Raw genomic sequence first — 72089 nt, 5'->3', positions numbered from 1 at the left:
TTTAGTGTTGAGCTGTTTTCTACTGCTCTCTCCTAACTGACATCACCAGAAGTGTTGATAACGAGAAGGGCTGTTTATTTTGACCTCATGCATCAAAGTGACTGGATTTCTTATCAGATGTTTTCAAAAGCTTTTAGTCTGACTAAAGACCATCAGGAGATTTTTGGCTGTGTGTTAAACGTGAGAGGAGAAAAAGGCCACTGAGTGTATTTCTGAAATCACACTTGGGTAAAAAAGCAGAAACTACACAAATGGAAATTATTCTGAAATTTCTCTGAAGATAGTACATGATTATTTCAACAATAACTTATTTTATAGACTGTGCTTGATAATGTTTATCTGGTCCATTATAAAACCAGCCAGTCAAAATGCCTAATCACTCATGCAATTTCGTTTGATACCAAACACTAATAGGGAGATTTTCATTATCAAACAAACTTGGATTTTAGCCCTATTCAGCATTTGCCTCCAATCAAACTTACTATCTCCCTTTTCAGTTTGGCATGGGAGTACGATATTACAAATATCTATATTGTCCCAGCACCCTATAATGGTATTACAATGACAATTTTATTAGGTCCATAAAAATTTTGCAACTTCCCCACAGCACACTGTAATTTCACCAACAGTTGTAAATGGTCTTAAATTATATTTGTGCAAAATTGAGATGAATGGGCTTGAGCATTAATGCATTTCTCATTGTGTAATAGGGACTTTTTCTTCCCTCTCTCTTTGCCAAGAACAGAGAAAAGACTATCCCATTCAACTATTTGTCAACTCCCATTAGAAACATTTAATACTAATAAAATTTATGGATTCAGTTTCCAAAGGATACTGCCAGAAGACTTCATGATTACTCCATCGGTACTTAAATACAACCATTGTTCACCTTATAAAAATCTATATGCAGCCTGGCAGGTATAAAATGTAGCTTTGTGTGCTGAGTCAGCATCATACTTTTTTTTTTGGTTGAAGTAGAGTTCATGAAATAAAAGTAAATGTGTTCTCGAGCCAGTGAGGAAAGATTGATCTGAAAATATTCCCCCAATAAATATGAAACTGACAGACTATGATGCTATATGCCTATTCTCAGCTGAAAAAGAAATAAAACATGATTCAATTGACTCCATAAGTAGGGACTAAGTGAATTCACTTTCAAGGTTTTATATACATAGTCACAAATGTTAGCTTGAGCATGTAAATTACAAAGGTTAAATAAAGTGCTGCCTTTCAAATAGGAAGACTGAGCCAACAGATCCCTCAAGTAGCATTTCTAGAAGTCAAGATGGCTTTGCCTCTATCCACATACATGCAATACTGTCGTTCTTGGGATCTGATTCTTCAAGCCATAATTGTTTCTTCCTCTCAACTCCCCACATAACAATGTGACAATTTCTGATTTGTATAATTGTTATTTGTGTACAAGCCTTCTCATTCCTAATAGGAGCTCCTTATTTTATTTTGTTATTATCTTTAGCTAAGCTACAATGAATTTTAAATGGTAGGTATTTCTCATGTATTTGCCGAATTAACAAATGAAAAAAAAAAAAAAAAGAATGAATGAAGTGTCAGTAACTCATGGAGCTAACAAGTTCATAAGAAATAGTATCACGAAAGTAAGGAATTTACAACTGCGACGCCCTCATAAGTATCAGTGTTTATTAAGCTAAATGATGGTGCAGAGGAACAGAAGACAGTGGTGATTAAGCTGGAATATAAGTAGCCCTAAAGGTATACACTGTCCAAGGGGCTATTGACTTGGGTAATTTTAAGAGAATACATTTTCTGTTTCTCAGCTTCCATATTTGGTTTTTAAAAATCTCTTTGCTTGAAGATATGTCTGGAGTTGACATTTCTGGTCCATTCTTCCTTCTGCCAATTGACAAAAGACAGACATACCTCTGATCCTGAACCTTATGATGGTGCATTTTCCTGAGGTGTGAAATCCTTCAGCCCTCCCCCGTCAAACAGACCATTTGAAATGTTGGTGTTGGTGAAGGCTCCTGTGCCTATAGGAGACACCTAAACCAGTGAGAGGGTGCCTTATGTTTTCCTATCTTATGTACTTATGCGTATAAAAGCAAAGTGTGGTATTAGACCCTAAGTATTATCAACCCATTTAGGATGTTCTGAAGTTAGAATTCTATTACAATTTTAGAGTGCAAAAGCAAGTGAGATAAAGATTTTTGTTTAATTATCTTGTTCTTTTCCATCCTCCAACTATTCTCCAAAAAAAATAAAATAAATGAACTGCTCCTAAGGAAGAGTTCTGCAAGAGCAAAGAAAAACAATTCTGATTAAGAAAATTATATATTGAAGGCAACTGCAACTTTGTAATACCCAAGCACAAACTCATGGCACTTTTTCCTGCCTTCTTAATTCATCTTTAAAATTCAAAAGTGAAATGGCTGTCAAAAAATCAGTGATTGAATAAGTTAATTTGGTTAATTAAAATATGAAAATGTTAATATTAGCATTTAATTATATTAATTAATATAATTAAATTAATATTTATATTAACTAATGTAAGGAATTATACTTCCAAAAAACTAAGAAAATGAAGGAGGACCTAACTGAACTGCCATCTGATTAATTATTTAAAATATTTTTTGATGATAAATCTCTTAACTGCCTTTTAACACTTAAATCAAAAAGCATTCATTCCCATCTAATTTATTATGAGAACAAAATATCTCATTGCTACATCTGTTAAAATAAAAAATAGAAACAGTATTGATTCTGAATTCCATTTGTCTGATAATTAAGAGAACAAATAGAGAATTTTTAATCTCCTATCATTAAAAAATTTACATCCCATAAAATTTTGTATTACTGTATGAGTAATAATCATAAATTATAAGATTATAAGTAATTTTAAAATTGTGATATAATTGTGGTTTTTGATTGACTATGCACTAATAATGTTTGTGATAATTGAATGATTCAACACAGCAGAAATTGTTTCTAACATGGAGCCTTGTGGGCACTGAAAATTTAAATTAAACATTTAAAAGATATGGTGTTGCTAATAAGAGTGGTATGGTGTTCAATAACCATAAAACAACTGTTAAATTAGCTCAAAATTCTGTGAGAGAAGTGGAATGATAATATAAATTAAGGGAAGAAGAAGAACCTCTAAAATTCCCAACTGTCACAATAGGGCTTAATTATCTATATGAAAGTAGGTGATGGTAGAATCAAATTTTTATGCTATATACTTTTGGAAGTGGCACTAGTGGTAAGGAATGGGCCTGTCAAAGCAGGGGACAAAAGAGATGCAGGTTTGATCCCTGGGTCAGGAAGATCCCTGGAGAAGGAAATAGCAAGCCACTTCAGTATTCTTGCCTGGAGAATCCCATGGACAAAGGAGTCTGGAGGGTCACAGTCCATGGGGTTGCAAAGAGTCAGCCATGACTGAGGCAACTTGGCATGCCAAAATAGTGAGGTAACAATTTTATATTGTCAATTCCTGCAACACGCAAGTAATTTTCATAGTATTGCTTAACATATTATGCAAAAATTTAGGTGCCAGTATAAAGATGAACAAATGACATTAGTTTTAGACATTCTTATGAAAAAATGTAATTAAAAAAGATTAAGTTATCTAATTTCAAACTGATCTCTATGCTGAGAAAATATCCAGTTTAGTGGGAAAGAAAGAAAGCATAGATACAAATAAATATACTCAGTATTCCAGCTTTAATTTCTTTTTTCTCTCTGAGGCTGAAAGTACAAATCTGATCATTAACTCTAGTAACTCCATTCAACAACACTGCTCAGCCATCTTTGGCCAGGCTCGGAGTCAGGTGCTGAAAGTATAAAGGTTGACATGACAAGAATGTTACCCTGATAGGGTTCACTCTCGGGTAGGTGGACTTCCCAGGACAAACCAAACTGACCAGAAAATGGCTTAAGCACTTCAGCTACATTAATAGATTTAAGTGATTCCTATAATGTGAATTCTTTCTGACCAATGATTTATTTCTTATAAAAATGGTAAAATTTTTATCATGTGCCAAGTTCACAGCAACATTATTCACAATAGCCAAAAGATAAAACCAATCCAAACTTTCATTACTGGATAAATGCAATGTGGTCTGTGTATTCAATGGAATATGATTCAGTCTTCAAAAGAAAGGAAATTCTGAGACATGCTACAACATGGATGAGTTTTGAAGATGTGTTAAGTGAAATAAGCCAGACTCAGAAGGACAAATACTGTATTATTCTATTACATGAAGTAGCTAGAGTAGCCAAATCCATAAAGACAGAAAGTAGAATGGTGGTTTCCAAGGCCTGGGAGTGGGGTGGGAGTAGGAAGGAATGGGGAACTATTGCTTAATGGGTATAAAGTTTCAGTTTGGAAGAATGAAAAAAAATTCTGGAAATGGATGGTGGTGATGGTTGCATGACAATGTGAATGTGCTTAATACCATTGAACTACACACTTGAAATAAGTAAAACAGTGCATGTTATCTTATGTATGCAGAGAAGGCAATGGCACCTCACTCTAGTACTCTTGCCTGGAAAATCCCATGGGTGGAGGAGCCTGGTAGGCTGCAATCCATGGGGTTGCTAAGAGTCGGACACGACTGAATGACTTCACTTTCACTTTTCACTTTCATGCATTGGAGAAGGAAACGGCAATCCACTCCAGTGTTCTTGCCTGGAGAATCCCAGGGATGGGGGAGCCTGGTGGGCTGCCATCTATGTGGGTGGAGCAGAGTCGGACACGACTGAAGTGACTTAGCATGTTATGTATGAGTGTGTGCTAAGTCCGTTCAGTCATGTCTGTCTCTTTGTGACACTATGGACCGTAGCCCGCCAGGCTCCTCTGTCCATGGGATTCTTCAGGCAAGAATACTGGAGTGGGTTGCCATGCCCTCCTCCAGGGGATCTTCCTGACCCAGGGATTGAACCTGTGTCTCTTATGTCTCCTGCATTGGCAGGCAGGTCCTTACCACTAGCGCCACCTGGAAAGCCCATGTTATGTATATTTTATCACAATAAAAAAGTGGTAAAAATGAATTGATTCACTATTTAATTACATACCTTTTCAAAATATATTTACTAAGCACCTACTACATTCAGGCACTATGCTATTGACACAAAAACTAAAATATGATTCCTGTCATCAAGGATCCGAGTCTAGCCCTTTTGAGTGTGAATCTAGATTGTATTAGCCAAGGAATGTGAATTTTCTAAATGAGAGCAAACAGGTAAATCAAGTCCTTGAACTAAGCTTGAGCTTAGCTTCTACAGCCTGATTATTCCTTTCAATCAAATTAACCAAAGCCCTAACAAATGCATACTTCATGATAAGATAGCTTTTTTGCTTTACTTACATGCAAAATCTTTAGGTAGAATTAGTCACACAACTGAAATTCTTGAGACTCATATCTGCTTCTTAAGCTACATGATATAACACAACAGATTGTCTTTAGAATGATCAGTAATTGCACCATAATCAACTTTCTCAAAAACTCGATGATTGTTAAGCCAAAAATAAAACATAAAAAATTCACCCCTGTTTAACTCAGATCAAATGAGCTGGAGAGCTGCCAAATCTTGCTTTGTTTTATGATCTGTGGAGACGGCCTTAGTTGCTCTTCTTTTCAGCATTAGGGGAACTAGGTCTCTCCTGAGTATTATTCTCCTCAGATAGTTCTCTTCTTTGCTGCAGTCAGAGGATGAGTTGAAAATGTGGTAGGAAGAAAATCCTACCCAATTCCCTTCTGAAACAACCAAGCAACAAAAAACAGGGCATCAAGGGCTATTACAGGAAATGACCTCAGAGAGAATCAATTCTTTGAAATCACAGATTGGAAACAGAGGCTGTGGGGAGAGATAGCTCCCAGGAACCAGAAAGGCAGCAATACAGATGATTTTTTTAACTTTTTATTTTGTATTGGGGTATGCATGCAGGCTTAGTCACTTCAGTTGGGTCCGACTCTTTGCAACCCTACAGACTGTAGCCCTCCAGGCACCTCTGTCCATAGGATTCTCCAAGCAAGAGTACTGGAGTGGGTTGCCATGCCGTTCTCCAGGGGATCTTCCTGACCCAGGTATCGAGCCCGCATCTCTTACATCGCCTGCATTGGCAGGTGGGTTCTTGGCCACTAGCGCCACCTGGGAAGTATATTGGAGTACAGCTGATTAACAATGTGCTAGTTTCAGTCATACATATATACATGTGTCCACTCCCTTGAAAACTCCCCTCCCATGCAGACTGCCCCATAGCATTGAGCGGAGTTCCCTGTGCTATACAGTAGGTCCTTGTTTGTTTTCCATTTTAAATATAGCAATGTGTACACGTCCATCCCAAACTCCCTAACTCTCCCTTTCCCCCGTCCTTCCTCACTGGTAACCATAAGTTCCTTCTCTAACTCTGGGAGTAAACACAGATGAATGTTTTAACCCATCTCCCCTAGCCCAGTTCTATGCTTAACAATTTAATCCTCCTGAATCTAAGGGGTAAACGTGGAAAATTCACCCCAACCAGTTACTTAGAATTGCTTAGAGCAAAATAAAGAAGTCACTGTTGATTTCAATGGTGGTTGAATGTGTTTACGACATTTAGTATCAACACTAAGTATGCTCAGAGTCTGGACAGCTGTTCCAATACCTTGCACTGCTGTCTGCTTGGTGAGGAAAATCAAGAATGATAGCAGCTAGCAAAGACCATCTCAGCATTTTTGGGTCTTCCCCTAGAGCAAGACTCTCTCCCCTAAACGAGTACAGACATCTGCACATCACGATTTGCTGGGGAAGAGGGTGGCTGGCCACAAACAGCCTGTGGAATCCAAACTAGAATCCAAATACAAGGAGGAGAAAGATGGTACGGAAAGAGTTGCCCCAAAACCCCACAAATCTGCCAAACTAGAAAAGCGAGGATGAGAAACTTGATTTCCAAGACACACTGGGACGACGGGAAGGGATGTAAAGTTTTCTGTACGCCTTCCCAACCAAAACCCCACTTGCAAAATAGAGTTGTTATAAAAATAGATTTAAGGATAATGGGGGCCTTGTAGCTGGGGGACCAGGAAGGTACAGCTGACCAAATTTAGTAAGAATAAAGACTTTCACAGTGAGGTTTTTCTGTTTTTTGATTATCAATGACTACTCTGATGCTTTTTTTTTCCCTTCTCAATATTCTCTACAGTAAATCAGAAACCACATGACCTTCATTTCTCCTGCTGTAATTTACAGAGATGCAATATAGCAAGAAAAACAAATGATACTGACTCAGATTCCAAAGAACCCAAGGATCAGATTTCCAGGCAATAGTTGTGAATAGCATTTATCCACCATGTAATTTTCCTTTTCAGTGTGTGTGTGTATGTGTGTAAGCCTGGGTCTAACAAACAGAGGGTGGAAATAAGAGGGAAAAGGAAATAATAGTTTCAGTTATCTGAAGAGAAGGCTTTTTTTATGCTATATAGAAATGCTGTAAATCCCACCAAGTTTACTTGGGGGCTCAGGAATGAGAGAAGGGGAAGAAATATGAAAGGAAGGAAGGGAGGGACAGAGAAAGAATAAAGAAAAAAATGAAAGAAGGAAGAGAAAGAAAAAGAGCAAAAAATAAAAAAACATACTTAGGTGAAAACCACTACTTGGGAGAAAAGCAAAGTGAGGCCACATGTTGGGGAATAAATGGGTTTCCACATGTGAACGCCAATATATTATTGACTTACCCTGAGTCATAAATATGACAATTTGCCTCATTTCATAGTGAGGTCAGTCTCAGCCCAAATAAGCAGCCATCCTCTGCTTACTTAATGTTCCTAAATATGAGCTTTCCCCAAAGCTCTCCGCGCATATAATATAACGCCATGTGCATATGCAGTGGGGAGGAGGGATCGGGGAGGTGACAGAAAGCAAGCTGTGAACACAAAGATACTTTTAAGCCGAATACTTGTACATGATATATAGAACAGAAGATCGTCCATCATGGTTATTGAAACTGTGACCAGCAAAGCTATAAACCTGACACGAAAGAAGAGAAAATATGACTTGTTAGGTTGAAAAAGCACCAAAGAGGGAATTATAAAAGGGAAAATTTCATGACAAATTAGTTTGTATTTTTTGTTTTCATTTCTGACACATGATAGGAAATGCTATATGTTTGCTTAAGGAAGTGCAAATTTCTCCACTTCATCCATTTAAAATCCTCACCCGTAGGCCTTTTGTACTGAAGCATAAAGTTTGGAGACCTTAAAAAGTCATAATGTTTCCCCAAAGAATTTGGCCTCAGAAACATATTACAATTCAGAAGGGCTAAAAATGAAAAGCCATTTTACAGCAATCTGGTGGTGTCTGCTTCAGACGGCTCGCAAGGAGCATCAATTCATTCTCATGCTTTCTTTACCATATTTGATGAAATATTAGATGCGATTGAAACAAGCGGCTCAAGCAAGAAAGTCATAAACTGGGAAACAGTGTTGTAAAACAAAAGTGCGCTAACGTGAAGTAAGTCTCAGATTGGAAAAAAAAATGCCCGGTGGCTTGCTCATAGACTAATCATACAATGAGCTGGAAAGTTACAGATGTTAAGGACCAATCTGCTCTTTTATACACATTCCTCTTCTGGGAACTGAGATTTGGAACTTATTAATAACCATTCCCCCAGCTCTGGGGAGTAGATAAAGCAGAGCAAGTAAAAGAAGAAAGCTTAAGTTCAAGAGAATGTACTGAAAAGTCCCTATTTTAGTATGCTATGAAATTTCTGTGGGAGGGGAGGGTGGAGGTGGGTGGAGAGGAGAGGAGTGAAGAGAAGACAAGATGATAATAAGGAAATTCCCCCCATGCAACATATTAGTAGCTACATAACAGTTATATTGCACAATTAACGAAATGATGATACCTTTCAGTTAAAGCTGCAATTTAATCTTGAAAGACATCAGTTCTCTCTAAATCACTCTACAAAAAATTATAGAATTCTACAATCCCAATCAAAATCTCAACAAAATGCTTTTAGCCAAAAAAATTATTATGAAATGTACTCTAAAGAATGAACAAGCAGAAATCGCTAGGAAAATTCTAAAAAGGATGATTAATGGAGAGAGGTATATTTATCTCAACAGATATTAAAATTAACTATAAAATCATTATCACTAAAACAGTCTAGTATTCAGGCAGGAATAGAATTGAATATAAAAATAATACCAACATATATGTAAACTTAGTTTATATCAAATATGGGATTTCAAATCCAAGCAAAAAAAGATGGAGTATGCTTATAATAATGTTGGAAAAATCTGTTAGTAATTTATAAAATAAATTAAGCCGCATCTCAACTCACTCCTGATTCCAATATAAATTTTAAATGAATCAAATATTTAAGTAAAAAGAAATGCAAACATAAAAGCACTAGGAAAATATGGGTGAGTACTTTTATAATTTTGTGATGGAGAAAGCTGTTCCAAGTATAACAGAAAATTCAGAAACCATAAAATAAAATGAAATCTTGCTGCATAAAAATAAGATGAAATGTATGAAAAAAAGAAATCAACAAAGTCAAAATACCAAAGACAACAAACTGGGAAGTTTTAATAATACTATATTTTCACCTCAGCAAATTATGTTATATAAAGGAATTTATGCATTAAGCTAATATAGCTAATATACAAAGAGTTCTCAGAAATAAATATAAAACAATCCCAACAGAAAAAATCATATGAAGAATATGTACATGCAAATAACCATAGAAATACAAATATCCAGGGACTTTCCTGGTTGTTCAGTGGTTAAGACTCTGTGCTCCTGTGGTTTGATCCCTGGTCAGTGAACTAGATCCTGCATATCACAAGGCATGGCCTAAAGAAAAAAATAAAGAAATATAAATATTCAACATCACTGAGAAAAATATTCAATTTCACTATTAATTTTAAAAATGCAAATAAAATGCTAAAGACATATCATTTCTATCCATCAGATTTGCTATGATTTTTAAAATAATTATAGGATCCCTCAAGAGTCCTATAATAGCTTCTAAAATGTTGCTTTCGTGCTTGCTCTTCTATAGAGAATTCTTACAAGAGGCATCATTTTAAAATGTAAACCACATTAATTCCAGGAGTTGGATCCTGACTACCTGGGTTTGAATCTTAGTTCTGCCTCCAACTCATTGTGTGAATTTGAGCAGTTCATCTAATCTTTTTACGCTTGTTGTGTTATTTGTAAAATTAAGATGATAGTGATAGTGTCTAGTTCTTGCATTGAAAAGATTAAGTGTATTAACACGTGGAACATGCTTGGAACATCTTGTATATAGCAGACCCTTATCAAGTATTAGCGATGAGGAAAGTGCTGCTGCTGCTGATGCTAATGATGATGATACCACAGTCCTACACAGAAACTTCCGGTGGCATCCCACCAAACTCAGAATAATATACAAACGCTTATTGCAGCTTTAGAGGTGCTACAGAATCTGGCCCCTGCACATCTGCAATCCAACTACTGAGCCTCCTCCACTCAGTTGAAGCCACACTAGCCAAAAACTTCATATACCCCCTTCACTCTAAGTGTCTTTATAATTGCTCTATTGGGCTTCCCTGGTGGCTCAGCAGTAGAGAATCTGCCTGCCAATGCAGGAGAAGTGGGTTTGATCCCTGGGTCAGGAACATCCGTTCATGTTTTCCAAACTATGAATAGTAATTAGCTCTCACTAATAGAATCAGTCACTTTTGCCTTGCTTCCTTCCTTTCCTCCTGATATCTTTTCTTCATTCCTGATGTATTTGTTCCTTTCTTCATTCCTTCCTGGAGAAGGAAATAATAGCCCATTCCAGTATTCTTGCCTGGAGAATGCCATGGACAGAGGAGCCTGGCAGGCTACAGCTCATTGGGTCTTAGAGTCAGACACAACTGAGCGACTAAACAACTGCTTTATTCCTAGCCCAGACCACTGTTTGCCCAAACATGTTTCATTGTTTCCTCCTCAGGTCTCTGCTCCAATGGTCACCTCCCCAGAAAAGATTTCCTGAAACACTCTATCTAAATTGGTCGCTACCTCCAACCATGTTGAATACTGCTGTATGTGATTGATTAAAACATAACTTAATCCTACTTTCTAGGGAGCAACTTAGCTGTATATGTTATAACTTAAAATTAATACTCCCTCATATCCAGCAACCTCACTCTCTTTCCTTAGTATAAGGAAATAAATCTGACAAGCATGTAAAGAACTATACAAATGGTTTTTTTCATCAAAACATGGTCTATAATAAAGAAAAACTAGCACAATCTAAAGGTTAATCAATGATCAATTTGCTATAAAAAAAGGTACCCCAAGACTTTATGATTTCAACAATAGCCATTTATTCAGCTAACACATTGTAGGTTGGCAAGTTGGCAGAGTTTAGCTGGATGGTTCTCCTGTTTGGCTGGCCTCACTCATATGTCTATGATTAGCTGTCAGCTGGGCTTGTTCACATAGCAGTTTAGCAGGATTCCAAGAGAACAAATAGAAACATGCAAGGCCCCTTTGGATGACTAGGACCAGATCTTGCATAGTATCATTTATATTTTACTTTTTCAGCCAAAACAAGTCACAAGGACAACCCAGATTCAAATGATGGAGAAACCAACTCCATTTCTTCATGGCAGGAACAGCAAAACCACATAATAAAGGAGCACACACAGAGAGAGAGGAAGAATATATGGCCATTTTCCAATCCATCAAAATAAAGAATGTGTTGAATAAACGATTGACACAAATTTTGCATCTGTTAAAAATGATGATGATCTATATTGATTGGTTCAGAGAGATGCTTATGGCATCTTTAAATAAGCAAAGCATAGTATTGCCAAACTTATGATTTATACCCTATGTACAAACATATCTATACATGTAAAAGAAATTGGGAAGGATGCTTTCCAAAATATTAATAGTAATTAGCTTTCACTAATAGAATCTGCTAACTCTGCCTTCCTTCCTGATATCTTTTCTTCATTCCTGATGTATTTGTTCTTTTTCGCTTCCTTCCTTCTTTTTTTCCCTTCTTTCCCTCCTTCCTTCCTCCCATCCCTTTTCCCCTCCCTCCTTCTTCTGCCTTCCTTCCTGAATTCCCATAGCCTAGCGTCCCTTCCTAGAGTGACATGACTAGCCTTTGCTCCTCAGGCCTCACCCTATACTAGTTTAGCCGAGACAGTTTCTTAGAACACTAGAAGAACTAGAATATTATCATAATCTTGCAGGTATGTTTCAGCTTTCCACCTGCACTGAAACTACAAAAACAGTTCTCATGACCAAACCCCGGATCATGGAGTGGGGACACAGTCTTCATCGCTTGCTTAGAGGAAGTGCAGAGTCGTATATGGGAACTTGCTGTGTAACTCAGGGAACTCAAACCGGGGCTCTGTAACCACCTAAAGTGGTGGGATGGAGAGGGAGGTGAGAAGGAGATTCAAAGAGGGAGGACATAGGTATACCTATGGTTGATTCATGTTGATGTTTGGCAGAAACTAACACAGTACTGTAGAATAATTGTCCTTCAATTAAAAATAAATAAAATTAGCTACCAGAGAAAAAGGGGGATGCAAGAAGGAAAAGGATCAAGAACTGGCCCTGTTAATGCAACCAACTATAACCATCTAGACAAAGCTATGGTTTTTCCAGCAGTCATGTATGGATATGAGAGTTGGACTATAAAGAAAGCTGAGTGCCGAACAATTGATGCTTTTGAACTGTGGTGTTGGATAAGACTCTTGAGAATCCCTTGAACTGCAAGGAGATCCAACCAGTCCATCCTAAAGAAAATCAGTCCTGAATATTCATTGGAAAGACTAACGCTGAAGCTGAAACTGATGCAAAGAACTGACTCCTTGGAAAAGACCCTGATGCTGGGAAAGATTGAAGGCAGGAGGAGAAGGGGATGACAGCGGATGAGATAGTTGGATGGCATCACCCACTCGATACACATGAGTTTTGAGTAAGCTCTGCGAATTGGTGTTGGACAGGAAGGCCTGGCATGCTGCAGTCCACGGAGTCACAAAGAGTTGGACGTGACTGAATGACTGAACTGAACTGTTAACAAGAATGATGATCTAGTTGGAAGGAGTGGACTAGAAGATTTTCTCTTAAAGTTGTGCTTGCCTAGCAAACATATTGTTTCTTAGAAAAATTTTTTGCTTAGGAAATGATAGAAGGCTAACAGGTATTACATAAAGTAAAGCATCCTTACCATGATTTGACATCCATGTCTGTCTAGTCAATTCAGTTCAATTCAGTCGCTGAGTCGTGTCCGTTGGATCATAGAAAAAAGTCTGTCCAGTGTTACCATAAAAATAAAATAAGTTTTAAAGTGCTCTGAAAACTTTAAAGCTATGTACAGATGATTATTCTATGTTGATTTCTGATTGCCAGTAAATGTCTTTTGGGCTTCCTTTCCTTTCCTTTGAGTTTTCAGGCAATGCAAAAATCATTATAATAACAAAGTAAGCCAAACACGATTGGGTACATAAATCTGTTGCTGAAAAACAAAGACAACATCACACCACGTCTACCAAAGCCAAACACAAATTACTCTGGGGAAATTTAAAACATTAGTGTGAATAATTGAAATTTAGCTAAATTATTATTATTATTCTTCTTTCTAACACTTGACTTGCATCTTATGTCTACCAGAAGACTTGGTGATGTTTAAAAATCAGATAAATTCCATTAAGCTATTGCTTTCATTAACATGAGTCTCTTTGCCTGCAGGGATTCTAAAATGAGTCATTCTTCCTTGAAATGCATCCAGTTGCTGGAGCAGCTGTAAACTGTGGGAGTTGATACTCCTCAATATTGAGGTGAAAGAGTCACTGAGCCCCACCCTTTGGAAACTACTTTGGCTACAACACTCAGACAAAGTTCAAGGCCCTCATGATGAGGCCTAAAGCCTTTAATTAATCTATTTGCCTCTGCAGCTCCTGTGGTCCCTGAATACCTCACCACTGCATAGCAACAAACGCTTATATTTACTCATCCTTTTTCTCTGAGCAACAGTACACACTTTTAGATGTCCTACCCAAAATCTAGTCATGGAAAAATAAAAACTTAGCAAAAACTCACCAGGAAGATTTGTGCCCCAGAATAGGAAACACAGAATTTTTTTTTTTTTCCCTCTTAAGGTATCAGGAGTTTCTCACTTTATCCCAAGTAACTATTTAGCCTTCAACTGCTTGTCTTTTCCATTCATTTTCTTTCATTAATTAATCCGAAAAATATTTATTGAGCGCTTTCTCTTTTTTCAGACACGGTGATAGGCACTGGCAGTTAAATTCATATCACAGTTTAAATTAAAGCACTGGCATGCGCGTGTGCTCAGGCATGTCTAACCCCTTGTGACCCCAAGGATTGTAGCCCACCAGGCTCCTCTGTCTATGGGATTATCCCAGCAAGGATACTGAAATGGGTTGCTATTTCCTGCTCCAGGGAATCTCCCTGACCCCGGGACTGAACCCGCATCCCTCTTCGTCTCCTGCATCAAGCAGGTGGAGTTTTACCACTGAGCCACCTGGGAAGCCCAAAGCACCAGAAGAATTCTCAGTTCTATTTACTTATCAGTAAGAAAAAAAATTGGCTTTATCCCCTTTCCCTAGTGTACCTTTCTTAAACCTTTGTGGAATAAGAAAGGCAAGGTGCTGCACTATCTTATACCTTGTGTGAGTAACCAAGCTGAGCTATGAACTAGTGGACTAGGCAGTCTCACAGGTTTACTGCCCCTTACATCTGTCTCTCTGGCTCTGTTAAGATTTAGTGCAACCGGCTTTGAAAAGAAATAAAGCATTTTGATAATGCTTTTATGTTTATATTTTAATTCTTTCTTTTAAATGTCTTTAGTTATCTTAGACATAGTTATTTTATTATCACTAAAAGATAGTTTTCTTATTGGAGCGTTTTGGTAGCCTAATTGTTTTTGCTCTGATTCTTATTTATGGTGGATCTGTGTTTCATATTGTAGATTATTAACTGATATCTGGCAGATATTATTATGGGAATCTTACATGGCATAGATTGAGAGGATGTCCTTCCAAAGCAGAATTTTACCTTCTGCCATTCCATTTAAGTATATCACTAAGCCCAAGATTTCTTTTTTATTTATGTCATAGTCTAGATATACATGGGCCACACTAGTGGTAAAAATATTGAACTATAATTTCACATGAACACGAGTTCCTATTTATTTCAAAAGAGACATTTTGGGGTTTGTTGTTATTGCTGTTGTGCTGAGTATTTTCTAAAGAGCTTTTTACCAGGTCCTCGGATCTTAAAGGTCAAACTCTTCCGCACAGCCAAGGTAACTAGAACAGCAAGTCAAGTGCCTACTATCTCTTTATTAGTTGTTTCCATATTTTCCCTTGAAAATTTCCTTTCCTTCTCATAAACTGGAGTATATATTTTAATACAATGCTTATTCTATTTTAGTGTATATTTTATTTAGTGTTTCTAAAAAAGAATTTTCTTGAAACTTAATCCAAATATGTCCAGAAACTAGAGTCTTCCATCATTTTCTTGATATGATCAACTCAAATTTTCAGTCAAGCAGCCTGACATATGTATGAGTTTTGACATAGAATAATCACAATTGTAAATTAGTGAGCAACCGTCTTACAGTTAGAGGCAATGTCTGTGTCCCACTTCAATTATGTGTCTGATGGATGTTTAATAAATACTTCCTGATGAATTAATTAAAATATTTTAATTATAAACTTCTTGTCTGTTATAGCTACCCCTTTTAGCTATGGTTTTATTATTATTTTAAAATATGCAAGTGAGTCACTCTAAAGTAATGAGGCAAATTCCACAAATGATGCATAAAAATTGGTGTTAGCAACTTGCCAGTAGTCACTCCTTCTATGACACATACTTACTCACAGAGCCATAGCTGGTTGCTGTGACAAAGAGACACAGATATGGAGACTGTAGTACTGTTTTTAATTTTTAATCCTTCAGTGTATCTGAACAATTGATTAGTTTTCAAAGACCACCATAAAACTTAGCTTTAAAAATGAAGATTATTCATCTCTCTGATAAACTGAAGATACCAAAATAATATTTGATTCCCTAAAAACGGGAAGCAAAATTAATCAACTGATAGTCAAATAAAACAAAGGTTTTTAAATCCATGTTGTCATCACAGAACATAGGCTTATAACTTAGTCACTAAGCAAGTCACTATTTAATTATTTACATGATCTCCATAGTTCTAAAAATAGACCCCATATTTCAAGCAGAGTAACAACTGAAATGACTGCTGTTTCTATTTCCCAGGGTTGTGGTGACAGTACAAGGAGATTGCTGTTTCCTTGGCAACAGGATGCAAAAGACCATCAATTTAGCTCTAAACATGGATGCCAGAGAAACAGGGAAACCTTGTAGGCAAAGCCCTAGTCCAAGCAGGAAATTTCATTTTTTGGAAGAGTACTAACAGGATCAAAGGAAAAAGGCTAGAGAGCATGAGGATATATTCAACTTCAGTGGCTTAACAACTTTGAGATTCAACTTGCCATCTATCAAGATAATTTGATAAAACCCATTCAACTCAATTTCATTTCCAAATGCAAAAAGCATGAAATCTAGAGATAAGCCAGTCTGAGATAAGGCCTTGTGCTAACTTACTATCTGAGTGAACTTAAGCAAGTCTCTAATACTAGTTTTCCCCATCATAAAAATGGGAATAATAAGAATACCAGTCTTACAGGATTGTTATTATAGGATTAACAAGGTAATAAATAAATAAACTAGTGTTACTAGTATCTGACACTAGTGAGTAGTCAAATATGTGCTATTATGTTAACAAACATTTAAATATTTACTATGAGCAGAAGTTTGTACTAAATACTTTGATGGGTACAAAGATAAATCAGATATATACCTGGTCCATCAGGAGCTTAGATTCTAACAGAAGAGATGAAATAAGATGAAGTTTAAAACTCCATGAGAGTAAGGACTCTATGTGTCTTATTCACCCTTATGTTCCTAGCATTCAAAAAATTTCCAGTATAACATAGGTATGCAGTATGTGAGAATGAATTAACTCTCCTATTTCATAGAAAATGCTAAAGGTGAGCAGGAGTAATATAAGAGAAAATTACGGACCTTGAAGACCAATCAAAGAAAAAATGTCTCCATAGTTTCTTACCTGTCAAAGGACAATAATATTTACTCTTGGTTTGTTTCCCTCACGCATGTTATTGTAAAGATGAAGTAAGAATGTGTTCACCTGACAGCAGCAGATGAAGAAAGCTAGCAACAAAATGATGATAAATAAACCCCCCCCCAAATTAATGATATTTACAAAGGACAGTGCAGTGCTTTGTATGTGCTAGAGACTGTTTTAAGCATTTCACAGGGGGTAATGAAACTTCTCTTTACAACAACTCTGTGAGATAGGTTTTATTATTATCTTTGTTTGTATAAAAGGAAACTGAAGATACAGAGAAGTTAAATCAAATGTCCAAAATCACACGGAGATTAAGTCACAGAAACAGAATTTAATTTCTGGCAGGGTAGCTTCAGAGCCTGTGTTATGAAGCAAAGAATTCTTTGCCTCCCAACAAATGAAGCCAGGGGCCCAGACTCTCATCTGCTATTTTTACTTATTGGAAAACACTGGTCCTTTCAAAGCAAGACCCTCCAAACTCCATGCTCAACTTCTGTCTCTTTCTAGCAACCTTCTCTAACACTTTCTACCAGAAGCTTAATTTCATTATCTGACTGCTTCCTGGAAGGAGGAGGAAGGGGAAGAGTGAGCTATAAATATCCGTTCCTAAGGGCCTCCCAAAGTGGAACCACCTGCTGGACCTGTGTGAGGTAGACGGAGAAGCAGAGCTCCCTGGTGGAGAGAGGTTTGAATCCCATCACTCAACATGGGGTTTTTAAGACCTCTTGGGGGACTGACTGCTCCAAAGGGGAGGAAAGTAAACAAGCCATAATGAATGATGTCATTACAGGGTTTTATCATCTACCTGCTTAAAGATGTCAGTAAGAACTCAAAGGCAAGTGTTGGGCAGATAAAGCGTTCTGAGAAAGCTGAGTTTTCAGATATACTGTGCCCCCAAACCCCACAGCACAGTTCTGAGGTCCTGGACTCACAGGTACTTCTTAGGTGTACCCTGTTTTCTTGCACCATATCTTTGGGTATGGAAACACTTTGTAAACTGGAAACAGAACAAATACTTCTATAACTAAGTAACCCAGAGAAAAGGCACTGATGGGGTCCTTTCTTTTGAACTGGATGAGGAAATATATTTTCTGCAGGTGTCTGGAAGCTGGAAGCAGCCCTTTATACATGCAAAAGACAATGGGTCCAAGGTCAGAAACTAAGTCAGTGATTAAACTTGGTTTTCCATCCTTTGAGTTCTTTCATTCGCAGCTGCCTAAGGCGGGCACTGGGATGAGCCAGTCACTCTTCTAAGGATCTGCTCACCCGGGACAGACCATTCTGGAGGTCAACTCTAGGGCAGAATCGAGTTAGCAAAAAGCTGTGCTTGCTTCTGCCAAAGTGCAAGATTTCTCTTGAAACACCCACACACAGTCGCGGGTGCACCGTGCACGCATACACACAGACAACCACAAGGAATTTTTATTTTCTCCAATCCCAATCCACAGTCAGACACAGCTGCCAAATGAGTCCCTCTGACAGCACCTCCTACACAACGAGACGCCGGAGTTGCAAACTGTGCTCCGCGGGCGTTTTAATTGTGAATCCAGATGCTCTACCCTTTTGGTTCTCTGCACTGACCTTTCACTTGAAAGTCAATTTGTCAGTCTGCTCCGTGTGTCTGAAGAAATCATCAAAGCTGCCCTGCCGAGGAGCTCCCTGTAGGTTTCTCTGAATACGGCTGCAACACAGCTACACTGTACAAGGCACTAGGGGGAATTGGGCTGGGGGAGACCTGGCGGCTCCTCTCTGCTCAGGGTTTTGTGGGTGCGTTCTGTTTCTCGGGAAAGACAGCATCTGTGAGAGGTGGACACTGCACGTCTTTGAGGAGACAAGGAAGAAACAGAGGCAAGACGCTGCCTCCCTTTCCCCCACCACCTTCCCACCATCAGCTTGCCAGCAGGACCCAACTAAGGAGAGAAGACAGAGATCCTCTAGATTCTCCAAAATCCAGGCATGTCTGAGTTTTAGTCTTGAGTTTCAATATTCTGCCAGCACAGTCAAGGGTTCAAGTCTGGAAATAAATATTCTTCTGCCAGACGGCCAAGGAGACAGATATCCTCAGAGATACTCTAAGTGTGCAAACAGTTAAAGAGGCACAAAGGGCTGACTGAGACCATTCTGTCACCCTAAATTAAGGGGCACTCAGGGACCTAGTCTTTAGTTGCTAGGAAGAACTAGACAGGGCCAGGGGCCAGCCCTGTAGCACCCTATGCCATCCCCAGGTACTGGGGCTGTCCTTCTAGTTCCTGTCCACCCAGAACAACCTCTTACCTTTAAAACTTTCTCTCCTATACCACACCTGCCATCACAACTACACCCCACCTGCCATCACATGTACACACTACATATACACACACACAAACAACCAACACAACCACAGTCAAATCCTATCGAGCTCAATAGGATCGAGCTGGCAAAAAGCTGTGCTTACTTCTGCCAAAGTGCAAGATTTCTCTTGAAACACCCACACACACAATCACCACCACAGTCTCAATTCTATTGAGTTCTGTTGAACGACTTGTCAATATGATAAGTTAACTGTGGCTAAGTGTGTGCACTGGAAAAGCATCTTCTGGGAACCAAACAGTCAAGATTATAGCTAGTTCTGCCCCTGGCATCCTTTAACAACTTTGAACCACTGGTTATTTGCCAAAATATAGTGGAATGCACTATGAGGTAGAAAAGGCAGACCAGTTTGCATTAGAAGCCAAGACATTTTGGAAGGAAAGAGACAGGAAATCTATAGTCAGAACTCCATGATTTGTGTCTTCGGAGATGATTTGGGGAAGGTGAGGATAATCCCTAGGAAGGTCCAGTAACGAAGAAGAACTGTGACTTACAAAATAAAATTCATTCATAAGTCCAACAAAGTTAGCCTAGTTACCCAACTAACACAGTCAGCTATATCGTACTGTACTGTAACAGGTCTATAATACATTTCACACAAACTATACAAATAAACATAAAAAATAAAGAAAACATGTTTAATCTTATAGCACAGGACCTTGACGAGTACAGTAGTACAGTACAACAGGTGACATACAGAGGCTGCCACCGAGTGAGCAGGCAAGAAGAGTTACTTATCAGGGGAGGGAGAGGAGGTGGGAGATGGCAGAGCAGAGGGATCATCAGCAATAGAAGGTGGGGGGGCAAGCTGTGATGTCACTCGTGCCTGACATTGACGGCAGGCACAGATTCTGGTTCTTGCTCAATTCAATTCTATGTATCCTCTTGAAAAAATGATCCAGTGATGTCTGGGTAATGGGTAGGAGCTCTTTCTTTCGCATTATGGCTAACACAGGAGCACAGGATTGCATTCTGAATGGCTGCTGCGACCCTCCTGTATCTTTCTACGTTTGGGTCTTGTGCCTCAAAAACTAACAGTGCCTCCTCACATAAAGAATTTCCCCTTGCCATTTCCTGTGTTGTGAATCTCTTTGGTTCTTTAGTTACTTCTTCCTCTTATTGCTCCATTCTCTCAAAATTTTTCACTTTTGTTTCCATCGCTTGGCACTTCTTAGTAGTATCAGCTATATCACCAATGCGTTTGTGGTGCTTCAGGACATCCTGAGCTTGAAATAAAGATACTATACTGCTGCTCTCTATACAGTACCGTACGGTAAAGTACGTAAAAACACAGCCACTTGTAGATGAGGCGTGCAGATGACAATGTATTCCAGACATGTGAACTAGCTCATGTAGTAAGGCATGTGATTGCACATTTACATCTTTGAAAGTTTGCAACTCAAATGTTCGTATGTAAGGAGTTAACTGCATCTGAGTTTAGAATGATGAAGCAGCTAGAATCTAAAGCCTAGGCAATCAGAGAGGAAGGAAGTGTTCTGTGAGCCCTTGCTTGGGGGCCTCTGGGCTAAACATCACAGGTCAAGGTGACATGAGGCTATCAAGAGAGTGGCTATTGTGGGTTTCAGAGTAAAACAGAGACATGAGAGGAGTAGGAAGTAATTGGATGTTGGGATTCTGCTACAGGCAGAGTGAGAAACGTTGTCAATACCTTGTTTACATGTGAATCAACTAGTTAACATGTCCAAAAGGCCAAGTCTTGGGAGTAAGTGCGCACTCTAGAGTAATTCCTACACTGCCTTAAAAAATGCTATAATCTAAGCCCTGAGAAAAGCCTCGAAAGAGGCAGTGTTTGGAGATTCTTTCCTCCAGCCCTAAGATAGAGAGAGTTGGGAAACACTTCAGGCTCTCCATAGATCTGCCATAATAAAGCAGAAACCTAAGACTTTATAAGTTCAGTGTAAAGAGATAGTCATTGAACTATCTCCTAAAATAAAACTCAACATCCTTCAGAGATTCTACAATGTAGCATTCAGTAAGTTGAGCACACCATCAGGAATATTAAGAGATGCAAAGATAAAGGAAATTGTGACAATTAAGAAAGAAAAAAGCAAGCATTAGATATCTATCCTGAGATGGCCCAAATATTGGATGTAGGAGGCAAAGATTTTTAAAAGGTTACTATAAATATTGTAAAAGAAATAAAGGAAAACTGGGGAGTTCTCTGATGGCCTAGTGGTTAGGATTCAGGGTTTTCACTGCTGTGGCCATGGTTCAATCCCTAGTTGGGAAACTGAGATCCTGCAAGTTGTACGGTACAGCCAGGATTTTTTTTTTTTTTAAGTAAAATAAAAAATGAAGAATAAAAATTTAAAAAGAAAAATATGACTTTAATAAGTGAAGATTATAAGAGATATCAAAAATACATGTAATTATAAAATAATCAAATAAAAATTATGAAATAGAATAAGAAGTTAACTTCAAAATTCAATGGGTGATAGAGATGGCATAAAAACAGCAGGCTAGAAATAGCAGAAGAACATAAAAGTAACCATTATAGAAAAATAAGCAGCTGTTCAAGTACTTAAGCATAATTCAAACAGTCTAATACACATGTATTTGGAGTGCCAGAAATAGAAAAAGTAATAACTGAAATTTTCCCATATTTGTTCAAAAATATGTTTACAGACAAAGAAGCTAACAAACCCCAAGTAGACTAAATACAAAAAAAAAAAAAAATCACACCTAGGCACATCACAATCAAACTGTTGAAAGCCAAAGATAAAGAGAAAAGCCCTGAAAGCAACCAGAGGGGGGAGAAATGCTATATAGAGAGGAACAATAATACAAATAACAGCTAGCTTCTCATCAGAAACAATAGAAGCCAGAAGATCATAGACTGCCATCTTTAAAATAACAAAGGGAAAAAAAACCCACTATCAATACAGAATCATATAAGCAATTAAAATATCTTTCGAAAAGGAGACCAAAATAATTGCATCTTCAAATAAGCAAAAGTTGATAGAATTTATTACAAGAAAATCCAAAAGATTTTCTTCAGGTTGAAAATAAATGATACCAGGTAGAAACTAGAATTTACAGGAAGAAATAAAGAACACCAGAAATAATAAACAAGTAGTTTACTGTAAGACATCAGGTTTCTTCCTCTTATAAATTCCTTATAAGAAATTAACCACTTAAAACTCTTAACATTGTAAGGTGAAGTTTATAACGTATATGGATGTAAAAGATATAGATAAACATTTAAAAGCTAATAACACCAAATTTTCCAGAGCATGCTGAGCAGCCAAGACTGTCTTACAGTGTTGATGGGAGTATAAAATGGTACAACTTCTTTAAAATACTATTGCATGCACGCATGTTCAGTCGCTTCAGTTGTGTTCAACTCTTTGTGACCCTCTGGACCGTAGTCAGTCAGGCTCCTCTGTCCGTGGGATTCTCCTGGTAAGAATACTGGAGTGGGTTGCCATGCCCTTCTCCAGGGGATCTTCCTGACCCAGGAATTGAACCCACATCTCCTGCGACTGAACTGAACTGAACTGAACTTTTGCATCTAATGCATTGAAGGTGAATTCTTTACCCACTGAGCCACCGGTGAAGCCCTGAAACACTATTCTGAAGTGAAGTGAAAGTCACTTAGTCATGCCCGACTCTTTGCAGCCCCATGCACTGTAGTCCACGGAATTCTCCAGGCCAGAATCCTGGAGTGGGTACCCTTTTCCAGGGAATCTTCCCAACCCAAGGATCAAACCCAGGTCTCTCGCACTTCAGGCAGTTTCTTTACCAGCTGAGCCACAAGGGAAGCCCAAAACACTATTAGGCATTTTCTTATCATTTTAAGGATACCTTCACTCTATAACCCAGCAACTGCACTTCCAGGTATTTACAAAAGAGGAATGAAAGGCTACATCCAAAAAATTACATGGCAGAAGTGTTCATGGTAGCTTTATTAATATTGGCAAAACTAAACAAGGAAACCAAACCAAATAAACCAAAAAACTATCAATAGTAAAATAGATAAATAATGTGCAGCATAGTCATATAATAAGATACTGTTCAATAATAATAATAATGAATTACCGATTTGTACAACAACATGAATGACTCTCAAAAACATGCTCAGTGGAAGAAGACAGCCACAAGAGAGTAATTCTATTACTCCAAATATCTTGTGGTCACAGCTGGGCAGCACACATGACATTCAGGCTATAGCTCTTGACAATCACCTCTAATGGAAAGCTGTTTCAATAAAATAGTTTTACCATGTGATTCTATTTCAATAAAATTTTAGGACAAATATAATTTACTTGCTGTGATTTTTTAAAACTGAAATAGTGGTGGCCTAAGGGCAGAAATTGACTGGGCAGAGAAATCAGAAAAATTTCTGGAATGATAAAACTGTATTTTATTCAAAGGTATTGGTTCTATGAGATGAATACATTTGTCAGAATCACCTGAGAGTACACTTAAAATTCATGATTCCATGATATGTAAATTTTACCTCAATTATTTAAAACGTACTTGTGCTTGGGGGGAGAAGCTAAGTCAGGTAATGCCATCCCTTGATTCAAAATTTCAAACATCTTTCCATCTTGAAGCCAAAGCATGAATCCTTATAATAGTCTTAAGACCCTATACATTCTGGTTCCCCACTACATCTAATAATCTTCCTAATGCTCACTCTGCAGTACATTGTCCTTTTCATAGACTCCTGAACATGTATGCCTGCTTTTATCACACCCCAAAATCTTTACCCTGTTCTATTTCTCTCCATAGTACTTACCATCATCAAATATAATTCTTTTAAATCCATTTACCATCTCTATCCCCCCAAAATAAGTACAATATAAGACACTTTATTTTGTTCATGTATAAATCAACTGGAGAAGGAAATGGCAACCCACTCTAGTATTCTTGCCTGGGGGATGCAATGGACAGAGGAGCCTGGCAGGCTACAAGTCCATGAAACTGCAAGAATCAGACATGACTTAGCAACTAAACCACCACCACAAATCTTCAGTGGTGAGCGTAATGCCTGGCACATAATGGCTGCTCAACAAATATTTTTGAACAAAAATATTAGATGAATGAATCATCATTTTTTTTCCCATTAAAAACATTTTCTGCTTCCATTATTCTGAGAAGGCTAAGCTAAATTCCATCACTTAATGGAGCTCTGGCTAGAAAAGCTATGGTTCTTTGGCTAAACGTTCCAAATCCCCTGGGTTTCTACTAGGGGTGGGGGCAATTTGAAATATATTAAAGAGCACTAAGGAGATAAAATGTTTAATGTCCTAAGGGGTGGTCTGGAAAGAAGACATTTGGAAGATATTGGAGTTAATTGCTAGATCCAAGAAGTGACTTTACATTTTAAAAATATAAGGCAAATTAGCATATTTTTAACTCAATGGGAAAGGAACTCACTTTGAATTAAGGTAGTCAGAATTCATCTAATCAATCCTCACCGAAAAAGCTGGGATTAACTTTAAGGACAATTTTCCTTTGTTCATTGTTATGATCTCATCACATTTTCTCCTAATCCAGTCCTAAGAAAAAGCCTGCCATGCTCTCAAAGGGAAAGGCTTTTTAAACTAAAAGAATGCAGCCACTACACAGAAAGTCAGAGAAGCAGCAAGTCTTTGGTGAAAAGAAAAGTCTTGTACCAAGACAATGACCAACCCCAAAGTGACCACAGTGTCTGCTAAATTCACAGGAAAAGGCTGCAGTGAGGTTATCCAGGTGGAATGAACAGCAAGTTGAGCCATTATACCTCTGCCCAGATAAGAAGGATTGTCTCTAGCCGTCTCAACCTGAAAAAGAATTCACTGGAAGGACGTTGGATTGCTCCCAAATCAACACGAAGGCTGGAGAACCTGACGCAGAAAATGGATGGCAATCGAGGAGTTAGACAGCTAAAAATATAGCTGAGTTCACAACGCTGAAACAATCTGGATAAAATATCTCCAGCTCTCAACAAGGGCTGTTGCTTTCATTGTCACCACACACACCTTAAACATTAGCTGACCCCACCTCAAGACTCACAACTCTGCTGTCCCTGCCGTCGTTAAAAAGCTTCTTACCTGCCACTTGGTCTGTACATCACTCCCTTAGGTTTCAAAGTCCTGCGTGGGGTCCTAAATATGATTGGCCAAGTCTAGACCACATGGACAAACTGATGTCAGGAGGCAGAGAGAGGAAATAGCTACCCCACTTTGTTTGCTTAGTAGAAAAGTGGAAAGTAGGATCCTGTTATTACACCTCCAAAATAAAAAGGATGTTCGGATTCTGGATACTCAAGTCTGTTATAATGTATTCCTTTGTCTGCGTTACATACCCATAAACACCTTCTCCCAAACTCACACTTCCAAAAGTATTTCTACGCAATATTGGTATCCTGGGGCTTCCGCGGCGGTGCTAGTCAATGCAGGACAGATAAGAGATGCTGGTTTGATCTCTGGGTTGGGAAAATAGCCTGGAAGAGGACATGGCCACCCACTCCAGTATTCTTACCTAAAGAATCCCCATGGAGAGAAGGGTGGGCTTCAGACCATAGCGTCACAAAGAGTCAGATATACGACTGAAGCAACTTATCACACACGTACGCATTGGTAGCCCATTTCGTGCAACCAAAAACATACCCACTCTTTTCCCAAACAGAGAAAATAGTAAGTTTTATTTTTTTTTTCTTCCAGTTTCAGTCCATATTCTGAATGACCATTGTCCATTCTTCCTGTTACATTCCCACCTTAAATTTCTAAAATTGAAGATTGAATTGTAATTATAACCACCACCAATAACAACACATTCTATATACAACAGGCATTTCTATGTAAGGACCCTAGCTAGTACTTGCAGCTTTTCTGTGCAATCACCACCATTCCATGTTCTCTGCTTCAGCTAGCAGAGTAGGGCAACTAAAACTGAAATTTCACCTTTAGAAATCTGAACCCTTGTTTTTTCTGCTTGAGTAAACTGCAGTAGTCTTCTACCCACCTTTCCCACTCAAAATAATAGTATGAGAGGTACCCTTGGATTGTGTCCATGGTCCTTCCTTTCCTTCTTTACAATAGTCAGGATCCATCAACCCAGCAAATATCCAACTTCCTCATCACAATTTTCAATGGCATGAGAATCCTTGGATGCTCAACTGGTTGTTTCAGCTCTCAGTTTTATAGAATTATTGTAATGTCTCAGTGAAATCAAATTTTCATTAGGGACTAAAATTATTGAACCACCAGAGCCTAGGGACAGAATGCAAAATTTTGGTAGTGGGTTTTTAGATGTGATTGTGTGTCTTTAACCCATGTTTTTCCCCCAAGTCTCCTGAATCTCTGTGTTCTAGAATTGGAAGAAAGAAAACCATTTAGTCACCATTAACTTATAGTATATGTTTCATCCTGAATGAGGACTAGCACTCCAGATATGCAAGAAGTTGTCTACCAGCCAACTCAATGACTCAGTGATATCAATGACTCAACTCAAGACTCAATGATATCTGAGTCTTCAATAGATGATTCCATGTTTCTATAATGTCAATTGCTTCTGCAAATGGGACACATGGTTAGAACAGTGAATCGTATGGTCATTAGCCCATTGTCTTATTTTTTTTTCCCTGTAAAATGAGTTGCTCACAGCAATAAAGTGGCAATTTCTATTTTTATTTTAGTTCAGTTATATAGAGTCATCTTAAGTGTTATTTCAAGAGATTCAGAAAATAAATGTCAAGAAAATCAATGATTTTATGAAACAAGCATATGTAGAGTAAGGACTTCATTATGATGTTTAAGAGTTTAAACTACACTGATGAAAGTGTTAGCAAGGCACAGTGGGGCAGTGAAAACAAACCACCATATGACTGTCCCTTCCATGACAGACGTGTCCAAAATAACCAGTTCCTACTGAATAGTTGACTGTCTCTCCCAGATGTAGCACCATCCTTGTATTCAGGCCTTGTTGCTACTCCTGGCCAATGGGGGACTCAGCTGTGGTACTAGCCATAAGTCCCCTCATGGTAGGATGGCTAGCCATTAGTTCATGTCATTAGATTCATTTTTGCAACATAGCTGTTTCATTTATGAGACAACTGATTAAACACCAGGAGAGGACCCTGATGGATAACTTCAGTGAGAGTCATTCTGTCCTCCTGATTATTTAAAAATCTCTCCATAGGGGGCCATTTTGATGAGCCTGCAGATTTAGTACAAATATTCTCATATTCTAGGCTCATTCTAAGAAGTACAACCAGCTTTTACCTTAAACTTCTGTATCACCAATTCTCCAACATTTTTTTCTCTGAGCCTCAGATTGTCTGGCCAAACCATTAGCCAGTGTCTAGGAATTGGATCTAGATCATGGCCTTAGGCAATCATTCCTGGATAATCAGACATACCACTAAAAATCTGCTCTCAGGGGAATTTGTATTCTCTATTGTGCTTGAGGACCACCCTTGAGCAGAATTAATGCACTACAGCAATTTACAAGCAAGAAAATTGACTGATCCATTGCCGTGTGCTAGAGAGGAGAGTTTGACTTGCCACAGGGAGAATGCTGAGTCTCTGCAAGACTCTACAGTGAGTAGGATTGGATTGGGACCTGGGTGGAGTATGAATCTGGGGTTCTTATGATTGCATTTGAGGGAACCCTGGAGCAGGGCTACGGATGTTGTGGCTCATATACCCATTGGTTCTGCCCTAAATTCTGGAGTCACTGGAAAACCCCACCAAACTACTCAACACACTTGGGAGGTGTACCCACAGTCTTCATCCCAGGTCTACACTCCAACACAAACAGAGGCTGTCAAAACACATCCTGTCTCTGTGGTGGGCAGAAATCTGGAGAAATTCAGGGGGAAAAATGCTTTGGAAATGGTTTTATTTCTGAGAACTTTAATTTCCAATCTTCCCCATCCCCTCCCTCGCCCTGACATAACCACATTTTCTTGGAGTTCAAGATCAGAGGTTGACTACCCTGGTGGCCTTTTAACCCTAATTAACCCAGGAGCCCATATGGTGCCCCTGCCTCATTGAACTGTGTGATGCAGCTTATAAAAAGATGTGGCCTCTAGTCTTTCAAATACTGCACATTCCACAGTTCTTGCTCAGGCCACTTCCTTCCCTATGGAGCCACTGCCTGACTTTTCCAAAGCTGATATTAATATCACAGACCATTATAATATAGTTATTTTCATGGAAGGCAGGGAGGAAGTCACGTGGCATTAATTGGTCCCACGGGATCCTGAAAGTCTCCGTTTAGCATGTTGTTTTTACTCACATAAGCAGCAATGAAGTGGAAACAGCGAGGAAGTCACTGTGATTGTATTAAATGAGTATTTTTTTTCTAGGACTTGTTTGGTTAATGAGTCATTATTCCTTTTTAAATTGTATGAACATATGTAGTAGCTAGGTCAAAGGTACACGTGCATTTTCCTAAATGCACACACACATACTCACACACACATAAATGCACATATCTTGGCCAGTGTCTGTTTCCTTATTTTAACCTCTGTTGTGATGTCAGCTTACTGAAAGGCTGGGACACAGAAAAGCTAACCAAAGTGTATGAGTTTTGTTAGTTTGGGGGGAAGGAATTCAAAACCTCCTGAACATACAAATATATATATATATATTTCATCCTCTTTAATTAAGTTACTAAACCAAGAGAATTTCATATTGAAATGTTACTATCACCAGAATCCATTACTTTGTGTTTGTGTCATAAATTTTACCTTCAAAAGCCTTAATTTCTTTCTTGGGTTCCCTGAATTTTCAGGCCATCACTTAGTACCTATGTGATCTTTAAAAAGTCACTGAGCCTCTATGAGATCAGTTCCTAGTTTAGACACCACGGTAATAATTCTGGTCCTACCTACCTCACCGGCCCATTATAAAGGTAAAAAATGCTGATGTACAATAGTATGTGATGAGTTTTTGAAAGGTAAAATTTATGATACGAACACAAATCAATGGATTTTGGTGATATTAACATTTCTGAAAATTAAGGGAACTCAAGAAAGAAGTTGGGCTTCCCTAGTGACTCAACCAGGGCAGTAATGGTAAAGATGGTAGAGAGTCTGCCTACCATGCAGGAGATTCAGGTTCGATCCCTGGGTCAATAAGATCCCCTGGAAAAGGAAATGGCTACCCACTCCAGTATTCTTGCCTCGAGAGTTCATGGACAGAGCAGCCTGGTGGGCAACAGTCCATGGGGTTACAAAGAGTTGGGCACAACTGAGTGACTAACAGGAAAGAAGCTGGGGCTCCAAGGAGACTTCATCATGGCTTAGAGCCTTAGTGAGCTGTACAGTGGACACGGCAGATGTTGGAGAGTCCAACATCTTGGTTGAGAGGTCACCAAGTTCTGCACATCTTCCTCTCTTCCCCAGGCAACTGCACACAACCTGCTGACTCTGTTCTCAGGACTGTCTCTACTAACCATGGTGATGAAATCTTATTTTTCAGTCAACAAGTCATATGAAGCAAGCAAATGATGAAAATCCCTCTTGAAATATTTTCTGTTGGAAGGTGCTTCTATTAGCATAATTTGTGGGTTTCTTGGACATAAGAAAATTTCTTTTGACAAAGAAAGGCATTTATCATGTATCCTTCAGTATGGCAGAAGTCCTGATCACAAACTCTTCTCTTGAAGATTCTGAAATAAGAAAAATAAGATTCTAATAAGAAAAATATTATGTTTCTCAGTCAAGGAGAGCTTCAGTGTGGTTCACCCTGAAGGCTGGGTATTAATAGGAATAAAGTTTCCTAATTCTTTTTACCATACTAATAACATGTCATTCTCATTGGTCAATAGGTCCATCAGCCAGGTAGGAAACAAATGTGTGTTTACTTCATTTAGCTGTGTCAAGGTATTAAAATAACTGTTCATTAATTAGAGCCAGTTTACTTCATATAAGAACAACTCACAAATAGATGAAAACTGACCACAGACGTGATACCCCCTGGGCCTCTGTCAGTCTGTCTTTGCACAAATGCTCACAAGCATTCCCACCGGAAGACAGGGCAGAGGCTCCATGACTCCACTTACGTCATCACCATTAGCGGAAGCATGACTGAAAGGGCTGCTCCTCTGCGTGGTTTTTAACTACCTCACCTTCACAGAGGAGAGCACATCACCATGCTGAGGTTTCAGAGCCCACAGAGGTTCTGCCCTCTAGAAAGGAAGCCCAGAATGTCCCTGCTTGAGACAATGTGGGCCTGCTTGAGATGAAGCTGTACACAGGCAATGGCAAATCAAGGACAGCTTTCTAACCCAGCTTGTGAATGGACTAAGGCCATTGATTTTCTTCCTCTTTGTCCTCCCTCCTTATCATCAAATCATTCACAAATGAGGCCAGGGACTTCCCTGGTGGTCCAGTGGCTAAGACTCCATGCTCCCAAGGCAGGGGCCCCGGGTTCAGTCCCTGGTCAGGGAACTAGATGCCACATGCCACAACTAAAGACCCAGTGCAGCCAAATAAATAAATAAGTATTTTTTTAAAAGCTCCATGAGGCCAATTGAAGGACTAAGTGAAAAATAAACTCATATGGTTTATATGGTTTCTTCTGAGTCATGCTAGTTGAAGTGGGTTGAGAGGAGAATGTTGAATCTATTGATTGGCAAGCCTGAGGAAGGGTGTCATGGGTGGATTTTGATTGCCCACACCACCCACATCCAAGCCAAAAGGAGAGTCACAAGAGAAGAGCATAAGGAGCTACAGAGGCAGAGTGGAAATATTTTTCACTTCCTCACATATTACAGATGTAGAAACTGAGCTTAGAAAGCATAAGGGGTTTGACAATGTCACAGAACTTGCTCTAAGTGCTAGAATAAAGCCCCAAAGTCATTACATATTTGATAACTAGCAATTGATTATATAGAATACATGTATGCATTTATTGAATATATGTGTTCAATATACCTTATTTATGGAGTATATATATATTTAAGAAAATTTTATCTTTGGCTCAGCTCTTTAATAATGGTTGTTTTCCATCACAAAACTGCAAGGATGATTTTTGTAAGTCATCTGTTAAAACCATTTTGCTTCAGGAGCACACGATTCATTGGGCAATCATAACATATGCTGTGAGGTGACACGCCTTTTGTTTTACAGAGTGAGATAGATCTGATTATGAAAGCATGAACATGCCTTTGAACCATTAGTCAACCTGCTCCTGTTTCTGCAGAGATCTTAAGGGCCTATACAAAGTGAAGCCAGTGTTCCTCTTGGGAAGTAAAAAAGGAGAGGGAGGGAGGAGAGAAAGAACAATGAATCTCCCCATCCACGCATTTTCCTGTGACTATGCAAACTCTCTTCTCTTATATCCAGAAGGTATGATTTTAAATTTTGCAAATCTTGAAAAAGGAAAGTTCTCTGTTGACACTGGAGAAGCAATAGGGCTTGGCATTGGAAGAGATGAAATTCTAGTTACACTTGGGACAGCTTTAATTTCAATTTATAATAAAACTCAAATTCAAGGCTGTACTACAGACAGTCAGTAGAAAACTCAATTTAAGAACAGAAAAGCCTCTGGGGAACACAGTAGGCACAGGAAGTAATAGTTGGATTGGAAAAGGCAGGAAGAATATAAGATGAGGAAAAAAATAATAACCTCCAGCAAATAAACCATGTTCTCCCCAACTCTTGGAAAAATCAAGAAATGCATATTAACTGTACTGTGGATTGAAGAAAAGCCACATAAACAATCGATAATGACAGCTTGCCCTATAGACTGACCAGAAGTAACCACTGGAGAAAATGACAGGACCAGCCTAATTCCAGAGGAAACTGAAGGAAGAAACATACCTTGCATTTTCTCTTACAGACACAGAAAAATAGGTTCTGGCAACACTGAGTTGTCTCAGAAAGTTTACTGGCCAGATTTGCTCCTCTCATTTAAATTTTGATACGTATGACACACAGTACTTTCTGGTAATTAAACCTCTTAACATAACTTTGTGGGAAGAGTACTTGTCTGGTATTTCAGACATTCCTAAGATTCAAAGCAAGATGATTCTACAACCCTGCAAATTTCCAAGAAACTAGTCACCTAGGAGAATCTGCCAACTGTGCTTGCCTGAGGAAACCACCTTGGGCTTTCAGGGCAGGTGAGAAAATTCTGAATGGCCTTCCTTCCTTCTCCTCAGCCTCATTGGCTCTTTGGCAAGTTCTGGAAGGTGGAGGGGGCATTAAGGGATGTTAAAGAGAGTGTGAAGATAGGGGGGCCAGGACAGAAGAGGGAAGAAGACAGTTTGCTCAGGGCCAGAGAGAGGGGTCAGGGGGAGGCAAGCTCAGGGGCTCACGAGAAGCTCCTTTCCCTCATTCAACCAGTTTATCACATACAGGAAAAGTGTTTGGAAGAAAGAACAAATAATGGTTCCAGTTTCCTCCAGTCTTAATATAGAAGGCCCCCAAAGGTCCAAAACAATTTTAGAAAGAGAGCTGCAGGGTGGGGAGGAAAGAGTATTGTGCACCTCTGAGGAAATGAACGGGAGGACAAACAATATTGTTTTAACACGACTGCTATGGTCTTGGGCCCTCAGCGCTGATCCACCTCATCCTTCTGACCCTGAGACATGTATTGTTAAATTTTCTAAAGGAAAAAAAAAATCCACTTTGGAGAGAACAGCCTGAGTTATTCTATTTCACAACAAACTATTTAAGGAGGCTAAGCTATTAGGACTTTGACGCATTTGTGTCTCGTCGAGGAATGAATAGATGAAATCAAAAGCCGCATTTCCCTTCTCACTGAGTCTATATATAGTTACAGGGATTGAAGAAAGACCATCTGATTTGACTTTACAGAAAAGGAATTTTGTAAATGCTCAGAAAAAAACATCATTCTGGAAAAGTCATCAGAAATCAATAGAAAAAAAAAAACTTCAAAAATAGTTTTCCTTTCCTTTATTGTTCGCTCATCTTCCCCTTCTTTATGTGATACTGAGGATGACCCACATCTTATGTAAAATGGGGCTTTATCACACATGCGTGATATGCTTATTACTTCTAGAACAAAAACTCCAGCCTTTCTTCTGTTGGATAGAGGGCTGCCAAAGAGTATGGATCACTATAGTCAGCATTTGAACACTGACCATGTTTAGGAATAATATACTCTATGATTTTTAACCACCAATATGGTAGAATTGGGCTTCCCCGGTGGCTCAGCTGTAAAGAACCTGCCTGCAAGACAGGAAAGATGGCAGGGGCAGCGGGTTCAATTCCTTGGTTGGGAAGATTCCCTGGAGAAGGACACGAGAATCCATTCCAGTAAAGCAAACATCCCTCCTGCACTTAGTGCTTGCCATTTACCTTTCCCAGGTTCCTAAGGGCCACCTCAATAATAACTTTTTCTCTAATACTTTGAGGTCTCTCCTAGGATAATAACTGCTGCTGCCACATCACTTCAATTGTATCCAACTCTATGTGACCCTATGGACTGTAGCTCGCCAGGTTCCTCTGTCCATGGAATTCTCTAGGCAAGAGTACTGAGCCATCAGGAAAGTCCAGGGTAACTATGTCCTACTGAAGAGTCCCCAAATCAATAAATAGTTGCTTGCTTATGCTTAGCGTTTTGGCCCCCTTGATCAAGAACCCTAGGAATCAATCCTAAGAATAACTTCCTGGCTCAGATCTGAACATGATGACTATTTCTTGCAACCCTTGGTGTATGATGTCTTGCTTATGTTAGGTTCAGTGCATTCCAAGGCAGATTTTCCTGGGATTTCTTGCTATCATTATCCTTGCAGTCAGGAAAGGATATCGGGTAGCTCCTGAGGACAAAACCTTGTGCCTTGTGGGGAAGCACCTTCCCTTCTTCTGCAGCCACTTCCCACAGAACAGAGTGCTAGCTAGCTGTTACTAGGAAGGTAGGCAAACTCTGGATGTACCCTGATAGCTCAGTTGGTAAAGAATCCACCTGCAATGCAGGAAACCCCAGTTCGATTCCTGGGTCAGGAAAATCCCCTGGAGAAGGGATAGGCTACACACTCCAGTATTCGTGGACTTCCCTTGTGGCTCAGCTGGTAAAGAATCTGCCTGCAATGCAGGAGAGACCTGGGTTGGGAAGATCCCCTGGAGAAGGGAAATGATACTCACTCCAGTATTCTGGCCTGGAGAATTCCATGGACTGTATAGTCCGTGGGGTAGCAAAGAGTCAGACACAGCTAAGCAACTTTCACTTTCACTCACCAGTATTCTTTCCTGGAAAATCCCACGGACAGTCCATGAGGTTGCATAAGAGTTGGACACGACTTTGCAACTAAGCAGCAACAATAATGGTAGAAATATGTATTAGTTATCAATTGCTATGTAACAAATTACCCCAATAGTTAGCAATTTGGATAATATCTCATAATTTCTATGGGTCAGGAATATGCATGTGGCTTAGCTGGGTGCATTCTGGTGCAGAGTCTCTAACAAAGCTGCAACAAAGGTGCCAGCTGGGGCTGCAGTCATCTCAAAGTTTGACTGGGTGGATCCACTTCTAATCTTACTTATGCAGCTTTGGCAGCTTTCAGGCACTTCCTGACTGTTGGTCAGTGTCATCAATTCTTTCCCATTTGGATTTCTCCATGGGGCAGCACACAATATGGCAGCATACTTCCTCCAGCATGAAGCTTACAAGAGAGAGAGAGTTCAAGAGAGGACACCCAAGGTGGAAGCCCATCCTTCTACAACCTAATCCCATGGCTTCTGCCATATTCTACTCATTAGAAGTGAGTCAGCAAGTTCAGTCCACACTGAAAGGGAGAGAATTGCATGAAAACCTCAATACCAGGAGGCAGGGATAATCCAGGGTCATCTTAGAGATTGCCTACCACACAGTCCATGACACACAACAGCAGCCTAAAACATTGAAGCTTCACAAAATTAATATATACAACTGGGTAACTTCTCTTAACAGAAAAACAAAATACCAGCTAAGCTGAACTTAGAGTGATTTATAGATAGGTAACTTGTAAAGACCATAATCTGAAAGATCTGCCAAATATTGGAAACAAAGTATGACAAATTCCCTGTTATCATCACTATCAAATTAAAAGACTAAAGGGAACTAGTGCATTCAGTCTGATGCATTGGTCATGCTACGTTGGTTATGGTTACACTTCAGTCATTTGGCGAATGTAGCAACTTGACATATGAACTGCCTTTGAGGGGAATTTGGTTTAGAAGCCTCAAGACTTCATCTCAGGACAATTTATCACTGAACCTACACAGTATAAACATAACCAATCCTACCTCGAGTTGTGTGTGTGTGTGTGTGTGTGTGTGTGTGTGTGCACATATGTGTGTGTAAAAGGCAAAAAGGTTAACCATGTTCTGTATGAGACTGCAGATCTTTTCAACATATTCTAGCCAAAGGTTCTATATTATGATAAAAGCTTATCAACCACAATTCAGAAATTGTGGATCTTGGCCATGTTTTCCTGGATTAGTGGGGATTGTAAAAACCAAATGAAATTTAGAAGTAGCTAAAATCTTAGTTTTAAAAAAGAAAAGAAAAATAAACAACTATGGAGAACTTATGAGCCTATCAGAATCCAATAGATTCCTAATTTATTAAGGAAATTTGCTCTGTCTGATTAGATTTTTGCATGACTACAAAGATATCCCATATCCATAAATGAAGTGTAACATGTTTGGGGCTCACCGTGTTATCTTTGAGAAACTCAAGTGCACAAGATCATCCAGTAAGTGACAGTGTGGCTATCTGTTTTACCAACCATCACTTTATTCAAACTTTTACATTTTCCTGAACCAGGAGATTGCTGCCTCTACTTCTAAAAATGTAACATGATTACAACCCAGTGAAGGTTTTTGTTCTCTAGTATTTGGAACCCTTAAAATTGTGTGAAATTGCACAGTTATGAAAATTGTTGGGAATATAAAAACGTTTGGCTCTTTTCCCTTGATCCAGAAGGTACTTTGTGTTCTTTGCATCCCAGACAACTTTTTGGGCAGTTCCAGATAAGGTATCCAATAACTTCACTCTGTGTCCCCATTTTTCTTGCCCTCATTCCAGAAAAAGTTGGAGAGCTGCCTCCCAAATAATTTTATTGTGAGGAAAGTTATTATGAAAATGTACTCCACTGATTTTCACTGACCTCCAAAACACACTCCCTAATTAAGTGCAAATGGGAAACTGACTTGGAGCAGGTTGTCTCTGATTTTGGACTTGGGAGAAGTATTAAAGTTTATGAACTCGATACGCAAGCTCCATCTGCCAAACGAGGAATTTCTTATTTCATTTGGTAACTGCACTAAGATTATATAATGCTCCTCAGAAAGCTCTAAATGCTGAAGATGCGTAAACCATCTGTCTGTGTTGAAAAGTCTAAAAATCTACTACCCCCTCAATGTGTCTCTGGGCGTAACTAATTATTTATCCAGAGAAATTTCATCCGTGAGTTTTTGAGGTTTTATTTTTAACATTGAATTTCTACATAACCATAAAATTTTACAGCACTGAAGAGGCAATGATTATATTCATGCTCTCACATCCTTTTGTAGGAAGTTAGGGTTATTCAGATTTAATGTTTAAAGAAATCTGAAGCCCTGGAAGAGAGAAGTGAAAGGGAGTAGGGAGGAAGGCAAATGGACTTTCAGCTCCTCCGTAGCCTTTTGCCCCTACCCTCAGCCAGCAGGGGGCGGAAGGCTCAGAGGAAGTGAAGCTTGCTTTCTTCTCTGTGACTATCTATAAACAAGGAGAGAGGGTGAAAGTTGCCTGAGGTTGCTTTACTCTCCAGCGGCTTCCTGCTGGCAGGGGTAAGCGTCAGGTGTAGTTCTGAATTCCAGTTCCCTCACGTACTAGCTTAAGCTATAACAAATATTTATGATAATAATAGTAACTAACATTTTGAGACCATATTCTGAGCCAGGCACTGGATTAAAGTACTTTGACATGCATTATCTTATTCCCTCCTTCAGCAAAGTAGGATGAGTGGGTTTTGTTATTTACTTGTCTTTGAAAATGAGAAAACTGAGGCTTAAGACATTAAATAATTCACAATTATGTAGTTCAGGTTATAGCAACTATGAACAAGAACTGGAATATTCATCTTGAATCGAGACATCAGTTCCCAACTTCATTCAGTTTATTTTTGTGTACTTTTTTTTTTCATGTTCTCAATTCTTTAACTTGACAAAGCAGATGCAACTGTTTTCAGTTATTTTATTACCCAAAGTGTAATCCATGGAATACAGAATTATCAGGTGCATTTTTCAATGTTTAATGAACTTTAATTTCAGAGTAATTCAAGAAAAAGACAAGTTTCCCCCAGATTACCAAATTGGTTAGCAACAGTGATATTTCTGAGTGGTATTTTCCACTTAGGTGTTATGCAGTGTCTTCTTTGACTAGAGTAGCCCCATAGTGGATCTGTACCACTGGCTGTTCTGACCCTCTACACTTGCAGTTGTTCTGGCAACAGTGCAGGATATAGTTAAGAGCCCAGGGTTTATCCTTAGACCACAGGGGTCCTCCCCTCAGCTCTGCTCTTCCCTTTCTGAGCCCCAGAACCCTCATCTGTGAAATGAATGTATTCATCATTCAGGACTCATTCACTTGTCGAGGGTTAAACAAGCGAAGGCAGGTAAAATATTTAGCCTGGCTCTGGCACATAGGAAGTACTCGATGGCTATGATTATTCTGACACAATGTCAAACTCAGAAAACAAGCATCAGATTCCAACAAATGTCCAGATGTTTTGGTTCTGGGTGCCAAAAGTCCAGATGTTTGGGGAACCTCAGATAATTAATTGTTGTGAGTGTTCACCAGTATAGTTGGCACAATATGACCACAGATTACATTTGAGGGCAGATGGGGGTTAATGTTCTCGCCAGTCAAGCACAGTCGCCCTTTGTTAGGAACTAAAAATACAAAGATATAAAGGCTTCCCCTTTCCATGCCTGCCGAAAAGATTACCGTCAAAAAGCAACTGTTGTTTTTTAAGACACTTAAATTCCTTTTAAAATATTGAATGGGAGGGAGAAAAAGCATTTCTTTATTTCCTACACTTGCTTTTCAACTTTCAAACATAACATAAATATCCAAATATAATCCAGTGTAATTTTCTTCATTCTCATCTTAACCCCACATTGAAAATAAAGATCTAAGATTTACTAAAATCCCTTAGTCAGGGTTTTGTTGTTGTTTGTACATGTACTTACTATTTTAAATAGTTGGCTCCTCAAAAATAAGTAACTTGTATGAATCATAAATTCCTTTCAGCAGAAATTTCCTTCTTTAAACTCTGCCCAAGTAATGACATCTGACATATAAAATCAGAACTCTTACACAGTAAATACATTAGAAGGTAGTTGTTTGTATGATAGAAGAATTGACCAAAGGGCATAATTAAATACCTATTTTTCCTAACAATTATAAAAATATAACATTATTTCACACACTTGTTTTCTCAAACTTTTCTGTTTTATTGGCCCTATTTTTATTTTTCTCACTCTTCTCTGTATTTATTCTACAATTTTATAATTTTCAGAATACACATAACCTCATAAATCTTTTTCATGCCCAAATGAGAAAAATGTTATTCTATTTTATGATGTCTTAGAGTATGAGAAAAACAAAATGTAGAATTTTCCTAAAATCTATCTCAAACCCTAGATGATGTAGCTAATCAGTCAAAGGGAAGTGGGTGGATAGCTTTGAAAGTAAAATTTTGAAATATTGTTTTCTATAAAAATTATAAATTACCCAATTCCTATGAGTTTGGTCCTTATATTCAAAAGCAGACACATTACTTTGCCAACTAAGGTCCGTTTAGTCAAGGCTATGGTTTTTCCTGTGGTCATGTATGGATGTGAGAGTTGCACTGTGAAGAAGGCTGAGCACCAAAGAATTGATGCTTTTGAACTGTGGTATTGGAGAAGACTCTTGAGAGTCCCTTGGACTACAAGGAGATCCAACCAGTCCATTCTGAAGGAGATCAGCCCTGGGATTTCTTTGGAAGGAATGATGCTAAAGCTGAAACTCCAGTACTTTGGCCACCTCATGCGAAGAGCTGACTCATTGGAAAAGACTCTGACGCTGGGAGGGATTGAGGGCAGGAGGAGAAGGGGACGACAGAGGATGAGATGGCTGGATGGCATCACTGACTCGATGGACGTGAGTCTGAGTGAACTCCGGGAGTTGATGATGGACAGGGAGGCTTGGCATGCTGCGATTCATGGGGTCACAGAGAGTCGGACACGACTGAGCGACTGTACTGAACTGAAAGTTAGAATCTACTCCTGTTTCTGCTTTTTAAACTTCTGGAAAGGATACTCTAGACAAATCAGCAGAAAAACCATCGCACTGACCCCAGACTCAAGTGATGAGCTGGACAGGATTCTAGAATGGAAAGAGCAGCACTGTAGATCCCAGATAATCAGCCCTTAGTAAGTGGGCGTAACCCAGGCGCCAAAGAGGCAACCTCAGATATCGCTCACAATCTCCTTATTATCGAAGAAGACCCAGTTTATCTTCTGTGGTTGTGGGTCAATCTGGAAAAAGAACCAACAGGGTGAAGTGGCAAGTGAGTGCAGTTTTCATCGTAGAGGATACTATGAGGGAATGCCTTTAACCTTCTTATATCTTTAGCTTAGAATACTCTGTGGGAATATTTGTGAATTTGATGAACCAGTTAGTCAACTCTATGGCTAACACATTGTACATAATACATATTCAATTAAAAGTCTGATGAATTAACAAATTCAGTCCAGCCCTGTCATTTTTCCTCTTGATGATAAATCATTTACTGAGTCATATAGCTGCCTCCAGGCTTTGGGTCTTAAGACTTGCAAATTCTCTCTCACTTCTCTTTCTCTCCTGTTGGAGGCTGACTAACAGGTCAGAGGGAGTGGAGAGTGAACCTATACCAAAATGAATGCTTGCCAGCGCACTGGGGTGGGAGCCCTGGAATCACCACTCTTCTCTGGTGGCTTCATCCCATGATGATGTGAACTTCCTCCTCTCAAAGGATCCTAGAAACATCAGTGTCACTTCTAAAATGCTGGCATCCAAGTCATCCAAAATGACTTACAAAGTTATGACAAAAATCATGTTGTCTTCAAAGATAATTTCTCAAAATCTGAGTAATTCCATTATATAAGGCAGCATAATAACAATCCTTAGTCCAGTTTCATATAAAGAGAAATGCAATGAATTTCCTGAGAGACTAATAATCATAATTATTTCTTTGCATTTGGGCTGCCTGTCACAGGAAGTGACAATGTTGAAAATTTCCTCAGTTTCCCAATTTTCCAGAAATCCTGTCTAGGAAGATCTTTTAAATGCACACACACATACACACAAGTAATCAAATGGCAAAACAATTAACTGGTCTTCTTTTTAATATAACAGTTTCCATCACTTCTTTGGTAGAAAATATGGGTGCCTGGGTTACGCCCACTTACTAAGGGCTGATTATCTGGGATCTACAGTGCTGCTCTCTTCATTCTAGAGAGACTTTATAAGCAGTCTCTCTAATCTCTGCATAAGCCCCAGGCGAGTATCCTGAATTGTTATTGAATCATTATTCATGTTTTTAAAAGTCAGAAAGAGACACTTGCCCACCACAGAAGATTAATGCAGCAAACATGTCTCCAACTCCTTTAAACTCTCCAGGCTACATAAAGAAGGAAGAGAGGTGGCTGGTTTGTGCACATAATCCACATCCTCTCCCTGATAGCCTCTCTTATTCTCTCAGCCAAATTCAAACAGGATCAGAGTCAGGAGATTCAGCAAGAGGTCCTACTTCTGTGCTTTTGAGCGAGTCCTTCAACTCTCCTGGGTGTCAGCCTCTGCACACATGTAAACAAAAGGTTTAGCTCATAACATAACCACTAACAGGGTCTCTTCACACCCTTGTGCTATTTCTTGATTTTGTTAAAGGCAAATTCCTGGAAGTGATGCTTGGCTTTGAAACCCCATTCCCTGAGACTTTAGGTTAAATCCAAATCTATCCCCAGAATCAGCTTCTAAATGAATCTGGTCATCCCCAAGATCCAGAATTGATGGTTTTGCAAATCATAAAAACCATCTTCCATAACCGAATCATCTTTCCCGGGAAACTGCAAATACATAGGATTATCCCTTTGCTATTTCCTTGTCACTCTGCCAAGCAAGTATATCCTATATAACCCAACTTCCAGGTCAACCTCACACAATCTCAGGCCTCTTCCCTTATCTGGTAGGAATGGGAGATGATTAAAATGCTGCTGAATAATGTGAAGAAAAGGAGTACATGTCCTAGTTCTTCCCTCTACAAATCTCCTGATGGGAGGAGGAGGAGGAGGAGGAAGCAGGCAGGATTGCATGGGTGGAACAGAGGACTGGGCTGCAGGCAGGCAAAACTACACAAAGTGTAGACAAAAACATGTTCATTCCCAGGGTGGCGTCCTCTGGACAGACTTGCCAGGTTTGGCCACAGCCGTTTTCCAAACTCACAAGTTTTTTCATTACTCATTTGCTGGCAATACTTCACCTGATCTGAACTCATCTGGTAGTGAAGCCTGACCTGAACTGATGTGAGACTATTTATAGTCTTTATTTGTGTGACCTGGTGAGAATATTGAATGGTTTCACTACAGGAATATCCATGTATTTGATTGCAGTTGTTGCATCAAAACCTATTGAGGATTTTGACACAATAGACAATATATGCATCATAGAGCTTTCTAAACCCCCCAAATTCTGAATCCTGAAATTTATCTGCCCCCTCAAATATTGTATAAGAGTCAGTGAGACTTTAACACCCCAGCCACCACCTAGAGTAGTGCTGATAGACTAATCCTAACCCTTCACACTTCAAAGCTGTGATCTAGAATGTGATGCCTTTCAGTGTCAGGATGTAAGGGGAAAGAACCAGGGATGCGACCGGGAAGAAAGAGTGAAGGCTCAAAACTGGTGCCCATTATTGGTCTCATTCTTTCCTTGCACCAAATCAGAACAGAAAACCAATTTTAAATCAGAACATATCTGCCAACCTTCTCTCAACAACCAAGACCCACCATTCCACAAGCATCATTTTAGTTTATTTTTAGCAGTGGATAAAAGTTCAGAAGATCTTTTTGTGAATAGAAGCTAAGGCCCTTGTTCCCTTCATTCTAATAATGAAATTATAATAATTTTGTATGTACCACCAGACTCTGTTCTAAGTGTTATTTTTACATACTGCATTTAAATCTCATAACAGTCATATGAAGTAGGTGGTACAGACTGAGGAAATTAAGTCACAGTAAAATTAAGTAAATGCTCAAAGTTACCCAGAACTAGATTTGAACCCAGATAGTCTCACGTACTTAAGCACATGCTGCCTCTAGGCATAGTCGTTTCCTTGCTTTCTTAGCAAAGAATACAGATAACCTCTACAATAGTTTCTTCCTTGTTTTCTTAGCAAAGAGTACAAGTTACCTCTACAATAATAGGCTGGTAAATACTGGATTGGCTAAAAACTTCATTCCCTAGGAACAGAAAAACTGAAATAAGCTTTTTGGCCAACCCAATACTTAATAAACGTTTCTCTGAAAATAAAAATACATGCATACATATATGTATACACACATAAATTCATTATAAATATTACTGCTATAAAATTATTATAGGTTGTAATTTGTGAATAGTAATAAAATAGCCAATATTCTTAACTGTAATTTCCATATAGCCTAATGAATTTTACAGAATGCCTTCATCAATTTTTGCTAAACTATTTTTTTCATAGCCAACCTATGGTTTCAATTAACCAACCAGTGTACTTTTCACATGAATGTTGGTTGATACCTTGCTTTACACTATTAACAAGTGATTAAGGATCACAAACAGTGAACCAATTAAGACTTAGAACTTCACTCATTTGTCAGTTACTTGGGTGACTTTGCTGAATTGGAATAGTTTTCAAACCCTGGAATTGTTATTGCAACAAGTTTTTTCTATTCATAATGTAAAAGCTAAAGACACTGTACACATTTTAATATAAACATATTAATATGAATTATTAACATTTTATCCATCACTTTCCTAAGACAAGACTGTCAAGAAAACAGTGAATCAAACCCTCATTTGCATTATTTATTTCTGCATTGTAAATACTCAAGTTTCCATCATGACATCATTGAATGTGGAGAAGAAAAGAAATACACAGTAGTACCCCATCATGCAATATTTCCACCATAAAGTTACGAGAGACATAAATAATCTCCAGGGTTTACATAATAGTGAAATGTGGTAAAATAATTAGGAAGTAAAGAGTTTTGAGTATTTATTAGTTTGCTTTACATATAATTTATTCCAGCATAAGCTTTTATAATTTAAGTTTTAATAATGGCTTTATGTAACAACTAGCTCACAAAACTAAAAATTCAACGATAGACTCTCATGAGATTCTCTGCTCTGGCTTCGGCACCCATCTGCCTCCAGCCACTGGCCATTTGGCTGGACCTTAGCCAATGGGTATTCCCAGAAGCCGCTCGACTCACGGCTGCCTTTACCACGAACTACTTCTCAAATAACTATTTGCCCCTTTTTCTGATGCCAAGAGCCTTCCTGGGCTGTTGTGGGGTTTTTGTGTTTTTTTTTTTTTATTCATTAGTAAGGCCTTTCTTAGAGACTGTTCTAACTTTTTCAGCATTTGAAATCATTACTTAAAAGAGTCTTCGGAGATCAGTAGAGGTTTCCCAATAATCCTCTTTGCTAAGACGCCTGGCCTACATATATCCACGTTCAGTATTTTTAAATGCATAAATGAAAAAAAAAAATTAAAAATAAAAAAAATTTAAAAATAAAATGCACAAATGAACTAAACAATCAACTGTTTCATTTAAATCTGCTTTTTGCTGGCAGGGGCTATTCGCTATTGAAGGAGGTTACTTGGAATATAATCTGGGCAATGCTTCTTTCTTGCAATACCTTTAAAAGCCCTGACATCCTTAGTGAGGCCCCTCTACCACCCACATCAGAGCTGCAAGGTGTCATAGAGCCAACTTCCTTCCTCATTCAGCATCCCCTGACACATTCACCCTTGACTTCGTCACCTCATAAATGTATCACATCCAGCACCGCCTTCCTTCTGAAGAAAATGTTCTGCCCACCCCGAAGATGTGACTGCATCTGAGAAACACTGAGCCCCAGCCAAGATTATGGAGTTAATTTACTCAACCGACTTACATTAAGTGGCTCCAGTACCCCGGACTCTGTGATAGGCCCAGGAATAACAAGGAAAAATCCCCATCTTCAGAGTTTACAGACCCAAGCAGTGGTTCTCAGTCCATGAGGCACATTTCAAGCTTTAAAACCCACCAAGGTCCAGGCTCCACTCCCAGCTAATTGAATCACAATTCCTGAGGGTGGGACATAGGCAAGAGAACTGTTTCAAGTCTCCTCGAGTGGCTTTAATGTTGAGGCCAGAATTGAAGGTGGCGCTAGTCAGTAAAGAGCCCACTTGCCAACGTAAGAGACAGAGATATGGGTTTGATCCCTGGGTTAGGAAGATTTCCTGGAGGAGGGCATGGCAACCCACTCCAGTACTTTTGCCTGGAGAATCCCATGAACAGAGGAGCCTGGCGGGCTCCAGTCCACAGGATTGCACAGAGTCGGATACGACTGAAGCTACTTAGGACCCACACACAAAAAAAATAATAGTTAATAGCTTTCTCTCTTTGCATAAGCAGCCATGTTGTTCTGAATCCTGAAAGCACCAGAAAATGCAGAAAAATCTCACTACTCATTGTGGACCAAGAACCCGTGCCATTGGCATCACCCAGGAGCTTGTGAGAAATGCAGAATCTCGGGCCCCATCTCAGAGCTATTAAATGAGAATCTGAATTTTAACAAAATCTCTAGGTAATTCAGGTGCATGTTAATTTTGGAAAATACTAAACTGAGTCAAAAATCCTGTTTCTGAGACGTTTCCAGTCCACAAGCAAAAATACATGTAAACAGAGATAATTACAAAACACTGTAATAAGTTCCAGGCTGAAAGGTATCCAACTCACTCCAGGAGGACTAGCCTCCAGGAAGATGGATGGAGCTGGTGATACTAAACAAAGTAGTATATGAAGAGTACAGATTAATCAGGAAGAACAGATAGCTGCAAATAGCCCTGTTTTGCCAAAACATAAGACATAAGAAAAAAGTTATGTGTCCATATTATTGGATACAAGAAGTATGAGAGAGGCTGAATGAGTTTTGGTAGCTTAAGGCAGACCTTTGTCAACCTCTAGAGTCAAACTGTAGTCATCCTCCTCTGAAAGAGAATACAATACACTCCCAGGCTAGTGATCTCCAACTTGTCAAGGAAACGTTTGCTTACAAAGTGCCTTGGAAGTAAAAAAGAAAAGATTTGTTTGTTTGTTTGTTTGTTTGTTTTTTAAGTAGTGGAATACACACACTGCTGCTGCTAAGTCACTTCAGTCGTGTCCGACTCTGTGCAACCCCATAGACGGCAGCCCACCAGGCTCCCCCATCCCTGGGATTCTCCAGGCAAGAACAGTGGAGTGGGTTGCCATTTCCTTCTCCAATGCATGAAAGTGAAAAGTGAAAGTGAAGTCGCTCAGTTGTGTCTGACTCTTAGCGACCCCATGGACTGCAGCCCACCAGGCTCCTCCATCCATGGGATTTTCTAGGCAAGAGTACTGGAGTGGGGTGCCATTGTCTTCTCCATTACACACACTACTATATATAAAATAGGGGCTTCCCTTGTGGCAAGGAAATCCAACAAGTCCATTCTAAAGGATATCAGTCCTGGGTGTTCTTTGGGAGGACTGATGCTAAAGCTGAAACTCCAATACTTTGGCCACCTCATGCGAACAGTTTACTCATTGGAAAAGACCCTGATGCTGGGAGGGATTGGGGGCAGGAGGAGAAGGGGACAACAGAGGATGAGATGGCTGGATGGCATCACCAACTCGATGCACATGAGTTTGAGTGAACTCCTGGAGTTGGTGATGGACAGGGAGGCCTGGCATGCTGCAGTTCATGGGGTCACAAAGAGTCAGACACAACTGAGAGACTGAACTGAACTGAATTGAACTTGTGGCTCAGCTGGTAAAGAATCTGCCTGCAATGAGGGAGACTTGGGTTCAATCCCTGGGTTAGGAAGATCTTTGGAGAGGGAAAGGCTACCCACACTCCAGTATTCTGGCCTGGAGAATTCCATGGATTGTATAGTCCATAGGGTCGCAAAGAGTCAGACACAACTGAGCGACGTTCACTTTCACGTTCATAATATGAAATAGATAACTAATAAGAATCTACTATATAGCACAGGAAACTCTAGTCAATACTCTATAGTGACCCATATGAGAAAAGTATCTAAGAAAGAATAGATATATTTATATGTACAACTGATTCACTTTGCTGTAAAACATTGTGAATCAACTATATTCAAACAAAAATTAATTAAAAAATAATACAGTAGTGAAAAAATGAAATGGGCCTGGTATACCCAGGGCGATATTTGGGTGATGCTACCCAAATATTTCCTTATGCTATTAGTCAGCTATGGCTGCTTTAACAAGATACCACAGACTTGGTGGCTTAAACAAAAGACTTCTATTTTCTGGTGGCTCTGGAGGCTGAAAGTGAGTTCAAGGTGTCAACAGGATTGGTTTCTCATGACAGTTCTCCCTGGCTTGAAGACAACTCTTCTCACTGTGTCCTCAAGTGGCTTTTCCTCTGTGGAGGGAGGAGGAACTCCTCATGGTACTTCTTCTTTTAAGAACCAATCCTATTAGATGAGGCTCTCCTAATTTCCATACCCCGGATTTCTGCCTGTCTAAATTAGAAAACTCAAGTAGTTTTCTGACAGTGTAACACACCTCTTTCTCTTGTTCATACTTTGTTCCTCACCCTTAGGGTTCTGCTGGGACTGGAGTCAAGTTATAGGTCTAGAAGCAAAGAGGGGTTGTGAGATGGGTCTTGAGGAAAATCGGCATTATCTTGCAAGGCAGCTGCCTCAGAGAATTACAGTTTCCTCGGGCAATTAAAGGTTAATCCCCTGAGACCCTCAGATGTGGGTGGAAAGTCTCCTTCTAATGGCAAAGAAGACTCATTAGAATTGAAGGGCTCAATGTCTCCAGGTCCATCAAGGTCTTCCCACACATTCCCATCCCAACTACCAGAACCCCATTCCTTCCCAAACCTTGTCCTCACTCTACCGAGAGACACTCCGCAAGGCTGGGGATTCAGTCCGCTTTGTAATCTAGCCTTTAGCAGGAGAGTTCTGGCTTTGCTATTAGTATTCTCAGTCCAGTGGCTCCAGGAGATGAGTCTCCATCAAAGCAGATGTAGACGCTTCCAGTTCACTTATGTGGTCCTTGAGCTGGGACTAGGAATCCCTGAGGTCATCCCATTTTTTCCTTTCCCCAACATTGTCTATCAACATAAGGAGCAGTCAACCAACCTCACTGTACTCATGAGTTTGACTGACACATTTAAAAGTATTGTATACATGGTCACCCAGATTCTTGCTTTTTTATACATGCTTGATCAGAAGTGTCAATGGTGACATTTTTTTCCTTTCTCTATTGCTAGATAGAGCCTTGGAATCAGTGTTTTTTACTGCTGAAAATGAGTCATTAGTGTTTTCAAATCAAATCCAATTAAAGACCCTACTCCATAAAATCCAGAATCAAGTAGAAAACTCATCTTTAAGACTGTGTTCTTCTAGAACCACTCTTGGCACCAGAATTAAGGCTAAGGCCTTAATCCAATAAGACTTGTGTCCTTACAGTAATAATAAGAGATCCCAGAGACTTCCCCAGTAGCTCAGGTGGTAAAGAAGTCACCTGCAATGCAGGAGACTCCAGTTCAGTTTCTGGGTTGGGAAGATCCGCTGGACGAGGAATAGGCTACCCACTCCAGTATTCTTGTTTTTTTCTGGTGGCTCGGATGGTGAAGAATCTGCCTGCAATGCAGGAGACCTAGGTTCAATCCCTGGGTTGGGAAGATTCCCCTGCAGAAGGGAACAGCTAATCAATATTCTGACCTGGAGAATTCCATGAGGTCACAAAGAGTTGGATACAACTGAGAGATTTTGCAGTTTCACCAGAGACCTCTCCTTCTCTCCAGACACACAGAGGAAAGGCCATGTGAGGACATGAAGATAAAGTGGACCTCTGCAAGCTAGGAAAAGAGGTCTCACCAGAAACCAGCCCCGATGGCACCTTAATCTTGGACTCCCAGCCTCAGAACTATGAGAAATTAACCCCTGTTTTTTGTCTCTTATTTGGCTGGTCAGGTCTTTGGTTGCGGCATGTGGGATCTAGTTCCCTAATGAGGGATTGAATCCCAGCCCTCTGCATTGGAATCTCAGAGTCTTAGCCACGGACTACCAGGGAAGTCCCTAAATGTCTGTTTTTAAGCCACCCTGTCTGTGGTATCTTGTTATGACAACCTTAGCAGACTAACACCACCCATCACTATTCTCAAGAAAGCGTCAGTGGAAAGGTTGTCAGACTTTTAAAAAAATATGTGGGTCATCCCTCTACCAACTCTGCCCAAGTCAGCTCACCATGTCAGTGACTCACCCGTCTAACCACTCATCTATTCATCCACTCATATCTCTTTAAACATTTCACCAAACTTTACTGAGTGCAACTCTGTGTCAGAAGGGCTTCCCTGGTGACTCAGTGGTAAAGAATCCCCCCGTCTAATCTGAGACGTGGGTTCTATTCCTAGGTTAGGAAGATCCCCTGGAGAAGGAAATGGCAACCCACTCCAGTATTCTGGCCTGGAAAATTCCATGGACAGAGGAGCCTGGTGAGCTATAGTTCATGGGGTCACAATGAGTCGGACACCCAACAGCAGCACTCTGTGTCAGACACTGGGCTTATGTTGGAAATTAAAAGTTATCTATCCTGTTCCTCAGGGAGCTTGCAATTCAGGTATGTTCACTGTTACTTTTTAAAATTAATTTTTAGTTACACAAGTAAAACATAAATATAGGTTCTTTTAAAAAGCCACAATCAATAAATTTAGACTTCTTTTTTATTTCAACTCATTGCTGCCCTGTTATGATTTTTAAATGGTTATTATTTTTCTAATTATACATGTACCCACAGAAACTGCTACTATAGGTGTCAATCAGTACTTACTTATCACTCAGCAAACATTTTTTAGCACTACCCATATTATTATACAAACAGCCAGTCTGTTTCTTTCAAATGTTATAGAATAGGATGTCTTATGAATTTAATGCATTTTGTTGAACTTTGTACTACCTGTAGACTGTTCAATTCACTACGACTTTAACAGACACCTTTGAACTGGTCTCATTACACATGCATGAAAGTGTAAGCTCTTTATGAAAAAAGGGAATTACTGGGTCTACGCATTTTTAATTTTAATGAATACTGCTCATGAAAATGGCTCAGTTGGGTCAGACTCTTTGTGACACCGTGGATTTAGTCCATGGAATTCTCCGGGCCAAAATACTTGAGTGGGTAGCTTTTCCGTTCTTCAGGGGATCTTTTGGACCCAGCGATTGAACCCAGGTCTCCCCAATTGCAAGTGAATTCTTTGCAAGCTGAGCCACAAGGGAAGGACAAGAATACTGAAGTGGGTAGCCTATGCCTTCTCCAGGGGATCTTCCCAACCCAGGAATCGAAACTGGGGTCTCCTGGATTCTTTACCAACTGAGCTCTGAGGAAAAACAAACTCATTTTGCTGGTATATCAATTGGCTCTGTTGTTTTTTAAAGGTCAACATTACTAATTAGGAAAATGAAAAAAAAAAAACTATACGAGTTTGTTTGAATACTGCTCGGTTACCCTCCAAAACCATCAGTAGTATGTTGGAGCACCTGGTTCTTCACAGTCCTCCTGGTTCTTATCATTCTTTCCATTTACTTATTTATTTGTTAACTTGATTTATGTTTATCTGAAGGGTAAAAATGGTGTCTCGTACAGTTTGTGTTTTTTTTTTTTTTTCATTTTCCTAATTAGTAATATTGACCTTTTAAAAAACAACAGAGCCAGTTCATATACCAGCAAAATGAGTTTGTTTAGGAATAGCAGAGAATTGCAGTTTCAGAAAAGAGAACTAGAGAACAAGGGAAGGGCTTGCCTTTACAGAAGAAAGGAGGAAACTAGGGAGCGCGGTGGCTCTTCCTCACCAGCTGCAGGCCGTGGCCAGCTTGCAATCGAAAGTCTGGGGTCTATAGGAAGTGGTGATGTGTGCGTGTGAGAGCTCCCCCTTCAGGTTTCCCAACTCCATTTTAAACGAAGTTTCCTTTCTTTCCACAGTATGTACTTAAAATGAGCATCTTTTCATGTTTTATTGACCATTTGTATTTTGCCTTCCGTGTAAAATTCCTTTATATATTTTGCCCATTTTTATGTTCAGCTGTTTGTTTTTTCTGTATTGGTTTGTTGATATCCTTTAGACATTTAAAAGACAAATACTTTGTCTATGAAAGGTATTGCAAAAACCTTCTCCCAGTCTGTTTGTATTTTAAATTTACTTATGGTATTTTTATGTTATACAGAAGTTTTCTTTCTCTCTTTTTATTTATCAAATAAATTTATCAGTATTTCTTTTTATTTTTGTATTTTTAAATAAATTATTCCTGAGATTTTATAACATATATGTAAACATTTGGGTCTTTAACCCATAAAGTTCAGGAGACTGGAATTTTTTTATGTTTGGAGAGCCAATTGCCCCAGTACCATTACTTTCAAATGTTTCTTTTTATTCCTTTTTTTTTTCTGTTTGTTTTAGTTTTCACGATCTTAGTTCACCAACCAGGGATTGAACTTAGGCCTTCAGCAATGAAAACACAGAGTCCTAAACCACTGCACCGCCAGGGAATTATCTCCAAATTTTTATACATGCATATGCTTGTTTCTTTATTCTAATTTCTTTCTTATTTATTCTGATCTATATCTCATGCTTTCCCATAGCAACTACAAACTCATAATGTTTTGATCTCTAGTAGGTCCAATTCTCTTTTTTGCTCTCAATTTTATTTTTATTAAAACTCTTACTCATGCATTTGAGAATCAGTTCTATGGAAATTCCAGCAATCACATTAAATTTATGAGGCAATTTTGGAAGAATTAACATCTTTGCAATATTGAGTCAAACTCTTCATAACCAAATTACTTGAAATATACTCATGGACACCCATTACACTCTGAATGCACCCAGCTAGAACACTCCCAGAACACCCACATGTTTCAAATGAGATGACAGCTTACACACTCTTTTGTGACATCTGCTCTAGTTAACATTATTATGCAATTTAATTAAATATTTCACAAACCAACATCATGCAAAAGGAGAGAATTAGCGTTTCTACCAAAGCAAAATTGAACACTTTGAAAAGACTCAATGAAGGGAAGTTGCTAAAATTAGATGTAAAGAGAAATTAGTCAAATATTAGGATAAGGAAATTGTGAAATTCTAGGAGGATTCTGCTCTCAGATTGCTTCATCAATACTTTCTACTACTAGTCTCACTTCAAAGAAAATGAAACTGAACTTTGAAATACTGCCTTTACGGATATGATTTATGCAAAAAAGTCAATGAGGAACTCTAATCAATCCTTGTTTAAAGTAAGACTTACAGTTAAGCTCTATGGAAAAACATTGATGAATAAATGTAAATTTATATGTTGAAAGCTGCAATAAAATACTTCAGGTTTATATTTATCTTTGTTTTTAATTATTCCGTGCCTTAAGAAGCTTGCTATGATCAACTGACAAATTATCAGTTCCTGCTCAGAGGTTAAAGTGTCTGCCTCCAATGGAGGAGACCCGGGTTAGATCCCTGGGTCAGGAAGATCCCCTGGAGAAGGAAATGGTAACCCACTCCAGTATTCTTGCCTGGAGAATCCCATGGACAGAGAAGCCTGGTAGGCTACAGTCCACGGGGTCGCAAAGAGTTGGACACGACTGGTTAGACAAGGCTATGATTATGATGGAAAAGAGGAATTCTACAATATTTCTCTTACTTATATAGGTCGTCAATGTATCTCAGTAAACTTTTTTATAATTTTTTCAAAAAGATCGTTTGTTAATTTTGTTTGTAGTTGCTTTATAGTTTTGCTACTACTGTGAAAGATATTTTTATGAGTCATATCTTCTAATTGTGTTTTGCTAAATAAAGAAATGCTACAGAGTTTTGTACATTGGTCTTGTATTGGCCTGCTGCTGCTACTGCTGCTAAGTCACTTCAGTCGTGTCCTACTCTGTGCAACTCCATAGACGGCAGCCCACCAGGCTCCCACATCCCTGGGATTCTCCAGGCAAGAATACTGGGGTGGATTGCCATTTCCTTCTCCAATGAATGAAAGTGAAAGTGAAGTCACTCAGTCGTGTCTGACTCTTCGCAACCCCATGGACTGCAGCCCACCAGGCTCCTCCATCTACTGGTCATTTAATGGACCATTTTATTCATCTTAATATTTTGCTTAATAACTAATATATCTTAATAATGATTTGGGAAAGGTTATATGAGATCACAAAATTCTTGGCATGTTCCCTAGGAAGTAGACTCTGAGATGGACATTTTCATGAAGAAAGCATATTAGGAAGATGTTTCCACATTTGCCCCTGTTGAAGAAGGGAAAATAGCAGGATTGGGCAGAGTGAGAAGTTGTTATGATGATGTTATAACAAAGGGCACAGGGTTTTCCCCCCAGAGAGTTTCCACACTGGGGTGGCCCTGAGGAGTCGCAGAGATGAGGCAGTAGAACCAGATCTTTATATCCTCACTTTATCCAGTCTTTGCATATGAGCCACACCCAGGAACAGGGTGTGACCTTGAGTAAGGCAGCACTCTTCAGCCAAGAGCCAACCACTAGGAGGGGGAACTCAACCAGCTGTGAGCCTTCATCCATCACCAGTCATTGCAACTGGGAGAGTGACTTTTCCAGTTTTAAAAGAGGAGGATATGGGGAGCACACCACAGCATACCCTACAGTATGAAGTAAAAATTTGGCTCTTTGTTTCCTTAAGTATTTACATCTTGTTTAATTGTTATTGCCCTTGCCCATGTGTCTAGGCCCCTTTAGTATAATACTGAATTAGTAAAGTCATCCTTTACTAATTCATGACATCCATTCACTGTCATTCTTCTCCTGGGCTTTAATTGGACTTCTAATGATTCACTGTTACATGATATTTACTATAAGCTTCTAGTAGACACCCTTTTTAGATTAAGAATATTGTAAATAAAATGATAAAATTTTGGCATGAATAAGTATTACAACATATCAAAGCCTTTTCTAACAACTAATGGAATGAATATATGGTGTTCTCCTTTAATCTGGTCTTTTTTAAAAGTCTAAACATAATTTACTACAATATCAAATAACTCTTACATTCCTACGGTAAATTTTAATGACCATAGGCTGTTCTATTAAAACATTGCTAGATTATTTTTCTTAATAATCTCATTTAGGATTTTTATACCTGTAGTTATAACAGATTGATCAATAATTTTGTTTTCCTCATTCTCCTACCTTTGTATTACGGTCATCCTGGCATCATTAAGATAACTGAGTAAGTTTCCATCCTTTCTAGGCTCTTAAATGATTTATATGATAGAAAGTAACTGGCCTTTAGACTTTTAGTTAAACATACAGCTATCTTGGCTCAGAGGTATTAAAATCTGGTAGATCAGTAGACCTTTAACTACTCCTTCAATTTCTTCTAAGGTCATTATGGTCATAGCATTTTTATTCTCCTTAGAACAATCTTGATAGTGTATATTTTTCTAAAAAGTTGATCAATGCATCTAGATATTAAAGGTACTAGTATAATTTGTTTTAGTAAACTCTTTTTTTTGAGTGTAGAGTTATATATATTTTATTAACTTCTTTAGGTAGTTATTACTTTTCTTTTATATCATATTTGTCACAGTCTTTGCTGAGATCTAGTTTCTAGGTTATTGACCAACTCAATTTTGACTCTTTAATTCCTATTCTTATTTTTACTCTTTTCTGCTTCTTAATCACTGGTGTTTGTGTTTATTTTGTTGTTTGCTTGTTATTTTTTCTAGCTTTGTAAGTTAAAAGCCTAGTTTACTTATCACTTTTTCTTTTGTACATGCATTTTAGAGTAGAAAATTTTCCCTGAGAAACATTTTGGCTTTTCCCCCATAGATATTAGAAACTCTAATTGTTTTCTTTTAGTTCTGAGCATTTTACAATTTCTATTTTAATTTTCTCTTTTCTCATGAATTTATTAATATGTTTAAATTTATAGATAAATGATGTTGATGTTCTGGGGAAAACAGAGTTGGATATCCTTCTGTGTTTACTTCTGAATGTATTGAATTGTGATTTTTTTTTTAACGTTTGAGACTTCTTATATACTTGTCTCATATACACATATACATATATATATATACACATAAATACACATGCATGACTTAACATATATATATCTCCAAGAGAGATATTTATGTTATTCAAATACTGTCTACCTGTATATGCTTTTGTTTTGTTTTTTTAGTTGACTCTGTCATTCTGTGAGAAAATTGAGTTAAAATCTCCCACAATGTTATAGTTGTAAGCATTCTCCCAATAGTTGTATATATAAACATATACAACATATAAATATATATTATAACTGTATATATAGTTTTTGTTATATAGTTAGCTTTTGCCTTTTTTGCCAAAAAAAAATCTTAATTTGTAAGCATCTTGCTAGCAAATTCAAAGCACTTACTCTACTTTATATCATAGTAATCACAATAAAACTTTCAAGAGTCACTCAAGAAGCTAACTTCCAATCAGACTTTTTAACCTTTTTAACCAGGCCTCATCAGAAAGAAACAGTAACAAAAAGACACCATTAATCACCAGGTGTTCTAAAATGCCAATCATAAGCCCTTTTCCCTTCTCCACTCTCCAAAATCCCTTCTCCTTTTTCCTCTTCCCTTCATCTCTCTCACCCAAACGCACACATACACTCAACACGCCCCCAAATACTCAGACTATATACTTGATAAACTCTATAATCTAGCTTAGCAACAAAGAAAACCCAACTATAGGTTTTTAAAACAAGAGATATCTGTGAGATCAAGGCATTAGAAAAAAGGACCAGCAGAAATGCAAGGTTGGCAACATTTGAAAATTAATCAATATGACTGGCCATATAGATAGACTAAGAAAAACATGATAATCAACAGATTCAAATAAAGCATTTGAAAACGTCTCCATTCATGACAACAATTACCAAACTAGGAAGAGAAAGTCACTCCTTCAGCTTAACAAAAGGCATATACAAAATCCTACAGCTGAAGTCATATTTAATGATAAATGACTGAACAGTTTCCTCCCTAAGATCAGGAATAAGATAATGATATTTGCTCATCATCTTAATTAAATTTTATCTTGAAGGTGCTAGCCAAACCAATATGGTACAAAAAAGTAAACAAAGTGCCTAGAGAATATAAAGAAAGGAAAACAATTGTCTCTACTTACAAATGATATGATCACCTATATAAAAATAGTTTGAAATGGAATCAAATTTATTTACTTTTCCCTCTTTTATCTACAATTCTTTCATTTTCATCTACTCTCTCTTGGGGATTTTTCCAGAAATTCTTCCAAATTATTTAATAATAGTATCAAAAAGAAGATGAAGCCATAGATTTGAGTAATCAAAGGAAATGTGAGTGACCTAAAAACAGAAAATATAATGTGGAAAATTAATATATTTGATTCAAACAACATTTAAAATTTCTGCTTAACAAAGGATACCACTGACAAATTTAACAGAAAATGACAATTAAGAAAAGATATTTAGAAAAAGGTATTTTCCACACTTAAAGCAATATATAATTAATACTTAGAATACAAAAAGCCTTCTGAAAATCAATATGCAAATGATAGAAACTTCAGTAGAAAAATGGGGAAAAGGTATGAATAGGCAATTCAAAAAATATGAAATTCTAATGGTTAACCAGTATTTACAATAATGTTAAAACACTTGAGTAATCAGAAAAGCTTCAGATTGACCGAAGTACAGAAGTTGTTGGATGCCAAGAGACTGAAACTCTAACCTCGGCAAGTGAAATTATAGCCAGGCACAGCCTTTCTGGTGGGCAGTGTGGCACTGGGGAGTCCAATTGGGTCCATATTCCATCTATGAGGGAGCAATTCAGTTCTGAGAAATCTACCACAAAAAGCTGCACACACAGGTCCACAACACACAATGATGTCCACTGTGAATTTGTACTGTGACACCCTTAAGACTTCCATGGGGTCACAAAGAGTTGGACACGACTTAGCAACTCAACAACAACAACAACCCTTAAGCTAGAATTCTTTTCCTAAGAATTCTTTTTTTGGTCTAATTTGAATTATTCTAGGTCATGGGGATATTTTGTGCAAACTGGAAGGCAGAAGAGAAGCAGCCAGCATAATCTTTCACACTTGGAAAGTCATCACCATGCAGCAAACACTATAATAGTTCATGTACATTGTTGCCTATCTGCTCGCTCACCTTGTTGGCCAGCATTTCCCGCTGTTCCTGCCAGTTTTCCTTCCTCAACTTCTCCAACCTACACTAGCAATGAGCATCTCCCAGGCAGAAACTGAGCCTACAGTCCCTCCAACTCTTGTTGAGTCTCCTTCTTCTACTTCTCCAAATCCTGGGCCAAGTGTGACAAAGGGCTCCAGCTTCTGCTGCAAGCCACTTGCACCACCAAAGGCTGGGAGGTAGCAAGAGAATGATGCTGGTTCCAGTCACCCTTAAAGGTTCTAGTTTGTCCTTGCTCTCCCTACTTCCTGTCCATCATTCCTTCCCAACTGTCTGCCCTGCTGACTTCAGGCCCAGTACCAGACACAGAAGCAACAGCCATGTGTAAATCATTTAACCCTTCCTAGTCGTTCTGCTTTTCTGATTATCACAGAAGAGGATGTTATCCCAGGATTTTGCAGTATCAGGGATAATTAGGTAGTCTAGATGGGGAAACAGTAGAAACAGTGTCAGACTTTATTTTGGGGGGCTCCAAAATCACTGCAGATGGTGATTGCAGCCATGAAATTAAAAGACGCTTACTCCTTGGAAGAAAAGTTATGACCAACCTAGATAGCATATTCAAAAGCAGAGACATTACTTTGCCAACAAATGTCTGTCTAGTCAAGGCTATGGTTTTTCCTGTGGTCATGTATGGATGTGAGAGTTGGACTGTGAAGAAAGCTGAGCGCCGAAGAATTGATGCTTTTGAACTGTGGTGTTGGAGAAGACTCTTGAGAGTCCCTTGGACTGCAAGGAGATCCAACCAGTCCATTCTGAAGGAGATCAGCCCTGGGATTTCTTTGGAAGGAATGATGCTAAAGCTGAAACTCCAGGACTTTGGCCACCTCATGGGAAGAGTTGACTCACTGGAAAAGACTCTGATGCTGGGAGGGATTGGGGGCAGGAGGAGAAGGGGACGACAGAGGATGAGATGGTTGGATGGCATCACTGACTCGATGGACATGAGTCTGAATGAACTCCGGGAGACGGTGATGGACAGGGAGGCCTGGTGTGCTGCGATTCATGGGGTCGCAAAGAGTTGGACACGACTGAGCAACTGAACTGAACTGAACTGAGGGGCTTGCTATGGACTTAATGAGCATGTTTCTCAAAATTCAAGAGGTGATAGGTCATGAGGGAGGAGTTCTCATAAATGAGATGAGTGCCCTTATAAAAGAAATCCCAGAAAGCTCTCTCATCCCTTCTCCCATGTGAAGGCACAGCCAGAAGACAGCCATCTATGGGCCAGGAATGGACTAGAAAACTAATTTGCTAGAAAACTAATTTGCTACTAGAAAACTAATTTGCTAGCATCTTGATCTTGGATTTCCCAGTCTTCAGAACTCTGAGGAGTGAATGTTTGTTGTTTAACCAATCTAGTCTATGATATTTTTATTGTAGCAACCCAAACAAGCTAAGACTGGGCTTATCACTCAAAGAATGGATAAGCAAAATGTGATAAATACTCACCATGAAATACTATGCAGGACTTAAACATTGTACATATTATACAGGGCAAGATGAATAGGTCTTAAAAAACAGTTTTAGTAAAAAATCAAGTAATAATATGACATCTATAGCAAAATGACTTTACTGAAAATTTATACATACAAATAAACAAAAAACAGCAATGTAACAGCTTATATATGATCTCAGGAATGCATACCAAGACCCTGATCCTGCAAATTCTGGGATAACGTCCTCTTGTGTGTTAGTCTCTTTCAAAGTATTTATCACTGTTTCAGTTTCACAATTTCTTTTTGTGATTGTTTGAAATTTATCCTATGACACTGTAAGCTCCAGGAGGACAAAGACTGTGTGTGCCTTTTTCTCATCATGGCCTGTCCAAATGTAGCTTAGTGCCAGGCACTTAGTTAATGCTCAATATAAATAAATTGACTAAGTGAGTGTGTTTATTTTTCCTTGGTCGGTTGTTTGATTAGTTTAAGCTCATGGCTCAATGGAGAAGTAGAAAACTGGCTTCATTAGAGCAGATTTTTAGCAATCATCTGGCATTTCCTGCTTTTAGGGCTGTGTACATGCAAAGACTAAATTCAGAATTATATATTCTAGTCTTGGGCTTTGCTATTTACAAAATTGCTGACAATTGGGAAAGCCGTCCTTTCTCTGCCCCGCTTTTTATGCTTTCTTTTCTCTTCCTTCACCCTCCTCCCCTTGCTCTTTCTCCTCTCCTCTACACAAAACTATGAAGATATCCTATGACGAGTTTTGTTAATAAACCTTAAGGCTGAAGAGACTAAATCGTAATCAACTGAATAACTCAGTGCAGGAGATGGACCGCATTATATTAACAATCATTTCTAGACACATAATTCGATGATTACATATCACTTTTTTAATGCTCCTGGTAGAAAAATTATAAATTAAATCCCTCTTCATTGGAAAAAAAAAAAAAAGGATTACTATTTCACTAAGCCTGCTGTGAAACTGAGATTAATGTTCTATATCTAAAGTATAAATTACCTAATAATTCCTCCCACCACACAGCTCAGGAATTTAGAAATCCTGTATCAGGATTTCCTCTGTAAATGTATGCCATGAATCTCTGCCTCCTTAGGACACATACCAAAATGGCATTTTAGAGTTGGGTAGTGCTTAATTCCATCCCAAATGTCTCGACTTTGATAAAACTCAGAGGAATCGCACACCAGAGCCCCTCCTCCCTACTTTTCCTTAATTCTTTCTCTCTCTCCTTATTTAATTATTGAGGACACACAAAAATATATATTCATGTATTTTAATTCATATAGCTTTCCTTTTTGTAGTTAAAATTGGTACTTTTTAAAAATATTGAATCTATCATTCCTTTACAAAGCAGATCTTAAAATTTTAAAAAATAAAAAGAGAGAGAAACTTTCCATTTCTGATTTTAAGAAATGTGGGTACATTATCTGGATTGGATTTCAAACCTTGAATCCAAGGTTTTCAGGGATTTAGGCTTAGAATTCTACTGCCATTTATGAGAAACAAATTAATACAATTTCATATAAAATATTTAAGTGTTAATCTTATCAAAATATATATTACCATAGAGTGATCTGTGCACATTTGTACAATTATTCACTTTATATGCACTAAGAAGATTTGCTTCAAAAGCCAGTAGTAAATCCTTTGGTAACATTAGAAACATTCTAGCAATGCAAATGATCATATGCTAATTGTCTTTTAAACCAGGAAGTATTGAAATGCTTCCCTTCTCTTTTCAAGTACCAGGACCAACTGTTCTATTGATTGCTATGTAACAAACAACCCCCGAAACATCATAGCTTGAAGCAAAAATTGAATACTATCGCTTAGAAGTTCTCCAGTTTGACTGGGACTCAGCTCCATGGCTGTTCTTTGGTATCTCTCCTAGTGTTGGTTGAGCCAAATGTCAGCTGGGACTGCAACCTGAAAGCTCTGTTGGGCCAGGCATACAACATGGTTCCCTCAGATGGTTGGCAGTTGACAGTGTTTGTCAACTGGAAGTTCAGCTAAAGAACCTTTGGTTTCCCTTCACATGCACCTCCCATTGGAGCCCTGGTCTTCCTCATAGAAAGAGGAAATCCAAGCTACCAAGAGGTACAGGTGGAAGTTGCAAAGCTCCTTATGGAAGTTAACCTCAGGAGTTTCATAGCAATGTTCCTGCTGCAATCTACTGAGTCACGGAGAAAGACCATGATTGACAAGGGGGTAATTAGATTCCTTGTCTTAATGGAAAGTGGCAGTGCCATACTGCAGAAGAGCATCTGGGAAAGGAGATGCTTTACCAGTCCTTGAAAAATACAGTGTTTTACTAGTTTAGTCCATCATAAACCTAAGGGAGATAGAACTCTTTCTCAACAGACACTCAGATTGATCAGAGACAGACAGTGAGACTATTACATTTTACCCAGGACGACATGAAAAGATAATGTTATGGGGTAAATTGTATCCCACCAAATGTATATGTTAATGCTCTAACCCTCAGTATCTCAGAATATTACCTTATTTGGAGCTAAGTCTTTAAAGAGATGATCAAGTAAAAATTAGGTCATTAGCTTGGGCCCTAATCCATGGAACATTTGAACATTAAGCAGGCACACTCACACAGAGGACACCATGTGAACTAGACACTAGGGTTTCGGGTGATGCACCTGCAAGCCAAGGGACACAGAAGATTGCCAGCAAGCCAGCAGAAGCTGGGAGGGAACAATTAAGCAGATGCTCCATCACAGCCTTCAGAATGAACCAGCCTAGCTGGCACCCTGAGTTCAGATTTTTAGTCTCCAGAACTGTAAATTTAGTCTCCAGAACTGTAAATACTACCAGCAGATAGTAAATTTCTGTAGTTGAGGCACACAGTTTGTGGTAATTTGTTACTGTAGGTCCAGGAAATAATACAAGTAACAACCTTAGACCAGCAGACCTGACTTTTCCCCTGAATTATCTATACTCACACTAACACTGACAACTTCTCAGTAGGCACTCATCACAGGCAGACTCAAAATGAAACAGACTATTTAAAGAGGTTTCCTTCTGAGCCTAAGAAAAGATGTAAAAATTGTCCAGTTACACTTGCCCACTAATCCTGAGTTTCATGGTTCCATTTTTCTTTATCTGCCTTCCTTATTTTCTTGCTTTTCCTCTCCCTCTCCTCCCATCCTTCCTTTCTTTCTCTCTTCCTTTCTTCTTTCTCTCTTTCTTTCTCCTGCATGATTTCAGGAGCAACTCTTTTTGTTTTGTTTTGTTTTCATGCTGATGTCCTTAATAGGGGCTTTAGTTTTCATAACTGAATCTCACAGGATGACTGTGCACCATGGTTGGGCAATCTGCATATGGAGAATCAAAAGACTAAGCCTGAATTGGGAATACCAAGGTTTGTGGAATCAACATTAAACTCTGGCAAAGAAGACCAGAGCCTCCCAAGAATGTACTAAATACCTGGCAGTTTCCTGAGGGTGAGTCTTTGGATCCGGTGTTACTATGGAGATTCCTCCCAGATGTTAAGGGGGCAGCATTCTCCCAGGACCTAGGATCATTTCAGCTGGAGATTATTAAAAGTTGACAGTGTGTGTGCATGGACAAGACGTTGCAGGTGTGTTGATTAGTGCCTGCAGGCCATTTAGACATCCAAAGGGAAGATCTCAGCAAAGGCCTTCCACACCCTTCCCCCTAAAGCATGAGAGAAAGCTTGACTTGTCAGAGCTGCCCCAGAGAAAAACCTTGCCTCTTCTTAGCCTAATTCCTCTATTGTGTCACACATAGTGTTGGCTTCTGATCAAAGCACCTCTTGTAAGCACGCCCTTCTTTAGTATACAGTAGCCATGAAATTAAAAGATGCTTACTTCTTGGAAGGAAAGCTATGATCAACCTAGATAACATATTCAAAAGCAGAGACATTACTTTGCCAACAAATGTCCGTCTAGTTGAGGCTATGGTTTTTCCAGTAGTTATGTATGGATGTGAGAGTTGGACTGTGAAGAAAGCTGAGCACCGAAGAATTGATGCTTTTGAACTGTGGTGTTGGAGAAGACTCTTGAGAGTCCCTTGGACTGCAAGGAGATCCAACCAATCCATTCTGAAGGAGATCAGCCCTGGGATTTCTTTGGAAGGAATGATGCTGAAGCTGAAACTCCAGTACTTTGGTCACCTCATGTGAAGAGTTGACTCACTGGAAAAGACTCTGATGCTGGGAGGGATTGGGGGCAGGAGGAGAAGGGGATGACAGAGGATGAGATGGCTGGATGGCATCACTGACTCGATGGACATGAGTCTGAGTGAACTCCTGGAGTTGGTGATGGACAGGGAGGCCTGGCGTGCTGCGATTCATGGGGTCGCAGAGAGTCGGACACGACTGAGCAACTGAACTGAACTAAACTGAAGTCCCCTACACATGAAACATCAAGTTGTGAACTTTCAAAGATGCGAACATTCATTCCATCAATGGCAGGCATGAGTGAAACTGCAGCTTGCCCTCTGTCTCCTATTGCTGACGATCCTTCAGCTCTGCCATCTCCCACCTCCCCTTCCTCTTCCAGTTGGTAGGACTCCAACTCTTCTTGCTTGTCCACTTGATGCCAGCACCTGTATGCCAGCTGTTGTCCTATACTACTGTAAGTTTCAAGATACTGTGCTATAAGATTAAAACTGTTTCCTTTTTTGTGTTTGTTTTTTATGTATTATTTGTGTGAAAAGTATTATTAACCTATCACAGTACAATAGGGCTTCCCTAGTGGCTTAGACAGTAAAGAATCTGCTTGCAATGCACCGGACCCAGCTTCAACCCCTGGGTTGGGAAGATCCTCTGGAGAAGGGAATGGCAACCCACTGCAGTATTCTTACCTGGAGAATTCCATGGAAAGGGGATCCTGGTGGGCTACACACAACTGAGCAACTTTCATAGTGCCATAGAGTCAATTGTGTTAGTTGGGTACCTAGGCTAACTGTGTTGGACTCAACAAATTGGACTTAAGAACACACTCTTGGAATGGAACTTGTTCATATGTAAGGGACTCACTGTGCTCTATAATGACCATGCTGTTACAAAACTATCATTAAGATGACACTGGTATCCAGGACTACTTGTGAATCTATTTCTCATAAGTATTTATTGAAACCAGCAGGACCTAAATTTAATATTCTGCAAAAAAAATGGCAATTTTGCATTTTCAGCTGAGTAAAGAGACTTATCTCTCACACAGGAAGATCATTTTTCTGCAATGAACTGGCTGAGAAACTCTAGAATGAAGCAGATAGTTACTCACTGTCAAAGAAGCTCATGGATCCTCTTGTCCCAACTCCCCATTAAAGACCCAGTGAATAAAGTAATCCCAAGTTATAAAGCAGACTCCCGGGGGCTGAGACCTTCTGTACATAGTAAGGTATCCTGTTCAAATTTCTTAATGCCCACTTCCACAACATCTGCCGCTGTTGAAAGACTTGTCAGCAATTAAGGTGGCTTTGTTTTGTTTTGAGAAGCTGCTACAACCAACTTTACATTGGGGTGTAAACACTGCAACAGCTTAGAAGATAACTTGCAGTGGTTATGACAGCATGGCTCCTTTGATTTAAAGCACCCTCTCCCACTTTGCCTTCTATATCCATGCTTTGGGACCAGCCTCAAGAATGCTTTACTATCCGACTTTCACTGAACCTTATTGTTTCATTTGAGGAACATCACCGACAGGATAGATCTCAAAGGTGAGTCTTGCAGAGTTCCCTAAAAGTGTGGAGAAGATAGATGCATAGCTGTTGTTATATTTTATAAATGGAGAAAGTAACACCTTTGGTTTGCCTGGATCAAAGAGTAATTTTGCAAAGTCTTTTTAATCCTCTTTAACGTCCTGGTCACAGTTGTCATCCCGGGGTTGAAAGTCCCCATCTAGCCCTGGGATGACACTTTTTCCTCTCTGGCTAAGGTTCTCCTTTTCCATCAAAATCAACAGATGATTAACAAAACATTGGTGGTATGGAGCAAGGGTCCTTCAGCTTGGGTGTGTGGGGGAATCCCAAAGAGGACTGGGCAAAACAGACCACCAGACCCTACCTCCAGAGTTCGGTTTCAGTAGGTCTGGGGTGGGGGGCATGAATTTGAATTTCTAACATGTTTCCAGGTGATGCTGATGCTGTTGGTCTGGGGACCACACTTTGAGAACTACTGGTGTCAGTATTCAACCCAGAAATCACGTGCTACACCACCTTTACACATTCACCTGCTTCCCACTTGTAGCTGAAAAGGGTCCATGTTTACGACAGCTCCCTGTAGTAAGAGAAAAAGACTTTGGAATCCTAAAAATCCACACCCGAACCAGGGAAGTCAGATATCAGTTTGCTTTTCCTTTTCAAACTTTTATTTTGTACTGGAGTATATCCAATTCGCAACGTTGCGATAGTTTCAGGTGTACAGCAAAGAGACTCAGCCATACATACACATGTATCCATTCTCCCCCAAATTCCCCTCCCACCCAGGCTGTCACATAACATTGAGCAGAGTACCCTGTGCTATACAGTAGGTCCCTGTTGGTTATCCATTTTAAATATAGCAGCATGTACAAGGTATCAGTCTGCTTTGTGTGCCACATGTGAATATTCCTCAATCCTCCAACAGTACAGTCTAGAGAAGAAAAGAAATACACCCCATGGGCAGATCCATTCCAGGCAGCCCCACCACCCTGCATGAATGTCTGATTATAAAGTGGTTAGGAGAGGCGGAAGACCCCTTCAAATCCATGGACTGTCTCTTGAGCATCAGGCAAGCGCCCATGACCCACCTTTTGTGTCTGTGCAATAGTAGGTAATGTGGGAAAGGCTTTGGTCTTAACGCCTCAGCAGTGGTGGCAAGCAAAGCCCCCCACCCACCTGCAGCACCCACTGGCTGCTTCTAGGCCATCGCGGTCTCACTGATGTTTGCCATTTGGAATCATACTCCGCAGCGGTGCCTCGGCCAAAACCAGACTTAGAGGCGGCAGGGTCCCAAAGGAGCCATAAATAAAGCAGCAAATATATTTCAAAGGGACCTCAGTCTGCTTCTGCTTGGATCCTGATAGAGGAACGTGAGCCGCATATGGGCCTGGGACCCGCAGGCTCCGTCTCTCCCTACCGTCCTGGCTGAAGGGCCCCGCGCACATTAAAATCTAACAGGTGCACTGCCTAGGTTGTTTTTCTTCCTCAGCTCGTGAGGAAATCATGAACCCAATATATTACCAGAGGCTGGTTTCTGGGGTGCCCTGTGAGCCAACGAAGAGGAAAAATGGATCAACCACTGGCCAACGGGGACAGTAAATCAACACACTAAAGGAGGAGTTGGAATAGACGCTCATGGGCCTCCAGGGCTCAGCCAAGGACAAGTCCCCTGTCAGTCAGGACCTGCGCGCTAATGTCAAAGCCAGCTGGCGCAGGAGCCCACTGGCCCTGAGGAAATGATTGAGCCGTCTGTCAGCTGCCTGGGGCCGCCAGAGGCCAATGCGATGCCGAGGGAAGTATGGCGTTCCTCTGCCCAGAGCGGCACTGCCCCCCACCCCAGAGCCCGAGTGTTACCCTTACGAGGATCCTGCTTGCTCCGTGCCTGCTAGACTCAGCTAGGCAGAGGGGAAGAATCATTCTTACGTCCGAGAACCTGACGGCCGCAAGCTTGATTTGTTCGGGTCACACCTACTCCTTCCAGGCAGGTGAAAGCTGTTTTCTTCCCAGATACTAGGGAAGCCCATCACACAGTGGGTTAGTGGAGAAATTGGGAAGACAACCGGAAGAGAGCTTTCCGGGAAACTCTCCTTAGACCCCAGGATTTGATACAAACTGGTGGACACAACGTCCATGCTTTTCCCAGCTGCAGAGATTCTACCCTTGGATAACATCGAAGTCAACCTGATCATTTCTCAAAGACATGATTGGATGTGTGATCTGAAAATCAAAATATCCATGATGCTTTAGTCTCCTTTTTATACAGAATGTGAGCAATCACCATGACCATAACAATAGCTACCATCACAATGTACTTTCTATGTGCCAGACACCATACTAAGAATTTTCACTGTGCTAACTTCTAACTCTCATGATGGCATCAGGTAAACGTTATTCTTATTCCAGTTTTGCAGATAAGAAATCTGAGGCACAGGGAGCTTTAGTAACTTTTCTGAGATTAGCTCCATGTTCTTTTAAAAAATATATTTATTTCATTTATTATTTCTTTATTTGGCTACACTGGGTCATAGTTGCAGCACACAGAATTTTCACTGTGGTACATGGGATTTTTAGTTGCGGGGTGGGGTCTAGGTACCTGACCAGGAATTGAACTTGGGCCCCATGTGTTAGGACCAAGGAGTTTCAGCCACAGTCCCAGTTTCATGCTCTTTATTGCTTTGCTATGATGTCTTCATTCATTTAATCAAGAAATATTTATTGAGCTGACACTATGTGCCAGAAACTTGCTAAATCCCAGCTTTAGAGCACTATTGAGGAGATACAAAATACCCTTTAGCAAAGCGCCCCTTTACACCCTTTGTTGAAAGGCATCACATTGTATTTTAAAAATAAATTCAGTTTTTAAAAATTCTAGCTATTGTAAGAGTCACTCACTGTTGTCCCAATGCTTTCTGTTTTACTTACAAGTTTGTTTTTCTCACTAATGACTTTATGATGTAAGAAAGCAATCTCAGCATTATTTGTTATGTTGACAGAAGTCAGTTTAAAAGTGAAGGAAATAATGAACTTTGAAGGATTTCACACATCAGGAACCCTAAAGACATTACTTCTTAGTGCAGCCCAAAGATTGCAGGTAATATTTGTACCATGTCACACACACACACACACACACACACACACACACACACACCACTACCACCACCACCACATACCATATGGCATACATACATACCACAATCCACACACACACACATACCACCACCACTCAGCATATAGCATCATACATACGACACCACACACACTAACACACCATAGTATGTGTATGCACAAAATATGCATATACACAGCACACACACCACCACAGATACATACCACACAGGTACACACACGGTGTGACTCATTATGCTAGTTCTTGAGCTGTCCATATTATTCTTGTCACAGTCATTTCTGGGATCAGATCATATCAATGGACCATGTAGACATCTATTTTAACAGCCCCAGTCTTTGGCTCATGCCCATTTCAAGAAATTTTTTCAAAAGTTAGAGCATATTTCTGATAAGCCTGAACTGTCCAGATCTTTGTTCTTTCACTGTGTCGGTGTTGGGGGAAATTTGGCTACAAGTGGCTGTCAGCAGTAAGTTTAAAACTGAAAAAAAAGAAGGAAGTCCTGATTTATGACCCCAAAGCACTGAGTCTCATTTCAGAAATATAAAGAGTGCTAGCATACACAGACCACATAACACACATGTACACATACACACACATATACCATTATATACTTATTGATACACAATCATGTGCCACTCCTATATATAGCTACATATACACATACACACACACCACATTTGCCACAGATATACATATATACTCATACATATACATGCATATACATACTCAAAACACAGACTCTGAGATAGATGTCCAAAAAATATCTAGTGACAGTCAATTCTCAAAAGATGAACTGTTCAATGACAGAAGTACAGAACTTAACCTTAATCTTTCTTTGCAATTTCAAATGAGATTTGTAAAAGCAACAGTCTTATAAGCCTGTCTCATCCATGCAAGAGAAAACAATAGCCTTCGGGGTTGGGGTGAAACATAAAACAATATAGCTCTATCATTTATATAACTACTTACTATATGCTGGAAAGCAATAAACTGACGTAGGTTTGTTCTGGGATTTTTGGAGGTTTGTGTTATCTGAGAAGGGATGACAATTATTTTCATTGAGCTGCTGAGTTACTATCTTACAGATAGGATAAAGGAATTATTATTCCATCAGCTGATTGCTTGAGGTTTACAAAGACACTGACCATATTGAGAATTGCATTGCTGATCAAAATTGAGAAAGCAGCTCTGAGAATAAAAAGTAATGTAGTTTCTACTTTTGTTTCAGGTTTCAGTTACATTATAAGATCCTGAAACCCTAAATCTCTTTACTGTTACCTTTTAGGGTTTCCTATTTCCTATAGATATTTCAAGCTTTTTAACATTTAAACTTTGAAAGCATGAGTATTTAACCTTTGTAAGCATGCTTTATAACCTAGTCCAGGTACTTCCACAATCTGATGCTTGTACTGCCCAATGTCTGCTGCTGCCTGTTGTTTCTGCTGGTTCTTATGTATTTTTTTGTTTATTTGTTTTCTTAGGTGCCTAGTTATCTTTGCATGCATTCTGATCATTGCCCTTGGAAAATAATCTACAACCTAGGATGAGTAGTTTACCATACAGGCTTTACTGCTGGCAGATATCTGGGACACCTCTAGACAGAAACTACCTTAAATTAAGGCTTGAGACTCTAGGTTCGCATAGGTTATGTATGTCCAGGATACAGTTCTGTACCAGTCAATAGCCATGTCATGGATAGAGTTTTTTCCCCTTTCCTCCTTTCCTTTTCTTCTCCTATGCTGCTCAGCACTGATAGAGTCTTTTCTACACTCCCTAATGTTAAGGGGAGGTTAACATTTAGTTCTGGTTCAGCCCTAAGTACAAGATTCTTTATGTTTTCACTTAATTAAGGAAGGTATCCCGTAAAACTCTTAATCTTCAGCATGTCTTGGGGCTTTACTTCTATCCCTCTTACTCCACTGAGTCATTGACTCAAAATACAAGTGTGTTGAATGGACTATTATTTCAAGAGTATAAGCAACTGAGGGTTTCAATTTCTATCTACCTTTCTGAATATTGGCTTTTTCATACACTGGAATTATTCTTTAGCACTTCAAAGATTTTACGATGATTTTTAAATAAAAATTTTATCTAGCATTTTTAATTATTTTTGACAAGATCTGAGTAATTTGGAACACAATTACCAGAAATAGTTTACAAGAGGGCAGTGTTAATTAGGAAGTTGCACGGGAAATCTATTTAAATGAGTCTAAGCTGTATGTTTCCTGCCATATTCCAAGTCTCCTCAGAAAGTTTTATAGTCTATTGTGCATAAGTTCATGTTAGTATCATACCTGAGACATTTGACTACTCTAATTATAAGTGATTTATAGATAAAAAGATTGGGAAAACCCCAAAACCAAACTTCAAAAAGGCTCTTGCATTTACTGTATGTCTCACATTATGTATCACCCCTCATGTAATATCTAGTTTTATTGGTAGAGACCCTCAAGATTATTTTCCAATATGAGAAAGAACAATGTGAACATTTTGCAAAATGGCCTGTTTTAGGGCAACTTATCTCCTTAAGGCTTTCTTCAGATTTATCTTAGATTATATTTTCTCATATAACTGCACACTGAAAAGGCAGACACTATAATTTTACCTCACAAGGAAAAAACCTGTAGAGTTTTCTGGTTTCTTTAAAAATGAACTAATTTTGGTGATTTGGTTTGTTTCTCCAGTTCTAATGTCAAAAACAATAGTCCCTCAGTAAAGAAAATGCCAAAGAGTAAAAACAAGCCCATGTATTTAAGTGGTAGAATTACTTTTTGAAAATAAGACTGGACTAGACTGCAATTTTATAACTGAACCACATTTTAATTCTATCTTGCACAAGGTCATTGCACACATGATTTGAGTTCTCCTTAGAGCTTTCACATATCTTCCTAGGAGGCTGAAGAATTTATAGAGACAAAATAGGCAAGGACATTTCTCAGAGAATATGCAACGCAGTTCATCCAGAATGACATCTTGGAAGTTTATTTTGTCCTCCCTGGTCTCGTATAAGTCATGCTGATGCAGTAAAATATTTGTGAAATTCATAACCGAAGTGTTCTGTTATCTAAAAAAAATTAAGTGCTTCCAGCCAAAGTCCTAACGAGACCAGTCCCAGCTTCACATTCCCAGGGAATAATGAAAATGTTCCTCTTGAGAAAGTACGAGGTTTTAATATTATTAGCCCTGGTACCAGAAAATCCCCTCATGTACTCGTCCTCACTTTAAGGTACCTTTGTGATTATTATTAGATAACTCAGGATGGAGCCATTTGGTGAGACAGTGCTTTTCATACAGTAAAACCACTCATCTCTTCAATCCATCTCAGTTCTGGTTTCTAACTATGGAAGCCACAAAAGGATAGATCCCGTCAACATGTCATATTAGAGAAAAAGAAACTGGTTTCCTTTTGATTTACCTGCTACCATGGAGCATTGACAGAAAACCATACTTTTACAGAGCACATTAGGATCATAAATGTGTTAATGCATAAAACATCCCATTATTCTCGCTATCTCCTCCAGAGAAGGGAACGGTGATAGAGAGAGATTAATGGATGGACCAAAAGCCATCCAGGAAATTAGTAGCAGGTCTGAGATTAAACTTCTGAGTTCCTGCCACCCACTGTTAACTAGAAGTCAATAGTCCAGGCAGCCTCTCCAGATTCCATTTAAAGTTGTAGTGGAAACATGGGAGGGGAGGGCACTGCTCATTATCCCTGGCAGCTGGGTATGCAAATCATCAGCAAAGACCCAATTGTGAAAACAGTCAGGGAGCCTGCTTCTATTCCAAGTTGTATAGAAGCCTCCTGCTGCCTTGCTGCCTCAAAGATGTCATTCCAGCAAAGGAAACTAAAGACAAAACATGGAGAAAGGCTGAGTGTATTTAACTGCAAACCCCCTAACTATATGGTCTCCATAGCCATGTGGAACGATACCATGAATTGTCTCCCAGAGAAGGGAATACTCTGAGAGTCACATTAAAGTCATAAACAGAATTAGGGGCCTGGGACGGCCTCAATGACTTCTCCACTGATTTGTTTATATGATGGCTACTGATAGCTCACCGTGGGCTCATATCAGTCTTTAGGCACATGGGCCAAATGTGTTACACCGGGAGTGGTTCATGAAATAATGGAGAGTGAAAAGACCTGAAAGAGGTTACTAGGTCTGCCGCTCTTCAGCGGAATGAACTTGGGCAAGTATACCTTTCTATGACCTTATTTTTACCATCTGTGTCTGGAATCTAAATTACTTAAGCCTTATATACTACATAGGGCTACTGTGGATATAAATGACATGGCAAAGATATAGTTGTTTATAAAACTGAAAGCCTGAAGTCAATAACAGGAAATGTAGTAATTGAATATAAGAGCATCCGGAATAGTTCTTTAAAAACTTCAACCTCTTTAAGTAATATATGTACACTGAATGTCCACGGGGTCACAAGGGATCAGACATGACTGAGCACACACACACACACACATACACACACACACATACACACACTGAATGTTGATGAACTGAATGTTTTATTTTTCGTTGCTTGCTTTTAGGATAGCAGTGAGTTTGATGGTAAGGACACAGCCTTTGGAGCCATGGAGAACTGATTTCAAATCTTGATTCTACTACTTTCTAGCTCTGAAATATTTGATTACTTTCTGACACTCAATCTCTTCCTGTAAAATAGAAATATCCATACCTAGCCTAAAGGGTATGGTAAGAAAAAGTGATATTATAAAACGCAGGTTTGGACCATTGTGCATAGTAAGTACTTAAAATGTCAGCTGTAATTATTACCAAAACGAGATATATAGAAAGATATTAACTATGCACATATCAACACATCAATATAAGCAG

This window comes from Budorcas taxicolor, chromosome 16, assembly GCF_023091745.1.
Source record: "Budorcas taxicolor isolate Tak-1 chromosome 16, Takin1.1, whole genome shotgun sequence".
Classification (NCBI taxonomy): Eukaryota; Metazoa; Chordata; class Mammalia; order Artiodactyla; family Bovidae; genus Budorcas; species Budorcas taxicolor.
This window is presented reverse-complemented; position numbering follows the sequence as displayed.